The 72,089-nt window shown below is 36.7% G+C and overlaps 1 long non-coding RNA gene and 1 pseudogene across 1 annotated transcript; both read right to left on the reverse strand.

Annotated features, from left to right (window-relative positions):
- Window positions 1–20,371: 20,371 nt before the first annotated feature.
- On the reverse strand, window positions 20,372–23,095 carry LOC134809314 (uncharacterized). Its single transcript, XR_010154729.1, has 2 exons — window positions 22,804–23,095; window positions 20,372–20,856 (listed from the first exon to the last, which is right to left on the reverse strand). It is a non-coding gene; the product is annotated as an uncharacterized LOC134809314 (long non-coding RNA).
- Window positions 23,096–37,747: 14,652 nt separating this feature from the next.
- Window positions 37,748–41,009, reverse strand: LOC473634 (NACHT, LRR and PYD domains-containing protein 2-like; annotated as a pseudogene).
- Window positions 41,010–72,089: the final 31,080 nt, after the last annotated feature.

Consider the following 72,089-nt stretch of genomic DNA (forward strand, 5'->3'; position numbering starts at 1 on the left):
TAGTGAATAAGACTCATGACATCTCATGGTTTTATCAGGGGTTTCTGCTTTTGCATCTTCCTGATTCTCTCTTTGCTTGCTGCCATCCATGTAAGACAGGACTTGCTCCTCTTTGCATTCTGCCATGATTGTGAGGCTTCCCCAGACATGTAGAACTGGAAGTCAAATTAAGCCTCTTTATTTTGTTAATTGCACAGTCTTGGTATGTCTTTATCAGCAGTGTGAAAATGGACTAATACACTAAATTAATACCAGTAGAATGAGGTGTTGCTGAAAAGATACCCAAAAATGTGGAAGCAACTTTAGAATTGGGAAACAGGCAGAGATTGGAACAGTTTGGAGGGCTCAGAAGACTGAAAGATTTGGGAAAGTTTGGAACTTCCTAGAGAGTTTTTGAATGGCTTTGCCAAAAATGCTGATTGCGATATGGACAATAAGGTCCAGAATGAGGTAGTCTCAGTTAGAGATGAGGAACTTGTTGGGAACTGAAGCAAAGGTAACGCTTTTTATGTTTTAGCAAAGAGACTGGTGGGATTTTGCCCCTGCCCTAAAGATTTGTGGAACTTTGAACTTGAGAGAGATGATTTAGGGTATCTGGCAGAAGAAATTTCTAAGCAGCAAAGCATTCAAGAGTTGACTTGGGTGCTGTTAAAAGCATTCAGTTTTAAAAAGGAAACAGCATAAAAGTTTGAAAAATCTGCAGCCTGACAATGCAATAGAAAAGAAAATCCCATTTTTGCAGAGAAATTCAAGCCAACTATAGAAATTTGCATAAGTAACGAAGAGCCAAATGTTAATCCCCAAGACACTAGGTAAAATGTCTCCAGAGCATGTCAGAGGTCTTCACAGCAGCCTCTCCCATCATAGGCCAAAATGCCTAGGAGGAAAAAATAATTTTATGGGCTAAGCCCACGGTCCCTGTGCTATGCACAGCCTAGGGACTTGTTGCCCTTCCTCCCAGCTGCTCCAGCTGTGGCTGAAAGGGGCCAATGTGCAGCTTGGGCCATGGCTTCAGATGATGCAAGCCCCAAGCCTTGACAACTTTCAAGTGGTGTTTAGTCTGTGTGTCCACAGAAATCAAGAATTTCTTTGATTCAAGGTTACTTTGGTAACCTCTGCCTAGATTTCAGAAGATGTATGGAAACGCCCAGGCAGAAGTTTGCACCAGGGGCAGGGCTCTCATGGTGAATCTCTGCTAGGGCAGTACAGAAGGGAAATGTGGGGTCAGAGCCCCCACACAGAGTTCTTACTGGGGCACCACCTAGTGGATCTGTCAGAAGAGGCCACCATCCTCCAGACCCCAGGATGGTAGATCCACCAACAGTTTGCACTGTGTGCCTGCAAAAGCCACAGACACTCCACACCAGCCCATGAAAGCAGCCAGAAGGGAGGCTATACCCTGCAAAGCCACAGAGATGGAGCTGCCCAAGACCATGGGAACCCATCTCTGTGACCTGGATGTGAGACTGGAGTCAAAGGAGATCATTTTGGAGCTTTAAGATTTGACTGCCCTGCTAGACTTCAAACTTGCATGGGCCCTGTAGCCCCTTTGTTTTGGCCTATTTCTCCCATTTGGAATGGTTTTATTTACTTAATGTCATTACCCCTGTTGTATCTATGAAATAACTTGTTTGCGTTTGATTTTACAGACTCATAGGTGGAAGGTACTTGCCTTGTCTCAGATGAGACTTTGGACTGTGGACTTTTGAGCTAATGCTGAAATGAGTTATGACTTTCCGGGACTGTTGGGAAGGTACGATTTGTTTTGAAATGTGAGGACATGAGATTTGGCAGGGGCCAGGGGTGGAATGATATGGTTTGGCTCTGTGTCTCCACCTAAATCTCATTTTGAATTGTACTCCCATAATTACCACATGTTGTGGGCAGGACCCCATGGGAGGTAATTGAATCATGGGGCAGTCTCCCCCATACTGTTCTTGTGGTGATGGATAAGTCTCATGAGAGCTCATGGTTTTATCAGGGGTTTCTGCTTTTGCATCTTCCTCATTTTCCCTTTGCCTGCTGCCATCCGTGTAAGATGGGACTTGCTCCTCCTTGCCTTCTGCCATGATTGTGAGGCTTCCCCAGCCATGTGGAACTATAAGTCAAATTAAACCTCTTTCTCTTTTAAGTTGCCCAGTCTCAGATATGTCTTTATCAGGAGTGTGAAAATGGACTAATACAGAGTCTATCCCTGGAAACCCAGAGAATTCTTCCAGATATCATTCAAGACCATCAGAACATTACCTGTATGAGTATGCAAAAACCAGATCAATACTGGGCTTCAGGTGCTCCTTAATGAAGATACAACCTAGATTAAAAAAAAAAAAAATCCAGGTCTTTTTGAATACCTGGAAACTCTTTGCAATAAGGACATGTACAAACAAGCTCAGACTGCAAAGACTATGATAAACACCTAACTCTTCAATGTCCAGACAAAGACAAACATCCACAAACATTAAGACCATCCAGGAAAATATGATTTCTCAAATGAACTAAATAAGGCAACAGAAACTAATCGTGGAGGAATAGATATATGTGATTTTTCAGACAGATAATTCAAAATAGCTGTTTTAAGGGAACTCAAAGAAATTTAAGATAACACAGAAAACAAATTCAGAATTCTATCAGATAAATTTAACAAAGGTATTGAAATAAATAGAATCAAAAATAAATTCTAGAGTTGAAAAATATGATTGACATCCTGAAGAATGTGTCAGAGTCTCTCAATAGTAGAACTGATCAAGCAGAAAAAAGAATTGACCTTGAATAAGGGTGATTTGAAAATACACTATCAGATAAGACAAAAAAAGAATATAAAACCATGAAGCACACCTACAAAATCTAGAAAATATTCCCAAAAGGACAAATCTAGGAGATATTGACCTTGAAGAGGAGGTAGAAAAAGAGATAGGTTTGAAAAAGTTTATTCAAAAGGAATAACATCAGAGAACTTCTCCTAAACATAGAGAAACCTATCAATATCTAAGTACAAGATCGTAGAATCTCAAGCAGATTTAACCCAAAGAAGTCTATCTCAAAGACTTTAATAGTCACACTCCCAAAGGTCAAGGATAAAGAAATAATACCAAAAATAGAAAAAAAAAAAGAAATAAATAACATAAAATGGATCTCTAATACATCTGGCAGCAAAGTTTTCACTGGAAATCTCATAGGCATGGAGAGAGTGGCATGACATATTTAATGTGCTGAAGGAAAAAAACAAAACAAAACAAAACAATTTTTACCCTGCCAGGTGTGGTGGCTAACGTCTGTAATCCCAACATTTGGGAGGCTGAAGTGGGCAGATTGCTTGATTTCAGGAGTTCAAGACCACCCTAAGCAAGATGGCTAAACCCCATCCCTACAGAAAATATTAAAAAGTAGCCAGGGGTGGTGGCAAGTGCTTGTAGTTTCACCTACTCAGGTAGCTGAGATGGAGAATCACCTGAGCCTGGGAGTTTGAGGCTGTAGTGAGCCATGATTGTACCATTGCACTCCAGCCTGGGAAATTGGAGTGAGGCCTTTCTTCAAAACAAACAAACAAACAAAACTTTTACTCTATAATAGTATATCTTACAAAAGAATACCCTTTAAACATGAACGAGAAATAAAACTTTCCCAGACAAACAAAAGTTGAGGAATTTCATCAATACAAGGCCTGTCCTAAAAAAATGCTAAAGAGAGTACTTCAATCAGAAAGAAACGCACATTAGTGAGCAATAAGAAATAATTTGAAGGTACAAAACTCACTGATAATAGTAAGTATACAGAAAAAAACAATTTGCTATAACACTGTATCTGTGGTGTGTAAACTACTCTTTAGTAGAAACACTAGAAGACGAATCGAACAAAAATAATAACTACAACAACTTTTCAAGAGATAGTACAATGAGATGTAAATAAAAGCAACAGAAAGTTTTACATCAGGGAAATGTAGTTAAAGATATAGAGTTTTTATTAGTTTTCTTTTTGCTGGTTTATTTTGTTGCTTTTGCAAAAAGTGTTAAGTTGATATCAGCTTAAAATAATAGAATATAAAAATTTTTTTAAAGATTATAAGATAGTATCTCTGAGTCTCATGATAATCTCAAATCAAAAGCATACAACAGATAAACAAAAACTAAAACTAAGAAATTAAATTACACCACCAGAGTAAATTACCATCACTAAAAGGAAGATAGGAAGGAAGGAAAGAATAAAGAGAAACCACAAAACAACAAGAAAAAAGATAACAAAATGGCAGGAGTAAGTCCTTACTTATCAATAAAAACTTTGAATGTAATTAGAATAAAATTTTCAACCAAAAGACATAGAGTGGATGAATAATTAAAAAAAAAGACTTAATGATTTGTTGCTCATAAAATATGCACTTCATCTGTAAATAGACACATAAACTAAATATAAAGGGATGGAAAAAGATACTCCATGCCAATGAAAACAAACAAACAAAAAAAGCAGGAGTAGCTATACTTATATCAGAAAAAAATAGATTTCAAGACAAAACTATAAGAAGATAAAAAGGTTACTATATAATAATAAAGAGATCTATTTAAAATATATAACAATTTAAAATATATATGCACCCAACACTGGAGCACATAGTTATATAAAGCAAATATTATTAGATCTAAAGAGCGAGCCAGATCTTAACACAATAACAGTTGGAGATTTCAACACTCCACTTTCAGCACTGAGCACATCTTCCAGACAGAAAGTCAACAATGATTCAGTCTGCACTATAGAACAAATGGACCTAATAGATATTTACAGAACATTTTATTTAAAGACTGCAAAGTACACATTCTTTTCCTCAGTACATGTATCATTCTCAAGCATAGATCATAGGTGAGGTCACAAAACATTTAAAACACAAGTTAGGTCACAAAACATTTAAGTCTTAAAACATTTAAAAAATTTAAATAACATCAAGCATCTTCTCTGACCACAGTGGAATAAAACTAGAAATCAAATATGAGAGAAATTTTGGAAATTGTATGAACACAAGGAAATTAAACAAGGTGCTCCTGAATGACCAGTGAGTCAATGAGAAAATTAAGAAGGAAATTGAAAAATTTTGTGAAATATATAATAGAAACACAGCATACCCAAATCTATGTGACACAGGAAAAGCATTCCTAAGAGGCAAGTTTATAGCTATATGTTCCTACATAAAAACAACAACAACAACAAATTCAAATAAACAACATAATGATGCATCTTTAAGAAGTAAAACAGTAAGAACAAACCATACCAAAAATTAGTAGGAGAAAAGAAATAATAAAGATCAGACCAGAATAAATAAAAGTTGAAATTTAAAAACTATACAAAAATCAATGGATTAAAAAGTTGATTTTTTGAAAAAATTAAAAATTGACAGAACTTTAGCTAGACAAAGAAAAATAGAAAAAGATCAAATAAACCAAATTAGAGATGAAAAAAGGAGACATTACAACTGTTACTTCAAAGAATCATTAGTGGCTACTATGAGCAAGTATATGCCAATAAATTAGAAAATCTAGAAGAAATGTATAAATTCCCAGACACATACAACCTATCCAGATTGAACCATGAGTAAGTCCAAAACCTGAACAGACCAATAAAGAGTAATAAGACTGAAGTCCTAATAAAAAGTCTCCCGGGGGGGGAAAAAAAAAGCCAGGGACTCAATGGCTTCACTGCTGAATTCTACCAAACATTAAAAAAACAAAACAAACAAACAAAAAAAACTAATACTAATTTTACTCAAACTAAGTCAAAAAAAAGGGCAGTAAGAAATACTTCCAAGCTCAATGGGACAATAATACAGAGCTATGGTAACTAACACAGCATGGTATTATCATAAAAACAGACACATAGACAATGGAATAGAATAGAGAATGTAGAAGTAAATTCATACATTGGCAGTGAACTCATTTTTGACAATGGTGCCATGAACATACATTGTGGAAAGAACAGTCAGTTTAATTGATAGTGTTGAGAAAACTGGATAGCCATATGCAAAAGAATGAAACTAGACCCCTATCTCTCACCATACACAAAATCAAATCAAAATGAAATAAGGATTTAAATCCAAGACCTCAAACTATGAAGCTACTAAAAGAAAACATTGGGGAAACTCTCCAGGACATTGGACTGGGCAAAGATTTCCTGAGTAATACCACACAAGCACAGGCAACCAAAGCAAACATGGACAAATGGATAACATTAAGTTAAAAAGCTGTTGCACAGAAAGGAAAACAACAAAGTGAAGAGACAACCAATAGAATGAGAGAAAACTTTTGAACACTTCCTATATGACAAGAGATTAATAGCCCGAATATATAAGAGGTTCAAACAACTGTATAGGAAAAAAATATAATAATCTGGTAAAAAATAAAAATAAAAATGGGCCAAACATTTGTACAGACATTTCTCCAAAAAAAAGACATGCAAATGGTGAACAGATATGTGAAAAGGTGCTCAACATCATTGATCATCAAAGAAATATATATCAAAACTATAATAAGACCTCATCTCACCCCAGTAAAAATATCTTTCATTCAAAAGTCAGGCAATAACAAATGCTGAAAGAATGTGGAGAAAATGGAACCCTTGTACACTGTTGGTGGGAATGTACATTAGTATAGCTACTAGGGAGAAAAACTTGGCGATTCCTCAGAAAACTATAACTAGAGCTGCCATATGATCTAGCCATATACCCAAATGAAAGAAAATTAGTATATTGAAGAGATATCTACTCTTAATGTTTATTACAGCACTATACGATAGCAAAATTTGAAAGCAATCTAAGTGTTCTTCAACAGACGGATAAAGAAAATGTACATATACACATTGGAGTGCTAGCAAGTCATAAAAAAAGAATGACATTCTTTCACTTGCGATAACTCGGATGGAAGTGGAAGTCATTACATTAAATGAAATAAGCCAGGTACAGAAAGACAAATATCACATATTCTCACTATGGGAGCTAAGTATTAAAGAAATTTAACTCATGGAGATAGAGAGCAGAGGGTGGTTAATAGAGGCTGAAAAGGGTAGTGGAGGGATGAGGGGAAAGTGGGATGGTTAGTGAATAAAAAAAGAAAGAATGAATAAGACTTGGTATCTTCTTACACAGCAAGATGTTGATGGTCAAAAATAATTTAATTGTACATTTCTAAAATAACTAAAACAATATAATTGGATTGTTTGTAACACAAAGGATAAATGCTTGAGTGGATGGATACCACATTTATTCTGATGTAATTATTAAGTATTGCATGCTTGTGTCAAAATATCTCATGTAAACCATAAAAATGTATACCTACTATGTACCCACAACATTGTTTTAAAAAATTATTTTCTTTAATTTGGTAGTTTTAATTACATATTAATTAGAATTTTAACATATGTAGTTTAAAATTTCAGTAACCTTAGCTTTTGTGTAAACCTAGAATGTAAGTAATTTAAAAAATTCACCACATACCAACATTTTATGAAACATTTACGCCTAATTTATTTCATTCAATCATGTTTGTTCAAACATTTTTGTTCATAAAATTTTATAAGATATTGAACAAAGCTAGCCATCATCTTTAGTTATTTTCCTGTTAACCATTTACATTGTATAAATGTTAGGCTGTAGCCATTTAAGCAAGAAGTCAAGGGTACTTAAGTGTTTTGCTGTTCATAAGGCACAGCTGTTTTTATTAAACCAAAAATATTAACTAATGTTGTCTAGTTAATTACCCAAGTCATGAGAACTAAAAGACATTTGAGTTACTTTCTACTTTTCTGATCAAGTATTTGATTTAGGCATTTAATTTTTCTTTAAGCAATTAAGTAGAGCTCTTTTATATATTTGTGCAGTAAAACACACTTACAAGGGTAATATATAAATGTATAGGCATACAGACACACAGAAGCAGATTATTTAGCATTATAAGGTTCTTCACTTCCCAGTGTGTAAATAATTTCTCTCCCCCCTTTGACTATCAAGTTTTAAACAACGGTTAACTAGGCAACTCTAAATTTGCACTTCTAAAAGGATGATCCTTAAGTGAAAATTTACATCTCAAAGGCACTGATCTTAAATCTAAACAACATTATTTGCTGAGACAAAGGGATAGGTGTAGGCTTAGTCAAGACAAGAGTGCTGGCCAAGCATCTTAAAGGTACAATTAGTCAGGTAAACTTTAAGCCAATGTCTTCCCTGTTGTAAAAGTAGTTTCCAGTGGCTTGGGAGCAGGGAGATGCTCTTCCAAATGAAGATTTCCTCTGTAGATGTAAACTTCTTTTAGAAAGAGTTTCAAAATAGCAGCTTAATGTCAGAAAGTCATATTTTAGAGACCAGTAGAGTTAAATTGTGGTCTTTTCAGTTTAGCTTGCTTCTTGAATAGATTACATACTTCTGGGTGGAGGCCTTTAAAGAACAGGATAAATAAAATATTTGCAGTTTTCAGGGCCTAATATTTAATTGTTTGAGGAGAAGGTACAACTGGAAAGCAGAGAATCTAGATTGTTAAAAATCAAGGATCCCACTTTTTACTTTGAATCCTGGGTCCCCCAAAGGAAAAAAGTGCCATGAGATTAGGCCAAACTTTCACAGCACACCTCACTACAAAATATTTTTCTAAGTTTTTAAACTATGCCTTTCTTCACTTGTTGGTGAAAAGAGTCAAACTCTGTAAAACATCTCAAGAGGTATATTCTGAGTCAAACATGAGTGAACATGGCCCATGATACAGCCCTAGGTAAACCCTGAGAATATGTGCCCAAGGTGGCCAGGCAACAACTTGGTTTTATGCATTTTAGGGGGCCATAAGACATCAGTCAATATATGTAAGAGGTACATTGATTCAGTCTGACAAGGCAGGACAACTGGAAGTAGGGGTCTCCAGGTTATAGGCAGATTCAAAGATTTTCTGATTGGCAACTAGTTGAAAAAATTTGTCTAAAGACTTGGAATTGATAGAAAGACAATGTCTGGGTTAAGATAAGGGATTGTGGAGACCAAGGTTCTTGTCCAGATGAAGCCTTTAGGTAGCAGGCTTCAGAGAAAATAGATTATAAATGTTTCTTGATTCTTAGATCAGGAAGAAGTACTGATAAAAGGAAAGAGGAATCTCTACAGAATGTAGATTTTTCCCCATGAGAGACAACTTGGCAGGGCTATTTCAAGATATGGCAAATAAACATATTTTGGGTTAATATATACATATATATGTGTGTATATATATATGTCATGATATATGTATATGTATGTGTGTGTATATGTGTGTGTGTGTGTGTGTATATATATATATATACATATATATATATATATGTCATGTGATGTTATGCCAGTGTCAGGTTGGAAAGTAAGTCATGTTATATAGGGATAAATAAAAGCCCTCTGGTGGGACTTTATGATTTGTATGGCATAACTCCCCACACCCATTAGATAGAGGAAATTTGGGCAAGAGAAGAAAATATGTCAAAGTTTAGTCCTCAACCTAACACATAAAGATAGGAGTAGTCCCCTGTAATAATAAATATCCACCATAAACAACTGCTGTAAGCCACCTCCAAAACTGCAACTCTCAACATCAACTCACCAGCCATCACACACACAAAGGTCAAGTGTTCTCTCATGGTATAAAGTAACCTCCAGTACCACCAAGAGCCAAATATATCATGTAACAGAATACAAAAAAGAGCAGAGTATTAGACCTGAGAGGAACGTTTCCATGACTAGAGCATGAAAACCTTTTAATACCCTAGAGCAACAGGGAAGACTGAAAAAGTATGTGAGTAGTGCCTTTTTCTGTGTTTTTAAGGGGTCTGAGTAATTAGAAGTCCACTCTAGATACTTTTGTTACTGGTGGAGGAGATCTGAGTCACCCCGAGTTACCAGTGGCCTATCCTTATGGGTCCATAGCAACTTCAGTCCGTGCATCCTCAGAAGAATTCAACTGAGGAGCATAAAGCAGAAAATGAGATGGAGACAAGTTCCAGAGCAGAAATGCAAGTTTATTTAAAAAGACCTTGGAACAAGAAAAAGAGGAAGGTGCACTTGGAAGAAACCCAAGTGGGAACATGAAGGTTAAAGAGAGAAGGTCAAGTTCCTCATTTAACCGTGATCCTAGAACTTTAATAAGTTCACCTCTTTCCCAAGATTCTTTCCTTAGGTTGGGCTTTTCACATGCTCAGTGCTTTCCTTACCCTTTGGAATTGAGCCTGGAGAGTGTGTTTAGGAAGTTATAAGCATCACCAACTGAGGCTTTCTTCCCTTTACTGATGGAATATACCCCCAGAAGATAATACTTCATCATTTTTGTCTCTTAACATGCATGCCCAGGAAGTTGCTTCTCCTGGGGTCTCCATTCAATTAACATTTTGTTGTTAACAGGTGTGGACCATCAGGAAATGGTTTCTCCCTGGCACTACCAAATTATCATTTTTTATAGAGGCAATGCAATAATTGCTGTACCATCACCCAACATTTCTAGTGGGTGGGGGGAGAGCCCTTTCCTGCACTGCTCAGACCTAACTACCTGTAACACTTTTATGTTGTACTGAAGACAGAAAAGAGGAAGGAATAGCTTTAATATCAGGTTTTAATGAAGCTAACTTCTGACCATAGAGCTTTATTGTTTAAAAAAGTACATCTTTTGAAATTTTTTACGCTTAGATTTTAGCTGTAACAAACAGCTGATATTTTTAGCTTTTGAACTTCTTTTTACCAAAGGTACACTCCCATTATCTTGATTAAGGCTTAATCACCAAAACCAGTAATCCTTAAGATTATGACTTAACCAAGGATAAACAAGGTGTCTCCTATCAGTCAAGGAAAATGACCAAGGCAAATCTCCATCATTTTAGAAGGTTTATTTACCAAAGTTAAGGATGCACGCCTGGGACAGAGGTCTATACCTTTCTCCCAAGATGATTTTGAGGGTTTCAAATTTAAAGGGGAAAGGGTGGAATATTGAGAAATACACATTTTTTTTGTGAGGGGAAGTAGGGGAAGATAGTCATTTATGCCTTTGTCTGGCTCAGTGAATCTACCTTTTAACATAAAATAGTATAGACAATAGGGCAGAGAAAACAATCAGATACAAATTTAGGAGACATGATCTCCTAAAAATAAACACATTTGGCTTTTGTGATGGTGCAGGTTCTCTTTTGGGCTCCAGTGAGTATATCTAAGGCCATAAAATTTTGCAGCACTGCTTTCCTCATGAGTGAGACCTCATTGTTTAGCAAAGTGATACTCATGTGGATATCATTTTGTGTATACCTTTTGTGTATCATTTGTTAATGCCATATATGCCATATAACATCTTCAATATCTATTTGTGGTATGAAGATTGAAGCTAAACGATCATAATGATAGATGCAGGAGGCAGATAAGTGGGGAACTGGAGAATCTTTGACCCACCTCACAAGTGTTTACATTAGATGCTTTTATGAAGATAAGGGAAACTGCCCAGGGTCTTGTCTGTGCATGCCCACAACAGACTGGAGATCCACCTGTGCACTGGGACAATGGGGTAGAGCCATGGAAGTTTGTGCCCTGGCCAAGGGGTTGGATCCTGGCCTCTTCAGCTCATGAGTGGTGGCCTGGTATTCAATTAGTGAGGTGGGAACTCATTGGCAGGACTTCCTCTAGATTTACTGTTTCTTTTTTTTTTTCATTTTCTCCCAATAAATTCTGCTCTCCTCATCCTTCAATGTGTTCATGTGCCTAATTTTTCCTGGTTGTGACAAAAGAACCTGGGTTTAGCTAAACTAAGGAGCAAAAATTCTGCATCATTTTGGTGGCCCGTATGGGGACATGAGAAAGGGTAAGATGTGAACCAAAAAATCCTCTTCCCGCTCATTCTTGAGACTTTTTTTCTTTAGACTTCTGAGGGTAGAGGAAACTGAGTACAATCCCATCTCAACAGCCACAGAAATGTGTGTGGAATGGACAGGCAAATGGCAGATATCCACCCCTCTTCTCTCCCAGCTGGGGCACAAGGCCATGTCAGCTGCATGTGTGTGTGGCATCCAATGGTCATGAAAGGTGGGAATGAGCCACTGCCCTGGGCCCTACATGGCAGGCTGGCCAGAGTTCCCCGCATACATCCGTAGAGTCTTCCCCTCCCCCAGCCAGGGGGTCCAGCTCTATCTGACAGCAATTAAGCTTCTCTCCCCATTGGAGGAATCTATTTGCATAAGAATAAGAGGTTCTTTCCCCAGGCATCTTTCCAACTCTGCATTTTAAGCTTTTTTTGTCCCTTTTCTGTACCCTGTCAGCAGTTACAGCACAACTGTGCAGTTTAAGCTATTTTTCTTTTCTCCATCAGATCAAGAGTTAACTTTTAAGCAATAGTTTTGTTTTACTTTTAGCAAACATTTTACTAAGCCACACCCCCAACTATCACTGTTTATTTTCTCTGTAAGGTTTTATTTATGAAAAAATATTTGTGAGGTTTGTCTTAAGCTGTAGCCAATCCGGTGTGCTTTGCATGTCTTTCTGTATGGTCAGTAGCAGACTTTACTAAGGGCTTCCATCTTGTTTTACATTCTTGGGAGTGTGATCTGTAAGCACATAGCAGTGCTTTGTTTTAGCCTCCATAATTTTACAATGGTGGCCCAGGTTCAATCCTGGCATAGGGAATGAGTTCTTTCTGGTTTGAAATCTGTGTGACCTTTGCCATTTGTTGATTCTCTGCCCCTCCATGAACCACCTTGAATAGTCCTTTTTCTGAGCTTTTAGTAAAGTTTGAAAGACAGAAATATTGGCTGCTTGGCACAGCTAAAGTGGGGGTAACAGGGGATTTAAAAGGATTTTCTTAAAGAGCACTCAGCTTAATTAAAAATTAATATCCAAGTTATAGGCCTAATTAATAGACCTTTATGTTTTTCTCTTCTTGGATCTTGTTTTTTTGGAAAAAGGCTTTTACTCAGTTGACTGAATTATTTTTCTCCATTTTGCCTTGCCACTCTTAATGCAAGCCTGAGAGGGAAGAGACCTCTCTTTTCCTTATGGAGCCCCAGGAATTAAAGGCAGATAAATCCCTTTCAAAATCTGTTTTTGTCTTCCAGCTATACCTATTTATTATACCATAGAAACCATAGGATTTCCTAGTCTTGCTCTTAAAGGGCTCCACCCAGAGGCCAATAATCCAATTAGGAGTTTGGCAAATGAAAACTCTTATAGCTACTGGATTCTTTTCTGCCTCACCATGTAGTTATATAAGTGTTGTGTGTGTAATGTCTATAAAAAAAGATCTCTGATTAATTAACTTCAAGAAATAAGCACTTGCATCAAATATTTTCAAAAGAGAAGATAAAAGCTGTTGTACCTTTTAGTTCATGTGACTTTATTCTTTGATTAAAAAAAGCCTTAAAAATTACTGGTAAAGTGCAAATGTAGTCAAAATGTAAATTTTTGCCTAGGATTAAGAGATTGTTTTAAATTAGATAAGTAAAGCTAAAAGTTCAAACAAGTTGTGGAAGGATTGTAAAAATTATACTTGCAAAAGAAATTCTTCATCTGAACATATTGGCTAAATTCAAAAGGGTATTAAGTGGGTTTTTTCTTTTTTTGTAAATTGATCATTGAAATAAAAGCACAACAAGGTACTTAAGGCATTAATCTGTTCTTCAGTGATATTTTTAAAAGTTTATAAAAGGTTTTTGCCTTTTTAAATGTCTGAGTCATCATTTTGGCAGAATAAATAATTTATGGTAATCTGTAATTCCATTTCATAACATCAAGTGTTTTAAATCTCCAACGTTTAACAGGTTTCTAAAAATCAAACTTCAGTTTAAAAATTGTCTTTCGTGATGCCTGGCTTTTGGATGCTACAGAGGGCCCCTGGAGCATCCAGAAGGAAGGTAAACAGGATTAGTTAACATGTCTAGGTATCTGGGATTGCCAAAATAATGTTTAATCTTCAGGTTATATTTTAGGGAATGATATTAATATATGCTCTAAAATTGTTTGGAATGTCTAAAATTCTAATGTCTGAGTATATGCTATCAATCACAATCAAGGTTATGTTAAGTTATTGTAAACCAAGGAGATAATAAAATTTCTCTGTCAATCATGTTTCTGACTGTATTCATGGACAATTGTTGTCTTGTGTTAATCCTTTTCAAAATATGGTTTATAATCAACTATAGAAATTTTGACCAGTCATGGTTGCTCACACCTGTAATCCCAGCACTTTGGGAGGCTGAGTCAGGCAGATCACTTGATGTCAGGTGTTTGAGAACAGCCTGGCAAACATGGTGAAATCCCATCTCTACTAAAAAATACAAAAATTAGCTGGGCATGGTGGTGCGTTCTTGTAGACCCAGCTATCAGGGAAGCTGAAGCAGGAGAACCACTTGAACCCAGGATGTGGAAGTTGCAGTGAGCCAAGATTGTACCACTGCACTCCAGCCTGGTTGACAGAGTGAGACTCTGTCTCAAAAAACAAACAAACAAACAAACAAAGAACCTTTGACAGGTGCTCTCAAATGTAGGTTGCTAAGAACTTTGGAGATTGTAACATTGGAATAAAGAAAAAATGTACAGGACTCATGAAGAGCTAAAATGTTCACAAATATCAAGGAAAACAACAGTTAACTGAATGGACTGAATGAATAGACAACTGAAATAATTTTTTGAACTTTTTCTTGGAACATTGTTGATTCTTGTTTTGTTTTTCAGAGTCAAAGAAACCTATTTTTAGCTACTTACAGCATTTAATAATTCAGTAACGTATACTTCTGTGAATAAAATTTTAAGTATATTTGTCTCTCTCATTCTTCCTGGCTTCTCCAGAATCTGGAAACTAATTGTGAGTATTTTAACTTATGGCAATATAGTTGTTTGCCTCCGTGCATTAAGAGTCTGTTTTCTTCTTCAACAGGACGCAATTGGAGAAACTGGCTGTTTTACCAAGGCTTTGACTGGAAGGGTATGCTTCCCTTTAAGGAATCAAGCTTGACTTGCAGAGCTGACAAAAACTCCTTGGGAAAACTGGCCTCATATCTTGTCTATACTGTCCTTGTACAGGGTTCCTAATCTGCAGCGAGTAAAGAATGTTATTTTCTAACAGGCCCAGGAACATCATGTTCTCGGGGCCTCAAAAACAGAGGAGTTTACTCAACTCACAGGTACTTGAAGGTACAAACCCATGGCTGGGCTGGGCTTTAGAAAGTCCTATCTGAGATTCCAGGTGGAGCAAAGTGTTATCAAAGTCAACCTAAAAGTCCTATGTAAAAATAATTATTCTTGCTGCACTTTATGCAAATAATCAGGCCAAGTATAAGACTAAACCCTGTTTTGCAAACAACTCAGTCCTATCACGATTTGTTTTTAATGAAAATGAGGACTGGAGAAAGAGAACTTATGTTTCAAAATTTGTCATACATTTGTCATTAAAGCCTAGACTCATTTGTTGTTTTTAATTTTTTTCCTACATTTTAGACTAACCTTGCTTATTTATGTAAACCAACCAGCAATCTCTGGCTACAGCTCAAAAGGAACAAAAAAGGATGGGTAATGTAAAAATATGGATTAATATTCTAGTTCTGAGCAATTATCTGCAGATCCTGCCAGGTGATGGAAATAAATAGGATGCCTATCACCTGGAGGTTTCCTTATTGGGTAAGTAAAACCAAGGGAGCTAACCAAAGCCAAGCACCATGCACCCAAATCTTGGCAAGTATAACTATAGCCACAAGTTATCTGGGCATGCCACAAAACATTCTTTTCTCTTTCTAATTGGAGAAATTCTGCAGCTTCACCTTAGCAGTTGGCTTATAATAAGGAGCCCATGAAAGCCCCCATGAGACACATTTTTTTTTTTGTCCTAAACTGAATTCTAAGCTTCAGGTCAAAGTCCTAGAAAAGAAAGCTGGATCTGAGGAATCTAGAGGCAGACAATAATGGAAGTTAAAAGGCACAGTGCAGGTGATCATGACTGATTCCTGCTGATTAACTCAAGTTTCTTGTTTCATGGATAAAGGTCATGGTAGTATCCATGGCATAAATGAGGTCTAGCAAATTTGAAGGCATCTGACAGCAGGGTATATAGGACGTACATGGGTAAGAGTGAATATGCCCAACCCCTAGGCCCCCCTGTTAACATGGGTGAAAGCTGCTTTAACACACATGGCCAGAACGCTGTCATGGTCACCGGGAATTGGGGATGTAAGAACAAGAAGACAGAAAAACACCTCACTTTCTCTCACTCACATATGCTAGATATTCACTAGGAAGAGAAGGGAAACTGGGACACTTTGCTTCCTTCTTTCTAAATGAGTAGCCATTCATCTTTAGTCTGTACCTCCTTCAAATGCATCCTGAACCCCTGGGGCTCCTTTGAAAAATGGCTTCTTTCTTTCTTTCTTTTTTTTTTCCTCCTCCGTCCTCTCTTCACTGATAGGTAAGTGTGTCTCTGTACTGTGGGACACTCCCCTTGGATACATCCTTCAAGCTGGGAAAAGTTAATTTCCCAGACCTTAAACTGGTTGGCTTAGGATTGGGCTCAGGGGAAGGGAAACCAGAAGCCTGACATGCCAGCAAAAGGCTAAAAATTTTTTTACCAGTTGGGCTTTTGGCCTCCCTCTCTCTGTGCAAACCAGTAAAAGGCCTCAGGATTTTTGAGCTGTCCTTACTGCCCCCCCTTTTAAAGTTTCATTTAAATACATGTTTTCTAATAACCTCGTTTGTCTGTTCTCACCTTTAGGCCATCAAACTCCAAATGGTCATGCAACTGGAGCCTTGAATTATGGCCCTTTTTGCCAGAGACCCTTAGATAGGCCTTGGAGGCAGATCGGATTGCTGTTTTTCAAAAGCAGCACCCTCTGTCACCAGAAAGCAGTTAAGATTGGTTTTCATCCACATCATTATCCTTATTCTAATGGCACTTAGATGTACTTCTTTAGAGGGGGAATAATAGACACAAGAGGCAGAGAAGGGAGGTCACTGGAGAATCTCCAATCCACTCCACCAGTGTTTATATCATACGCTTTTGTGCAGATGAGGGAACCTGCCTGTAGTTTTCTCTGTGCATGCCTGCAATGGACTGGGGACCAATCTGTGCACTGGGAGGATGGGGTAGAATCATGGGAAGTTCATGCTTTGTGCAGTGGGGAGCAGCCTGACCTCTTCAGCTCATGTGTGGTGGTCTGGTGTTTAATATATGAAGTGGAAGCCTATTGGCAGGACTTTCACTTTGCTGATAATTTTTCTTTTTTTTTCCTTTTTACCCAATAAATTCTGCTCTCCTCATCCTTCAATGTGTCCATGTGACTAATTTTTCCTCATCATGATAAAAGAACCTCAATTTAGCTGAACTAAGCAGCAAAAACTCTGCATCAATACCATTGAAATACAGATCATGTGCAGTGAGATTGTAAATGAAAAAGTTTTGTTGGTTTTGGCAGAGACTGAATTACTTGTCCTTGTGCCCAAGCATAAACTAGAGAATATTGTCTGAACCATCTTGGCAATAACCACGGCCATAGGTTAGTGTCACATAGCCAAAATGTCCCATTTGGAAATAGCTAATAAATACCTGGCTGCTGTACCCAATCAGTGGCATGCCAGTCAGTGTATTATAATATAATAATGAGATAACAAAGTTCTCCAGGTATTCACCCCATATCTCTTGAAGTGTTTTGGCAATTGGCCCTTGGTGTAGTTTCTTTGTTCCCCAGCATAAAGAAGCATTTTGGCTGAGTTTGCCAAATGAAGGGGTGAGCCAGATGAACCGATTCCAAAGTTTCATTATGCCATTTTGAAAATGGGCCATTGTTTGAGGTGCAGCATGGTTATTTCCTTCTCTTTTTGCTAGCAGTGTTGCTAAAGTTAGAGTTAGTGAGCTTAACTTTTCTGTTGAGAAACTTTTTCCATAGGCCTTGCTCTTAAGAATGTTTTGAATGGGCAATTATATACACCATCTTTTCTTATATTAGCCACTAAGGATACCAGACCATTTCTGTGATATAATAACTTTATGGCATTTTATCCAGTCCTCACCTTGAAAAGGAGATGCCCACCATAGCAGGCTAGATCTACTGGAAAGAGTCATGAGTCCACATATCCAGCAGGCATCCTTTTGTAATCTGTCTGCATAATTCCGATCCCATTGTAGAAACAGGTTTCTTTTATGGACAACAGTGGGTGGCAGTGGCAAGAATGCATAGAAACATAAGATAAGTAGAAGCAAGGTTTTGAAATTCTTTTTAACTACTAAAAGGATATTAAATAAGAAAAGGCAAGTGCCGTTTTGCATAAGATACCAATTGCCAATATCTCTTGGACAATAATTGTAATGGCTATTATACTATAACCATAGATGTTCTTTTGTATATAGGCCCGGTCCTGTGTCTTGGATTTAAGCAGTCCACAACATGTGTCATTTGATTCTCATCCTGGATAGAATATCAGTGTTTAGTAAATTGGAGTTGAAGATCTTTGCTGAAAGTTACAGTCCACTCAGGAGATTTAGCCTTTTTAAGATGAGAGCGGTGATTCCATGAGCCTATACCCACTATTTTCGTGGCACATGGATTAGTCAATAGTGTCTGGTATGGGCCCTTCCATTGGGGTTGAAGGGAGTCCTTTATTAAATGTTTTTTTTCTAAAAGCCAAGGTCTCCATGCTACTGATTATGACCAGGTACCTGTCTTCAGATAGTCAACTGTGAAAGGAATTGACAAATTCAAATAAGCCAAATCTTGGCTTTTTAAAAAACTATGATGAATGACTCCCTTACAATATTGCAATATATATACCTCCATTTTAAAAAGTTGGGTTGGTTATTTTGCTTCCCACACACAAAGGCCTTCCCCTTATAATTTCATAAGAGGATCGCTGATGTTTTCTAAAAGGGGTGGATTGGAATATAAGCAGCACCGCAGGGAGTGCTTTGGGCCAGGGGAGGTGAAATGCCTCTATGAACTTAGCCAGTTGTGTTTTAATTATTCCATTGGTCCTTTCCACCAGCCATGAGGACTGGGATAAAGGCACAATGAAAATGTTAAAATACGGACCCAATTTTACAAATATTTTGAATAACCTTGCCCGTAAAACTTCACAGTAACACTGTGAAGTTTACAGAGGACTCCCCATAATGGAATAACTTTTTTCTAATAGAATTTTCTAACTGTCATTATTGTTGCTTGCCTGCAGGGAAAAGCTTCAACCTGATGGGAAAATATACAGACCATTACTAAAACATATCTGTAACCCTGAGATAATGTCAGCTGAGTAAAATCAAGCTGCCATACCTCAAAAGGTCAGCTGGAAGAGGAAAATGACCCTGGGCCCCATGGAGGAAATTCCATGGGTTATATCTGGGACAACTAACACATTGGGAGTAAACATTTTGTGCTGTCATAGAGGATGGTTTTCAGTAATATTGTTTACACCAGGATATAATTTTATATGGATTCCAAAGGGTCAGATTATGAACATATTTCATAAGGGGCACTTGACATCCCATTGGAATAATGTGGTTATTATTAGGTCTATACCGTATTTCAGTTTCAGTTTTCAGTAATATTGTTTACACCAGAATATCATTTTATATGGATTCCAATGGGTCAGATTATGAACATATTCCATAAGGGGCATTTGACATCCCATTGGAGTAATGGGATTATTATTAGGTCTACACCATATTTCAGTTACAGGAGATAGGCTTCCTTCTGTTTCCAAGTAGATATCTCTTTAGTTGGAGCAATGCTTTGAGTTTCCTTCAACATGTTCTTAACTGCTTTCGATTTTATGGCCATTTCCCAGATTGAGACTGGTGGCTCGAATGCTGCTCTTTCAGGTTAGCTTCAGTAAATTGGTTACCCCAACTTTCAGTGATGTCCAATTTAGAGTGACCTGGGATTTTTAGAATTGCCAAAAGTCTGGGTTTAGAATAGTTCCTAACAGCTCTGATACTGATACTTGTTTTCTGTTTTTTTTTTTTAATGGGTTTTCTTTAGGTTAAATATTCTCTCTTCTTCCATAGCATCTGATTGTCATGAGCAACCCCAAATGCATAGCGACGGTCAGTGGATATGTTCTCACCCTTGTCTTTTGCCAATTGACAAGCTCAGGTCAGGGCTGTCAATTTGGTAATTTGAGCTGATCTCGCTTAGGAAAGATGACTGGCTTGAATTACCTCTAGTAAGAAAACCGTAGCATATCCTGCTCTAAAATTTCCATGCTCTTCTCTTAAATAAGACCCATTTATAGATAGATACCCAACCTATCACAGCTTTATCCAGTAGCATCTCCTGTAGGTCTGTCTTTGGGGTAAGAAGTTGGGCAGTCATAAGAACACAGTCATGAGAGGTTTTGTCAAAAGGGCCCAGCAAGAGAGTGCCCAGATTAAGATTGTTACAGAAGGAAATGGTAATATTTGGAGATGAAAAAGTGAAACTTTATAAGAGGCCAGCTAGCTGGCAGACAGGTTTTGAATATGATGAAACTTTAGAAGGGTTTTCTTTAATTGTTGTACAGTTGATTGTCTCTCTGGAGTCCACATGATGGAGTCAGATTGTTCATTTTTATAGGTATGCATACAGAGGTTGAGCCATAAGAGAGAAATGCAGAATCCAATTCCTGCAGTAGCCAGCCAGTTCCAAAAATTCTCTAAGTTGTTTTTCAATAATAGGCATTGGAAAACATTAAATTCCTTTCATTCTATCAGGGTTAATACTGAGTCCTTTCACTGAGATAATATGCCCCAAATACTTAACTTGTGGCAGGCATAGCTGAAGTCTGTCTTTAGACGCTTTGTATCTCTTGGTGGCTGTTTGAGTAAATCTAGATATCTTCCTGAAAAGTAGATATGTGTCTGAACAAGTGAGAAGGTCATCCACATGCTGGATGACTGTTGCACCCTGGGGAAAAAAAATAAATCCTGTAAATCAGCCTTTAATATTTGAGAAAAATAAGTGATATTTTCTGCATACCCTTGGGGCATTACAGTCCACGTATATTGTCATTCTTTCCAGGTAAAGGCAAGCAAATATTGGCTCTCTGGATCTACAGGAATTCTAAAGGAGGCATTGCAGAGATCCATAACAGAAATGTTGGCTGGTAGTCAGTACAGCTGATAGAAGGGTATGAGGATTGGGGACTACTGCGTGTCTGGGTATTATGATATTGTTTACTGCCCTCAAGTCCTGTATGAATTATCATCCTCTCCCACTTGTTTTGTTTTTGTTTTACAGAGAATATAGGGCTTTTTCAGGGACAAGTACAAAGAATAATGAGCCCCCTTTTGAGTTAATATTGTATGATGGGGCAATTCCATCTATGGCTTTCTGTCACAGAGGATATTGTTTACAGTTGGGTAGTGGTTTATTACAGTGTATCTCAACCTTTATTGGTGTGCTTGAGAATATTTTCTTTATGTCTGTATTTGACTGGGATGGTATACTCTTAAGCAAATGCTCTGCTTCTGAAGTTAACAGAAAGATGGGGGAGGCTAAAATAAATTTACCATTCTCTGCCCTTTATTCCAATGTTCTCTCTTCTCCTGTAATATTTTATTTTCTGTCTCTATTTCATATTCCCAGTCACAAGGTAGTGTTTTAACATCATTAGTACTAAATCCTGGTACATTATCTGGATGTTTTTTAATTTGGAATTTTTGATCTCCTGTCTCGAATTCTTAAAAAAAGTTTACCGTTTGATGAAAAAGAGATATGGGCATTATGGATCTTGAGGATATCATAGCCCAGAACATTGATGAAGGCCCCACAGTTTATTAGAAACACATGGGACCAACTAAGTGTGTCACATTTAGAGCCCTCAAGGGGAAAGCTCAATCCAATTAAAGTGTAAGTTATAGATATGGACTTAAAACATGAGATAGTTTGATCAGACACATCAACCATGTTAAACCTTTTATCACTCTGTGAAATGGGGTTTCTAAATAAGGTAATATTTATAAAAGTTATAGTTGCTCCCGTGTCAATTAAGGCAGATGAGCACTCATGGTTTATTATCATATTAATCTCTCTCAATTTGTCAGGGTAGAATATTTGCAGAGATGAAACCCTTTAACTTTCTCAGAGCACCCCTAGTCTTCCTGAGTTGCACCTTCCTGCTGTTGCTTCCATTTCAGTCTCAGGCAGTCCCTTCTGAGGTACAGCAGTAACAGACTGGAAAGGAAGAGTCCTCAGATTAAGAGGGCTTAATATTTTTTTGAGGCTGAGAGGTTTGAGAAGTTAATTGCTTTAACTGTAAATGCATGATTCAAACAGTCTTTCGGTTTTCCTTTTTTATCATAGTACGAGATAATTGGTCAGCTAAGTTAACTAGTTCATTAGTTCTGGTTGTGCCCCACTTTGTCATATGGCATTTTACAAGGCTAGCTAAATTGTCTTCTAATCTGTTTAAGAAACTTATGTTTAATAATGTATCATTTTTATTATTTTCAAAGCAATCAGTTGACATCCCACAATATTGTCTCAAAGTTTTATTAAAATGTGTACAATAAACTAAAGCTGATTCACTTGGGTTCTGGCAAAATTACTGGATTTTATTCCAACCCACAACTCTTTAGAATAATGATAGAATGATATTTAACAGAGCAGTCACTCATTTCCATGTATCTTTGTGCTTGTCTTCTGGATGTTTGGGGGCTGGTTATAGTGGCACTATTGGGCCTTCAGGGATTAAGTGAGCTATAGGGCTTGACTGGTGTGCTTTTTCTAGCTGTTTCTTAGTGTTAATTCTGAGACCAAAATGCAGAACAGCTGCTAAAGGTCTGAATGACATAGGTCACAGGTTCTGGTAATGAGACCAGGGTTGATAGACAATCAATGAGGTTTCCTTACCTGCACCAGTTGTTCCTGAAAAAGAATAATCATATAAGATGTTCTTGCAGGGTCCCCTTTTCCTTCATCTTCCAGATGAGAAGTTGCCACCAGGGATATCAGGGAATAGGCAGGAGGTAGAGTCTTGGAAGTTAGTCTCTCTTCTGACTTCTGTTGAGTGAGTGGCAGACAGAGGGAAAGATGGTAGCTTGGAACAAGCAGGAGAAAGAGAAAAGAGATCTGGTCAAGGAAGTTCAGAAAGATCAGAGTAAAGTGAGGGTGGAGGTGGAGGTGTGGGGGGCACCAAATGGGAAGTAAGAAATTCTGAGAATTTTCAAATAGACACAATAAAACATAATAAAAAAGATATCCCCACTGACCTCACAGAAATACAAACAACAATCAGAAAATACTATAAACAGCTCTATGCAAATAAATTAGAAAATCTAGAAGAAATGGATAAATTCCTGGACACATACAGAACCCCAAGACTGAAGCAGAAAGAATTTGAATCCCTGAATAGACCAATAACAAGTTCTAAAATGGAGGCAGTAATGAGTAGCCTACCAACAACAACAACAAAAAGAGGCCCAGGAGCAGACAAATTTACAACTGAATTCTACCAGAGGTACAAAGAGGAACTGGTACCATTTCCTCTAAAACTATTTCAAACAGTTGAAAAGGAGGGAATCTTTCCTAACTCATTTTATGAGGCCAGCATTATCCTGATACCAGAACCTGGCAGATGTATAACGAATAAAGGATACTTCAGGCCATTATGCATGATGGACATTGATTCAAAAATCTTCAATAAAATGCAGGCAAACCAAATCCAGCAGCAAATCAAAGAGCTTATCCACCACAATCCAATCGGCTTCTTCTGTGGGATGCAAGCTGGTGCAACATACACAAATAAATGAATGTAATTCATCACATAAACAGAACTGAAGTCTAAAATTACATGATTATCTCAATAGATGTAGAAAAAACATTTGATAAAAATTTCAACATCCCTTCATGTTAAAAACTCTCAATAAACTAAGTATTGATGGAACATATTTCAAAATAATAAGAGCCATTTATGACAAACCAATAGCCAGTATCATACTGAATGTGCAAAAGCTGGAAGCATTGCCTTTGAAAACTAGCACAAGACAAGGATCCCCTCTCTCACCACTCCTATTTAAAATGGTATTGAAAATTCTGGCCAGGGCAATCAGGCAAGAGAAGGAAATAAATAGTATTCAAATAGGAAGAAAGAAAGTAAAATTTTCTCTTTTTGCAGACGACATAATCCTGTATCTAGACAATCCCATCAACTCAGCCCAAATCCTTCTTAAACTAATAAGGAACTTCAGCAAAGTCTCAGGATACAAAATCAATGTGCAAAAATTACAAGTATTCCTATACACCAAACAATAGACCAGCAGAGAGCTATATCATGAATCAAGTCCCATTCAGAATTGCCACAAAGAAAATAAGATACAAATACAAGTGAAAAACCTCTTCAAGGAGACCTACAAACCACTACTCAAGGAAATCAGAGAGGACACAAACCAAACATTTTATGCTCATGGATAGGAAGAATCAATATCATGCAAATGGACATACTGTCCAAAGTAGTTTAGAGATTCAATGGTAATCTCATTAAACTACCATTGACATTCTTCATAGGATCAGAAACAAATTAATTTAAAATTTATATGGAACCAAAAGAGAGCCTGTATAGCCAAAACAATCTTAACCAAAAAGAACAAAGCTGGAGGCATCACACTACTTGACTTCAAACTATACTACCAGGTTAGAGTAACCAAAACAGCATGGTACTGGTACAAAACCAGAAACGTAGGCCAATGGAACAGAATAGAGATCTCAGAAATAAGACCACACATCTACGACCATCTGATCTTCAACAAACCTGACAGAAACAAGCAACAAGAAAATGATTTCCTAGTTAATAAATAGGGCTGGGAAAACTGGCTAGCCATATGCAGAAAATTGAAACTGGACCCCTTCCTTACATCTTATACAAAAATTAACTCAAGATAAATCAAAGACTTAAATTTACAAACCAAAACTATAAAAACCCTAGAAGAAAATCGAGGCAATACCATTCAGGAAATAGGTACAGCCACGTATTTTATGATGAAAATGTCAAAAGCAATTGCAACAAAAGCAAAAATTGACAAATGGAATCTAATTAAACTAAAGAGCTTCTGCACAGCAAAAGGAACTATCATCAGAGCAAAGAGAAAGCCTACAGAATGGGAAAAAATTTTTGCAGTCTATCCATCTGGCAAAGGTCTAATATCCAGAGTCTACAAGAAACCTAAACAAATTTACAAGGAAAATACAACCCCATCAAAAAGTAGGCAAAGGTCATGAACAGACCCTTCTCAGAACAACACATTTATGCATTCAAGAAACATATTATAAAAAGCTCAACCTCACTGATCATTAGAGAAATGCAAATCAAAACCATGATGAGATACCATGTCATGCCAGTCAGAATGGCCATTGTCAAAAAGCCAAAAAAACAACTGATGCTGGTGAGGCTGTGGAGATATAGAAATGCTTTTACCCGGTTGGTGGGAATGTAAATTAGTTTAGCCAGTGTGGAAGATAGTGTGGTGCTTTCTTAAAGACCTAAAACCAGAAATACCATTTAACCTAGCAGTCCTATTACTGGGTATATACCCAAAGGAATATAAATCATTCAATTGTGAAAATACATGCACATGTATGTTCATTGCAACACTATTCACAATAGCAAAGACATAGAATCAACACAAATGCCAATCAATAGACTGGTAAAAAAAAAATGTGGTACATATGCAGATGCAGATGACCTAATCCTATATCTAGAAAATCCCACCAACTCAGCCCAAAAGCTTCTTAAACTAATAAGGAACTTCAGCAAAGTCTCAAGATACAAAATCATTGTGCAAAAATTACAAGTATTCCTATACACCAACAACAGACAAGCAGAGAGCCAAACCATGAATTAACTCCCATTCATATATACACCATGGAATACTATGGAATACCACGGAATACCATGCAGCCATAAAAAGGAACAAGATCATGTCCTTTGCAGAAACATGCATGGAGCTGGAAGCCATTATCCTCAGCAAGCTAACACAGGAGCAGAAAACCAAACACTGCATGTTCTCACTTATAAGTGGGAGCTGAACAATGAGAACACATGGACACAGGGAAGGGAATGACACACACTGGTGCCTGCTGGGAGGGTGGGGGAAGGCAGAACATCAGGATAAATAGCTAATGCATGCTGGGCTTAATATCTAGGTGATGGGTTGATAGGTGCACCAAATCGCCATGGCACAAATTTACCTATGTAACAAAAGTGCACATCCTGCACTTGTGTCCTGGAACTTAAAAAAAAAAAATTAAATTAGAAAAAAAGGAAATTCTGAAGATTTCTTTTAGAGAGATAAAACATTTGAGAGTTATTGGTTAGCATTCCTAAGTTGTTTGTTGGCCTCTTGATGATGAGGTGGTCTTTCTCCCCCGTTTTTTGCTACTCTATAGGTACCATTGAAAGTAGTTCTCACATTTTGTTTGTTTAGCTTTTGTGTCAGCATTTTCCATTCTAGTTCTCAGGTACACTTATCTGGGCATCTCAAAAAAATCCTCATCTAGGCCATTATAACTTAGGATCTGCTTTGGTTATGTTATAATGGTCTACTTAATTAAATATTTACATGACAATTCACCAGAAGTATTTTGCATATATCCTACCAGAGTTTCTAAGAGCGGAACTTTATGTTTCCAAGATGCAGGGGTTTTAGCCAGCTTAGAGGCCCAGTTCTCCATAATTTAGAGTTCTCCTTCAGATTTGACCAAGTCAGGGAGTGTGTTGGGCCCAAAGTGTGCTGCTTGCAGACCTAGCTTTTTACGGCCATTACTCCCTGAACTTGTTTTGTCCACCCATGTTGCAGCTATCTGGCACAGTGTATCAGTGATATGAACAGGAGGCAGAGCCTCCTGTTGTAATACTTGTAATTTTTGCACATTGATTTTGTATTTTGACACTTTGCTGAAGGTCCTTATTAGTTTAAGAAGCTTTCAGCTGAATAGCCTGAAACCAGGGCCTAAGTGAGAACTTAACATCCCTGTTTTTCTGCTTGAATTTTGCCTTTTCCAAAACCACCCATGACCCACCTCACCTCCCATTTTCTACCTATAAAAACCTCAGGGTCAGCCAGCAGAGAAATGACAAGCAGCTGGACATCAGAGACTATGGCTGGATGTCAGAGAGAAGCAGCTTGACTTCAGAGGGACAGCTTAATGGCATAACTTTAGAGAAAAATTTGGCCAGAGATTGCTAGACTTCAGGGGAATATTAACTTCTCACTCTGTCTCCTTTTCATCTCCTTTTTAAAATGCTACCTAGAGGCTTTATCTGCATGATAAAACTGTGGTCTCCACAATCGCTTATAACAACCCAGAAATTTTTTTCTGTTGATCCCAGGTGTTTGGATAAACTCAAACAGTTGTCAGCCAGAAAACTTCTAAATCTACCTATAACCTAGAAGCACTCCTCCTTCCATTTTGAGGTGTCCCACATTTCTGGACTAAACCAAAGTATTTTTAAAATGCATTTGACCACATTAGGCACATGTTTCCAGGACCTCCTGAGGGCCATGGTCACTCATATATGGTTCAGAAATAATCTCTTTAAATATTTTACAGAGTTTAACTATTTTCATCAACAGAAGCAAGCAGAAACTCTCAGGAAAACAGAAATTTTTTTAGCAGCAAATTAAACCTCAGTCCCCAACTAAAAAATTTTGAAAGTTCAGGGATCTTTGGAGAAAGAGGTCCCAGACCTCAGCAAATTGTTTTATCATTTTGAGCTATAAAGAGCCCAAAGCCAGTACCAAGCACCGATAGTGTTACTGATGGAGGACGTTCAGCTTCTTGCTGTTTTGAACAAAGAATTAAGCCAAACACACAAACAAAGCAAGGAAAGAATGAGGCAAAAAAAGCAGCGATTTATTGAAAATGAAAGCACACTCCACAGAGTGGGAGTGAGCCTGAACAAGTGCCACAAGGGTCCAGTTATGGAATTTTGGGGGGTTTAAATATCCTCTAAAGGTTTCCCACTGGTTATTTGGTGCACTCCCTGTGTAAATGAAGAGGCTGAAGTGAATTTACAAAGTTATTCACTTTGTGTACACCCTCTGCAAATGACGAGGATGAAGTAAGGTTACAAAGTTATTTACTTGGTGCACATCCTATGCAAATGAAGAGGATGTTTCCTTTCATATCTGAAGTAGATTTACAAAGTTATATACTTGGTCTTATAAAGTTGGGGGTTTTCCATTTGATTTTGTTCTAGGAAGTCCTTAGGTTCCCTGCTTTGAGACCCTAATATCCTGCCTCATCTTCCCCCTGGAAAGACATGATGCCTACAATTATGGGAGGAAGAGGGACCAACGGTCTTTATTCTGGAACTGCTTCATGCTGGCTTGGAGCATAGTCCTTACCTATTGGGGATCATGGAACTCTTGTCCTGCTCTTTCTAGTGAAGACAGGGTAGCTTCTTGATAACCAGGGGTGATATCTTTACTTGGAACTGGCTGTAACCCTCGTCACATGATCATCTGAAGCTTGATGGTCTCTAGGTGACAGGAAATGAATTTGGTTAAAATATTTAAGGGAAACTTCAGGGGGTGGATACCTATGCTGTCAGGAATGTTTCTTATAGAGATTTGCAGGAGAAAAATCCTGGTCTGTTCTGAGATCTATGTGTTTCCTTAATGTCTTAGCATGAGTGACTCTATTTCAGTTTGGTTTGGTCTGTTGGGGCCTAGCACATGAGCTCAGTCTAAAACAATGGCCTCTCATAATTTTGTTTAAAAAATTTCTCCCTTTTCGGTCAGGTTCTCACTTGTGTATAAAAGCTCTTGCATGAGAAAGCTTTTATACAACCAGAAAACATGCAGTGAAAATGAAAATTGAAATGTTCAAATGGCCCATCAGGTAGTCAAATGTACCCAGAGCTTTGATCATCTACCCAGAAATATGGATTTGACAAGCTAAACATTGATTATAAGCTATTTTAGCAATTTATCAGTACGCACAGCAAAATATATTTAATTTGGATCATTTTATCTTTCCATAGTGAGTCATGGAATGCATTACCTTTAATAAAAAAAGCTTTTAAGACTCAGAAAAGACAAGGAGGCCATCCTGGTTCCCCATGAGAACTGTTCCCCATAACATTGGACTATGTCCTCTTGAATACTAGTGTTTTCTCCAATTTAGGTACATAGCACTGATAACTAATGAGTTAGCATAAGTAATTTGACTTAGACCATGGAGTTTATTCAAATTATATAACCAAAAATTTCAGTATCAGTTGATTTAATTGAAAATCTGGCAAAGTATTTTCTTGGTATTCAATATTAATATCATTCACAAAAATATAACCTGAAGAAAATTAAACATTATTTTTTATTTTAACCATGTTTCCACATAATTAAAGGTGTCAAATAATCTTGTTTACCTCTTTTTTCATGCTCAGGGGACTTCTGTAGCATCTCAAAGTTAGAGGTCAGAAAAGGCAATTTTGAAGCTGAAATTTGATTTTGGGAAGACTATCAAATATGTTAAATGTTTAAAACACTTGATATTATGAAATTGAATTTCATATTACAATAAGTCATTCATTTAGCCAAAATGATGACTCAAAAATTTTAAAAGGTCAAAACCTTTACTAATTGATAGAGGGAAGACTTAGTTTTCCAAACAATCTGTCTCTTATCTTCCCCCTCACCCTGCTTTTTTTTTTTTTTTTGTAGTTTATTCAAAAGGCAAAGAAAAATCTTTCATTATCTTTTAATTTTGGTGAAAAACCTGGTAAGTCATTTTAAATATGTACTAGGTGCCTATAAGTTCTCACTATTTCCATCATAGCTAGGGGCGTGGCCAAGTTCACATGTCTTCAGTCCTTATGTAGCTGTAAAGCAGGCAAGTCAAACAATTTTTAAAAGCCCAAAGAAGCAGTTTATGACCTTAAAGCATTTAGCAAACTTAATATTCGACCAGCCTACTTTAGATCAAATGTCTTTATTTTACCAGTAAGTTTTAAAGCTGTTTTTAATTCCCAAAGATTACTAAAATCATGTGAACTAAAAGTCATTACAGCTTTTATTTTTCTTTCAAAATATTTGATTTAGATCAAATATGCTTATTTTTCTTTAAGCCAATTAATTAGAGCTCTTTTATATAAACATTACACACATAACACACCTATAACTACACAGACAGAAGATCTAACAGTTGTAAGATTTTTCATTTGCCTGTTTTTTGATTGGATTACTGGCCTCAGGGTAGAGCCCTTCAAAAAACAGGGCTAGGAAAACATGTAGTTTCTAGGGTTTAATAAGAAGGCACAGCTGGAAGTAAAATACAGATCCCCAAAATTAAGGTTGCCATTTTTATACCAGATACTGGATCACAAAAAGAGGGAATCAACCATCTTCCCTGGGAGTCTTATCTCTCAGAGGGGATTGGAGAAATTTCCATAATTTCTAGGTGGTCAAGATCATGCTTCTCTAATCCAAATGTGCAAAGAGCTGAGTATCACCCAGATAACTGCCATTAGCCATCCTCAAAAGTGTATTTCCTACCTAATTATTACACACCAAAGCTCTCTCATAATGAGAAGTAATTTCGGATACTCCCCAACAAACTCAAGATCATCTGATAACACAATGCAAAACAGGACAGAGCCTTAGATTTTGAGAGGGATCTATCCACTTTTAAATACTAGAGTTTCATGAGGAAAACAGAGAAAACAGAGGTTTTTCCAAAATGAGGTCTTATGGCACCTCATCTGTTTTTCTCAAGGAGTCCCAGGCTACCAGAAGTTATCTCAGGGCCTCAAATGTGTGCATTAAGAGTGACAAGACAAAATGGAAGAAAGTAATTCCATTGACTGAGAAAAAAATTTTCCAGAAAAACAAGATCCAAGAAGAGAAAAAACCTTTTTAAATATACCTGTAGCTTGGATATCCACTTTTAATTAAGCTGATTTTAACCATGGCACTCTAAAAAAAAGAACTCTTTTAAGTCTCTTATTTCCCAACTTTAGCCACACTAAGTGGCCAACACTTCTGTCTTTTGAATGTTACCTAAGGTACTGTCCAAGGTGCTCAGAGAAAGACAATTTCAAGATAGTTCATGGAGGGGAAGAGAACAAACAAATGGTAAAGGTCACACAGATATCAAACCAGAAAGGACTCATTCCCCAAGCCAGGATTGAATCTGGGCCACCACTATAAAATAGCAAAGCCCCAGCTGCAGATCTGCAACATTGGGCATTCTCCACTGCCCTTCAGAGAAGGAGTCTAGAGTAGTTCATTATAAGCTTGTAAAGGCTTCCAAATACTCAAGAAAATTTTTAGAGCTATGACATGAACCCCAAAATTCTTCTTCTGGATGGCAGAGACTAAGAGAAAGTACTGCCACATGGTTACAGGGTCAAGCTCCCAGGGACATAAAGCAAGATGGAGACCTCATCCAGTTATTTTTGTTTCAGCAAACTGCAGCAAAGTTTGTTACTGACTAGCCTGCTGTGTCATATTGAGCAGTGAGCTTATGGGGTCCTAAGACCGTATTCTCTCCTAAGGTACTCCTCTTCATGACAGAACAACACATAAAGACAAATTTATAGCACAAGATATACCAAATTTGCTGCAGCTTAAGACTAGCCTCAGAATTTCTTTTCACATTAATCAAAACTTTACGGAGGAGATAAACAGTAATTTTTACCATTCATTCGACCAGTTCGCACAGAGAGAGAGGAGGCCAGAAGTCCAACTGGTAAGAAATTCTTACCTCTTTGCCAGCATGTCAGGTTTCTGGGTTCTCCTTCCTTGAGCAGCCCTAATGATGCTGCTTGACACTATGCAAACAAACACATTGCCATGTATTAAGAACATTCACAAATAGTTCTAAAATTTTGGAGAAATTAGGCACAGAGAAAGATACATGACTCAAATTCTCTTTGTGAAAGTATACTCAATACACTTAAAGTATCAGGGAGCCTATTATCCAAAGAGTTACTTTAAGGTTAAAAAGCTGATGTGCTCCATCAATTCCAGCAGGCATGACAAAGGTAGCCTAGGAATTCCAGATAAATGGAACAAATGATGACTTGCTAGAAATGAATAAGAAAGAAAATAACTATTCACAGAACCAAAGAGAAGCCTTCCACCAGAAACAAAAAACAAAACAAAACAAAACAAAACAAAAAACAAAAACTCATTGTTTTATATATATGGATACACAAGCAAAACCCAGAGGAGAATAAGGAGCAAATGAGTAAAAGTCAGAAGCAAAAACAAATAAACAGGAAACCAATCCTAATTTTTTTTTTTTTTTACTCAATCTACCTTGGGGCTTACACTGTTACCCAGGGCCCCCCAAACCCACATAATGAATATTTTATTCCTGATACACAATTCAATATTCTTAAGTTGACCAATATCACCATACATCCTGTGAAATCAAGAAATTCACTCTGGGCATGTGACCAATAAGTACTCCAGTGTCAGCATTATCTGTGCAAAACAGTGAACATAGGCTGGGCACGTTGGCTCACACCTGTAATCCCAGCACTTTGGGAGGCTGAGGCAGGCAGATCACAAGGTCAGGAGATCGAGACCATCCTGGCTAATATGGTGAAACCCCGTCTCTACTAAAAATACAAAAAAATTAGTCAGACATGGCAGCGTGCGCCTGTAGTCCCTGCTGCTGGGGAAGCTGAGTCAGGAGAATGGTGGCACGAACCTGGGAGGCAGAGCTTGCAGTGAGCCAAGATCACGCCACTGCACTCCAGCTTGGGTGACAGAGCAAGACTCCATCTCAAAAACAAAACAAAACAACAACAAAAAAACAGTGAACATAGTGTGAAAGAATGCAAGCACATATGTGAAATTTGACTCCACACTATATCTGGCTTTATGCTTAACTGTATTAAAAAACTGCTAATACATTTCCTTACAATATTTTTTATTTGACTTTAATCAAGACTAAAAGCTTTAACCATGAAAATGTTAATTAGCCAAATTTCTCCAACTCTATCAGATTTTAAAGAATATTTTATTATCTAAAGTTTTTCCACATCTTTCTCCCTTACTTACTGGTTCCTTACTACATTGTTTCATAAATAACCTTTTCAAATCTGTAATTTGAACTAACTTTTAAATAATTTCTGAATTAGAAAAAATATTCTTTTTCTCACTAATAACACAACACTTTATGGCACATTTTGCATACAGAATTATGTGTTAACTAGAATTCTTATCATTAGTAACCTATAACTTTAGTGAAACCCTAAAAAGCAAGAAATCCTGAACTATTAGATATAAGCATTTATAGATAAGAACAATTTTACAATTTTAGAAACATTGTTCCTCATATCAGAGCCCTTTCTTAATTGGAAATGATCCAGATATTAAATGAGCATCAAAAATAATTTTAAGATTTTAATTTACAGAAAAAGTTTACCTAAAACTTTTATCCCATTCACTGTACTCAATTATTTTATTTTTAACAGTTTATCTAGATTGCTTCTGTAAACTGAGATATTAGACACTATCATTTAAAGTTATTTTCTTGTTAACCATGTTATTAATAGCCAAAGAACATCAGATGCTCACCTAAACCTAAGAGCCTCAAAGTTAAATACATAGGTATTTTTGCCAGTAACTCAGAAGATTTAGCTAAAAACATTAAATTACTCTCATTTGTCAAAAAAAAAAAAAAAATGAAGGCATGCAAACCAAGATCATTTTGTTTTGGTTAGATTTAGAGTTTTATAACCTTCTATGCTAAACCCTAACACCTCAAAATATCTGGCAGAGACCAATATAAAATCCAGAAAAAAAATTTATGCTGCCAGTTCTGAAGGCATTTCTATTTTAATTTTACCAATAATTTTGAAACCAGCTCATTTAGTAAAGTTATACTTAAGTCACGTGAACTTGAAAATTGCCTAGACTTATTTCATTTATGAGTGCTCTTTTACTTACAAGCCAATTTGGTAGATGCAATATATAAAAATAAGTATACATACAAGTAAACACATCTAGACATGTATACACACACACAGATGAAGCTCTAACAGCTTTTACCTCGTAACTCTAGCCATGAGATAGTAATACAAGCTCACTGCTTTTACTTTGTTTGCCCCAATAGCTAATCCAATGAAGGCTGTGGACCAAAGTTTTGGGTAAAGCAGTTTCCATGGCAGTTTTAATTTTGAAGGCCAAACCTCCTCAGACTCCAAAGAACACTGAGGTCAGTCCTTTGCTTAGAAGAGCAGCACAACTTCATCTCACTTTTCCATTCAACAGCAAACTCCAGATTCCAAACAGTATTGGTGCCAAACAGCATTACCAAAGTTGCCATTGTGATCTGTGAGAGAAAATTTTAGAAAGGGCTTAGTATTGGACCTCAGAATCTCTACCTAGGGCATCCCCTTTGGAGAGGTGAAGGTCTGGAGTTTGATCCCCTGGGGGCATCCCCTTTTGGGGTCCAGTATTACAGTGTCAGAAATCTCTGACTTTATGTGGGCACCGGTACCACTTCTTTTGTTTTCCCTTCAGAGGCAATGACTTTCTATGGGCTTTCCTTTGGTTCCTGGGTATCATCCCTGACTTTTAGCATCCTTATAATTTGATAAGACCATGCTTTCCCGTGAATCCCGTTTGACTACAGTGATAGCCATGAACTGTAATGATAGGAACTGGAGGCTGAGTGGGTTTCTTTTTTTTTTCTTAGCTATTGGGGGAACCCGCTCCCAATATTTCAACATAGGTTCTTTCTATTTTCCATAAGTGTTGGCCAGCAGAGAAATAAAAGGAGACAGTACAAAGAGAGGAATTTTACAGCTGGGCCACTGGGGGTGATATCACACCCCCGTGATGCCCACCTGAGTCTCAGACCAGCAAGTTTTTATTAAGGGTTTAAAAGGGGAGGGCGTGTAAGAACAGGGAGTAGGTACAAAGATCGCATGCTTCAAAGGGCAGAAAGAAGAACCACTAATAAGGGTCTAACAAAGATCACATGCTTCTGAGGGAACAGGACAAAGGTCAAAAGCAGAACCACTGATAAGGGTCCAACAAAGATCACAGGGCAAAGGGCAAAAGCAGAACCACTGATAAGGGTCTATGTTCAGCAGTGCACGTATTGTCTTGATAAACATCTAAAACAACAGAAAACAGGGTTCAAGAACAGAGAACCAGTCTGACCACAAATTTACCAAGGCAGAGTTTTTCCCCACCATAGTAAACCTGAGAGTTCTACAGGAGACCAAGGTGTATCTCAGTCCTTATCTCAATTGCACAAGACAGACATCCCCAGAGCAGCTGTTTATAGACCTCCCCCCAGGAATGCATTCCTTTCCCAGGGTATTAATATTAATATTCCTTGCTAGGAAAAGAATTTAGCCATATCTTTCCTACTTGCACATTCGTTTATAGGCTTTCTGCAAGAAGAAAAATATGGCTCTTTTTGCCCAACCCTGCAGGCAGTCAGACCTTATGGTTGTCTTCCCTTGTTCCATAAAAATCACTGTTATTCTGTTCTTTTTCAAGGTGCACTGATTTCATATTGTTCAAACACACATGTTTTACAGTCAATTTGTACAGTTAACACAATTATCACAGTGGTCCTGAGGTGACATACATCCTCAGCTTACGAAGATAACAGGATTAAGACATTAAAGTAAAGACAGGCATAAGAAATTATAAAAGTATTATTTGGGAACTGATAAATGCCCATATTAAGGTGAAATCTTCAAAATTTATGTTCCCCTGCCATGGCTCCAGCCAGTCCCTCCATCTGGGGTCCCTGACTTCCCGCAACACTTAGCCAGTCAAGTAGAGGAAGGGAAGAATTTAGCATAACAAGCGAAGATTTAAATGACCTGAAATGCATGCAGGTTCACCCCGAAGAGCTGTGCCACATGTAGAGATCAGGAACCACAAACAGAAAAGATAGAAAAGAGTCCTTCCCCTTTCTGGGCAGAGCAACTTCTCCATTCACTCCTCGGCCTTCAGGCAACACAGGAGCATGGCCCTGGCCAGAAACCGGCAGTTACCTCCATGTTTAGGTGCTGCCCACCAAGCGTCCTGAGTTGGAAAGGAAAAGAGAGACAGAGATTCCCCTGTATGGAGGAGAAAGAAAAAGGAGAAAAATAAACCCCAAACTTTGGGCTTACTGCCTGGCTGGCTCACCAAAATATGTTACCAGTGGGGGGTGTCCAGGTTCCTGGTGTTTTGAACAAAGAATTGGACAAAATGTACAAAGAAATCTTGGAAAAAATGAAGAAACAAAAACAGAGATTTATTGAAAACCAAAGAACACTTTACAGGGTGGGAGTGGCCCGAGCAAGTGGCTCAAGGACCCAGTTATGGAATTTTCTGGCATTTAAATATCCTCTATAGGTTTCCCATTTTTTACTTGGTATACACCCTATGTAAATGAAGAGGCTGCAGTGAAGTTTCAAAGTTATTTACTTGGTGTACACCCTATACAAATTAAGAGGATGAAGTGAGCTTATAAACTTATATACTTGATGTACACCCTATGCAAATGAAGCGGATGTTTCCTGCCATAGCTGAAGTTGAGCTACAAAGTTATTTACTTGGTCTTAGAAAGTTGTGGTTTTTCTGTTTGATTTAGTTCTAGGAAGTCCTTAGGTTCCCTGTCCCCAGCCCCTATTCTTCTGCCTCAATAGGAAAGCTGCTGCAGGACTTGGCAACCTTCACTCAGGATCCCTCTGTGGTTACCAGATGTCAATCAAAGAAATAACCTCAAAGAAGTTTATTTCCCAAAGTTAAGTATGTATGCCTGGGACACTGGTATATGCCTTTCTTCCAAGATGATTATGAGGGCTTCAAATTTAAAGGGGAAAGGGTGGAATATTGAGAAATACAATTTTCATGTGAGAGGGTAGGAGGGGAAAATAGTCATTTATGTATTTGTCTGGCTCAGTGAATCTGCCTTTTTACATAAGATAACATAGACAATAGAATAGAGAAAAATAATAAGATATGTGTTTGTCTTAGGTGGGTAGAGGGACGACTTTTAGTTCTGTCCTATGTCCTCTATACCTGTGAAAATAAGCTATCAATTTACATTGCCATGGTGAACTTTATCAGAAATGCTTTAAGCTAAAGATCTTGGGGCTCACAAAAAAATTTCCTTGTGGGCAAAATGTGAAGGAGGTATGTACCTTTTCATCTTTGTATCCATCTCATCTAGGAACAAAAGTTGGAGGCATGTTTGCATGACCCAGTTCCCTGCTTGACGTCTCCCTTTGGCTTAGTGAGTTTGGGGTTTCAAAATTTATTTTCCTTTCACATTCCAAAGAAGTGCAAAGCAGCCTTCACAAGATTCAGAACCACTGATAAGATAGCTCAAAAAAGGGAAGTTTCACCAGCTCTAAGTGGATTACAACTCACATTTCCATCTGGTCATATTTTCTAGCACCTATGCTTCTCAGTGAGCACCCAAGTATGAAGGTCCAAACTCTCCATATGCCCCATAGATGAAAAAAGCCAGGAAATCAAAAAGGATCAATGGAAGGGAAAATAATCAATAACAAATGAGTATCCCAAAAGTTCAAAAATTATACAAATGGGATTGGTTTTCTGACCAGAAATGGATTCTGGGTGTTGGCAATGAAAGTACGGAATTCTAGCCAAAAGATAGAGTTGCTTTTTTTGTTTTTTTGTTTTTTGGTTTTTTTTTGTGAATGCTCTCACCTTTATTTCTCTCAATATACCCGTGATACGTATATTTCATACATAACAAGGTTAAGGACATGCGCACATTCTATGTAAACCAGAGGCAGAACCATGGCTAAAACACCTAGCCCAGCAATCAACTCATTATCCCCGAGAAGTGGGGGTAGGGAAGGGGAAGAGTCACAGGCTGTTCACCAACACCTGGAAAATCCATGACTTCATTGAGAATGAATGACTCTGGGGGGATTCAGATAATGAAGTAATGAGAAGAAAGCCTTTTTCCCCCCCAAGGGATCATGTTTCTCAGTTATCAACAGGCAGTTGTGGGTTGTTTTCTTCTATTTCTTCCAGCAGCTTATCGAGTTCATCATTAAAGTCATCTATTTTCAACCTGAGTGTCTGGAGGGTGCAATTTGGATGTGTCAAGGTTTCAAACAGCATCTTTACTCGACTAGAGCCCAAGGGATTCTGGCTCAGGTCCAGAGCAACGAGGCTGTGGTTGCAGCTGAGCACAGAGCAGAGGTCCTCACAACTGAACAGAGGGATGGAACACCCCCACAACCACAGACATCTCAAGTTACACAGTGGTTTCTTCAAAGCCTCACATAGGAGCTTCACTCCAGTAACTCCTATGTGATTCAGTCCCAGATCCAAGCACATTAGGCTTGATTTTTCTTGGAGAAGCTCTGCGAGATAACAGCAGCCATTGCTAGTTATGTCACAGTCCCACAGCACCAGGGTCTGTAGTTTACAATGGGGGTAACTCAAACCCTTACACAGAAACATCACCCATGTATCCCCGAGGGGGGGGGGTTCTTGGCCAAGCACAGGTGTGTCAGCTCCCCGCTGACAACCAAAACAGCAGCAAAGTTCTTGCAATTGGCTTCTATAAAGTGACAGTTTTCCAACAACAACCTCGGCAGGAAGCATTTTGGGTGTCTCAAAGTTGTGTGCAGCAACTTGGCACCCTCATCCAAGAGCTCATTGTGGGAGAGGTTTACACATGTCAGGGACTGGTTGACTTCAAGGGCCAAGGAGAGATCAGCCCATTGCTAAGTGGTGGTGGAAAAAGACACCAACCTGAGATATTGCAGGTTACATTTTGAGTGTCTCAAGACCTCACACAATGCAGGAAGCATATCATTCTGGTCATTGCCTTGAAGGGTCAGATATCTTACAGTCTTGTGACCTCAAAGAGCTAGGCAGAGGTTCCGATAAGCATCAGCTGGGGAAATGTTTTTGAACATCACTCTCTGGAGACGACAGGTGTCAGAAGCTATTTGTTCACACAGGATCCTTACTAATGTGGCACTAAGAAAGCTATTATTGATTTCTAGAATGATCAGATCCTTATTTGAGCCAAATATGGAACAAAGGTCAGTCCAGAAAGGAAGCATGTGTTGATCATCCCGGGATCTCTCAACTTCAGCATCTGATTCAGACACAGTGACATTCTCCGGGAGCTTTGCCTTTGCTGCCTGCAGTGGCATTTTCTGCAAGTTTCGACAATGCTTGAGGCAGATTGAAAACAGCATAATGTCTACTGCATTTAAGTGCAGGGATATTTCTTTGAACGGAGCCGTCACTCCCTTCACCAGCTCCTCCTCCTGAGATTCGTACAGACAGCACAAGAGCTCCTTCGGATTCGTCATTGTTGAGTGTCCAACCTTTTCACAATTTATCTCTCATCACAGTAATTCCTGTTTGATCTCCAGTGACATCAGGCAGCCCAAAGTGGTCTCCAACTCCTTGGCTCTCTTCTCGTTGGCGAAGCCGAATAAGAAGTGTCTTGCTTGGATCAGGTCGGGGTTCTTGAGTCTTTCTTCTCTAGAAAGCAGCTTCTGCACGTCTCCATTGTCCCAGGCGTGGCCGTCCTTGTCCTCCTCCTCCTCCTCCTCCTCCAGGGCGTGGAACAGCACAGTGAAAAACTGCTGGAAGCTGAGGTGGATGTAGGAATAGCAGCCTTTAGAGACTCTGTCCTGGCGGAGGATGTCTCTGTCCAGGGACGGGCGGATGTTGAACTCCTGCACCCCGAGCCTCGCCAAGTCCTCTCCACGGAACACTGACATCTGCGCCCACAGGCCCTGTGCCGCCAGGAGGCTCAGCGCCCGCAGCACGCCCCAGAGCTGTGCGCCCTGCGGGAACCGGCCGCAAAGGAAGCGCAGGAACAGCCCCGTGCGGGTGGGGCGGGTCCTTCCCCTTCTAACCTTTGCAGCTTCAGACTCATGCACATGATCCAGCACACCATGGGCGCCGAGACAGGCTGGAATAGGGCTGCGTTTCTTCTCATCAGCTCAAAGGCACGCATGGCTTGGTCCTCGTCTCCAAAGTGTCTCAGGAAATATGCCCTCCTGTCCTTCTCCAGGAACTCCTCCACCCTTACATAGATCGGCCGCTCCACCAACAGCCGGAGGTCTCTCAGGGCCCCCAGGCCACGCGGTGACCAGCACGGTGGCCTTGGGTAACATCTTCCTCTTCAGTAACCTCCCCAAGAAGACCAGCACCGGCTTCTGCTTCTCCCAGTCCCCACAGATCAGTGCCCCAGGTGGGGCTCCCAGCTCATCAAAGCCGTCGACCACGAACAGGATTTTCTGTGCTTGGGCTAGGATGTTTGGAATGTCATCCTGCAATTCAGGCCAGTTCCTGAAGACCAGCTCTGCAAAACTGCACGGGCCCAGGCAGATGAGCTCCTTGCAGGTGAGGTAGAAAGCCTATCTAAATTTCTGGCTGAGGTTGTCCTCTGCCCAGTCCAGCATTAATTTCTTGGCCAGCGTGGTTTTCCCAAGGCCCGCAGGACCATGCAGCACCACCGTGTGTGGGCAGGGCCCGGGAAGCACCCTGGGGTTGCTGAACGGGATCAGCATCTTGTATCTCTGAGCCATAATATGGACCACTTTGAGGTCTCCAGGCCAGGTTTTCCACATTTGCCGGAACTTCGTCTTCAATATACTCCTGTACCTATCCTCTTTACCTGGCTTTTCTCCTTTCAAGACTTCTTTAGCTTCTCTTAGGCTGGTGACATCTTCCTCCGTTTCTATAAACTCTAGTGCTTCTGCTTCGAAACGCCCCAGCATTTGTTTCAGGTCTATAGGTTTTGGCTCTTCTTTCCCTGTTTTCCCTAATGATACAGGCTTGATTTCAAAGTGTCTTCTCTGAGTTCATCCTTTACTTTCTCAGACAGATCCGCTCGGTGCATCTTTTCAAAGACCTGGATGGTCTCTATCTTCATCCAGTAGCTGTGGCAATGGCTGGTGATGATTTCTGCCAGTTGCTTCCCATCAGCCTTGTCTACCTATGTCTGGGGGATCTTTTGTAGCTCATTTCCCAGGGAGACGGTCCTGATCAGAGACGTGAACTTGCACAACTCATCCTGGCTGAGCTGTCCCAGAAGAGCCTGCAGGTTGAAGTCCAGCTGTGCAGAAGACACCATCTCGTCCGACGTGGGAACTCTGATGAGAATTAAGGGAGGAATGGAAAGGGATGGTGAGTCAGCACTCCTGTCTCAACCCAGTCCCCTCTGTGCCATGAACAAGGATACTCTCACCATCTACCTTGCTTCTTCAAGAACAAATTCCCAGCCTTGGCAACATAGTGAGACCTCTATCTCCATAAAAAATAAGTTAGCAGAGGGTGGTGGTGTGTGCCCACAGTCCCAGCCACCCAAGAGGCAGAGACGAGAGGATTGCTTGAGCCTGGGAGGTTGAAGCTTCAGTGAGTCTTGATTGTGCCACTGCACTCCCATCTGGGCAACAGAGAGATACCTCATCTCACTTTATCCTTATTTACTTATTTATTTTTGAGACAGTTTCACTCCGCTGTCCAGGCTGGAGTGCAGTGATGTGATCTCTGCTCACTGTAACCTCCTCCTCCCAGGTCCAAGCAATTCTCCTGCCTCAGCCTCCCGAGCAGCTGGGACCACGGGCACCTGCCATCATGCCTGGCTAATTTTTGTATTTTTAGTAGAGATGGGGTTTCACCACGCTGACCAGGCTGGTCTCAAACTCCTGACTTGAAGTGATCTGCCCGCCTTGGCATCCCAAAATGCTGGGATTACAGGTGTGTGCCACCGTGCCTGGCCTTTGTAAATTAACAGATAACATAATTGCAATAAAAAATAAAGAATAGCTCAGCAAGTACACATGGCAGTGACAATGGACAAAAAGTTACCACCTGACACTTTACATAGATTGGATTACAAATAATATAGTTTTTATTTTTATTTTTATTTTTTATACAGAGTCTCACTCTGTCGCCCAGGCTGGAGTGCAGTAGCACAATCTCAGCTCATTGCAACCTCTGCCTCCCGGGTTCAAGCGATTTTCCTGCCTCAGCCTCCCGAGTAGCTGGGATTACAGGCCTGTGTCACCATGCCCGGCTAATTTTTGTATTTTTAATAGAGATGGGGTTTCACCATGTTGACCAGGCTGGTCTCAAACTCCTGACCTCAAGTGATCTGCCGTTTTGTCCTTGCTGTTGTTGTTGTTTTTAATCCTGCAGGAAATCCAAAGCAGGCCTTTTGAGCATTTGACATATTTTAACTTGTTTCAAATCTTATTTAAGATGGAATGCGGCTTAGCTAATTCCCTGGATGTTAGCATTTCAAATACATTAAAAGATTTACATCTCCAAAGGAGTGCAGGGCATTTAAAGGGTATTGTCTGATAAATGGTCAATAAATCATCAATTCCATTCATTACCTCTGGTTTAGAAAACAATTTGTTGGATCTGCATTTTTTTAATCTCAGTAGTGTTATTCTCATTCTATAGTTTTTTCGTTTGTTTACTTATTCCAAATTCTTTTAGAGTTTCTTTCTAAAAGAAGAAAATGTGTGCATTGTGAAATTCCAAAAGGAAAAAAAATCTGCCTAAGATATATATGAGAGCCAAAGGAGCAAGCAGAAAGGAATGAGTTCAGATCACAAGGATAGAAGAAGAAGGAGCAGTTGGAGGCAATAAAAAGAAAGTCTTGAAAATATTCTTAAATACTTTCAAATATCCTTTTACTTATGCCTTGAATGTAATTTTTTTCTCTCAAGATTTCTTTTAGAAGTTTTTAAGTGCCATTAGAAGTAACTTTCCTATTCAAACTGTCTTTTTCCAATTGTGCCAGTAAATAAATTGTTAGTCATTTCAAAAGATCATAATTTTGGTCATTGTTGCTTATGACTATTTTGGGTTAGGTGAGTCCACTCTTCTAGATATTTACAAGGAGTTGTCCCATAAGTGTCATGCATAAATCTAGCTGGTGTTTCTAATGGTGGTTGTTTTGTAAAAGACTGCTCGAATTTTGAAGCTTGATTTTTTTTTTTTTTTTTTTTTTTTTTTTTTTTAATAATCTAGGAGCTTTTCAAAAGTGGCCAAACCCAGGAATATGTGTGGGTAAAAAGTGTGCTGCTTATGAGTGTCACTCTTCTAGGTTTTACCCAAGCATCATAAATCACTTGCATATGTGTCTTGGACTGCCTCTAAGTGCCAAGTGACAGCAGAGTGCTCATATTATGGGGGTTGTGGGTCAGTTCCTCATACCCATCTGGAGGAACAGAAAAGTTGTCCCTTAAAAATGTTCTTCTGGTGGTAAGGTCCCTATGAGGCTGTGTCACATCATGGGTAATGCCTTAGATATGTCTGTAAAGTCTGCAGTCACTTGGAGCACTCAAATGGGTCAGAGTGAGCAAATCACCTCTTTTCTTTGGGGAAAGAGAATTCACCCTGCTTTCTTTGGGGCAAGAGAACTCACCATGTTTCAATTAGGAACTAATAGGAATTAGTCACAAATAAAAAAACTAAGTCTAAATTTTTAAGTAATAGGAAACAGCTGCAATGTTAAAAGCATGCTATGTGAAACAAAACCAACAGTGCCTAAGTATCAATCCTTTGACCTCAGCCTCCTGCTGTGAGACAGAGGCAGAAAAAGGCAGTTCTCTGCAGATCTCCTTACCCAAATCTTTTGTCCAAAGACAAAGACAGAAGTTTTCACTCTTGAGGGTGGAAAAAAGGAGTTGGAAAATATCCCAAATAAAGTCTAGACCTTCAATCACCGAGTGGGAGATCTAAATTCAGGAGCACTCACTTGAAATACTTAATGGGACTTCTGAAGATGGAGAGAATGCAATGTGTTTATGCTGATACTGAGTATCACTTTCAGAGAGAAACACTCGGTGGTTGGGAGAAGTTACTCTGAATCCTGCTCACAGGGCCAGAAATGTAAACCTAAAAGGAAGAGACTGAGGCCCAAAATATTATTTTGAGTTTACTTAGGCCAAAGTAAGAAGAGCAGCCCAGAAGACTCACACTCAAATAACCTTAGGTATGAGTTACTTCTATGTCTTCTTTGGAAAAATGTTTTTTAGATCCTATGTTCATTTTTTCACTGGGTTATTTAACTTTATTGTTATTGAATTGTATGTGTTCCTTATATATTCTGGATATTCACTTCTTATCATATACATGCTTTAAAAATATATTATCCCAATATGGAGATTGTCTTTTTTATTTGTTGCTTGTTTCTTTTTATGTGCAGAAGCTTTTTAGTTTAATGTAGTCCAACTTGTTAATTTTGCTTTTGTCTTTTTTGCTTTTGGGGTCGCACTTACAAATATCATTGACCAATGTCTCAGGCTTCCCCTTGGATTTTGTCAGTTTTAGGTTTTATATTTAAGTCTTTAGTTCATTAAAGGTATTTTATATATGGTATAAGATAATAATCTAATTCAATTATGTTGTTTGTGGAGATCTGGTTTTCCCAAGACAATTTGTTGACGAGAGTTTGTTTTACCCATTGTGTGTTCTTGGAACCCTTGTCAGAATTAGTGGTCTCTATATGTGTCAGTTTATTTCTGGTTTTCTATTCTGTTTCATTTGTCTATTTCTCTGTTTTTGTGGTGGCACTTCACTTTCAGATTGCAGAAGCTTTGTTACATATTTTGAGACCAGGAAGTGTACTGCCTTCAAGAATTCTTCTTTTTCTCAAGAATTATTTGGCTACTCACGGTATTTTGAAGTTTTATACTAACTTTAGAATTTTGTCTTCTAATTCTGTGAAATATTCTATTGGAATTTTTATAGGGATTGCATTCAGTTTGTATGTAACTTTTGTAGCATGGATATTTTAAAAATAATAATCGTCTAATTCATGAACACTGGATATCTTTTGATTTATTTGCACCTCCATCAATTTCTTTCAGCAATATTTATAGTTTTCAGTATAAAGGTCTTGTACCTCCTTGGTGTAATTTGCTTCTAAGTATTTTTATTATTTTTGTAAATGGGATTAAAAAATTTGTTTTGGATTGTTCACTCTTACTGAATACAAAAACAAATAATTTGTGTATGCATTCCTCAGTTTCTATTACCCAATAAATAATGTACAACATTCAACCAAAACATTACAAGGCATGCAAAAATGTAACAACAATTAAAGTCTGAAGGAAAATGCAAACTTCAGAAACAGACTCTAAAAACCTTACAAATAAATATAATCGATATGGTAAAAGAAGATAAATAAAGGAGTCATAAAAATGTATTGGGTACATCTCACTGGGGAGTGCCAGACAGTAGCTGCAGGACAGTGGGTGCAGCACACCGTGTGTGAGCCAAAGCAGGGTGAGGCATCCCCTCACATGGGAAGCACAAGGGGTCAGGGAATTCCCTTTCCTAGTCAAAGAAAGCAGTGACAGACAGCACCTGGAAAATCGGGTCACTCCCACCCTAATACTGCCCTTTTTCAACAGGCTTAAAAAACGGCACACTAGGAGATCATATCCTGTACCTGGCTCAGAGAGTCTTACGCCCATGGACTCTTGCTCATTGCTAGCATAGCAGTCCGAGATCAAACTACAAGGCGGCAGCGATGCTGGGGGAGGGGCGCCCGCCATTGCTGAGTTAGTTGTTTGATTAGGTAAAAAAAAGCAGCCAGGAAGCTTGAAATGGGTGGAGCCCACCACAGCTCAAGGAGGCATGCCTGCTTCTGTAGGCTCCCCTTCTGGGGGCAGGGCACAGACAAAGAAAAAGACAGCAGTAACCTCTGCAGACTTAAATGTCCCTCTCTGACAGCTTTGAAGAGAGTAGTGGCTCTCCCAGCACACAGCTTGAGATCTGAGAATGGGAAGACTGCCTCCTCAAGTGGGTCCCTCACCCCCGAGTAGCCTAATTGGGAGGCACCCCCCAGTAGGGCCAGACTGACACCTCACATGGCCGGGTACTCCTCTGAGACAAAACTTCCAGTGGAATGATCAGGCAGCAGCATCTGCGGTTCACCAATATCCACTGTTCTGCAGCCACTGCTGCTGATACCCAGGCAAACAGGGTCTGGAGTGGACCTCTAGCAAATTCCAACAGACCTGCAGCTGAGGGTCCTGTCTTTTAGAAGGAAAACTAACAAACAGAAAGGACATCCACGCCAAAAACCCATCTGTACGTCAACATTCTCAAAGACCAAAGGTAGATAAAACCACAAAGATGGGAAAAAACAGAGCAGAAAAACTGGAAACTCTAAAAATTAAAGTGTCTCTCCTCCTCCAAAGGAATGCAGCTCCTCACCAGCAACAGAACAAAGCTGGATGGAGAATGACTTTGACGAGTTGAGAGAAGGCTTCAGATGATCAAACTACTCCAAGCTACAGGAGGAAATTCAAACCAATGGCAAGGAAGTTAAAAGCTTTGAAAAAAAATTAGACAAATGGATAACTAGAATAACCAATGCAGAGAAGTCCTTAAAGGATCTGATGGAGCTGAAAACCAAGGAACAAGAGCTATGTGGTGAATGCAGAAGCCTCAGTAGCTGATGTGATCAACTGGAAGAAAGGGTGTCAGTGATGGAAGATGAAATGAATGAAATGAAGTGAGAAGAGAAGTTTAAAGAAAAAGAATAAAAAGAAATGAACAAAGCCTCCAAGCAATATGGGACTATGTGAAAAGACCAAATCTACGTCTGATTGGTGTACATGAAAGTGACAGGGAGAATGGAACCAAGTTGGAAAACACTCTGCAGGATATTATCCAGGAGAACTTCCCCAACCAAGCAAGGAAGGCCAACATTCAAATTCAGGAAATACAGAGCATGACATAAAGATACTCCTTGAGAAGAGCAACACCAAGACAAATAATTGTCAGATTCACCAAAGTTGAAATGAAGGAAAAAATGTTAAGGGCAGCCAGAGAGAAAGGTCAGGTTACCCACAAAGGGAAGCCCATCAGACTAACAGCTGATCTCTCTGCAGAAACTCTACAAGCCAGAAGAGAGTGGGGACAAATATTCAACATTTTTAAAGGAAACAATTTTCAAACCAGAATCTCATATCCAGCCAAACCAAGCTTCATAAGCAAAGGAGAAATAAAATACCTTACAGACAAGCAAATGCTGAGAGATTTCATCACCAATGGGCCTGCCCTAAAAGAGCTCCCGAAGGAGGCACTAAACATGGAAAGGAACAACCGGTAACAGCCACTGCAAAAAAAAAAAAAAAAAAAAAAAAAGCCAAATTGTAAAGACCATAAAGGCTAGGAAGAAACGGAATCAACTAATGAGCAAAATAAACAGCTAACATCATAATGACGGGATCAAATTCACATATAACAATATTAACTTTAAATGTAAATGGGCTAAATGCTCCAATTAAAAGACACAGACTGGCAAATTGGATAAAGAATCAAGACCCATCAGAGTGTTGTATTCAGGAAACTCATCTCATGTGCAGAGACACACATAGGCTCAAAATAAAGGGATGGAGGAAGATCTACCAAGCAAATGGAAAACAAAAAAAAGCAGGTGTTGCAATCCTAGTCTCTGATAAAACAGACTTTGAACCAAGAAAGATCAAAAGAGACAAAGAAGGCCATTACATAATGGTAAAGGGATCAATTCAACAAGAAGAGCTAAATATCCTAAATAGATATGCACCCAATACAGAAGCACCCAGATTCATAAAGCAAGCCCTTAGTGACCTACAAAGAGACTTAGACTCCCACACAATAATAATGGAAGAATTTAACACACCACTGTCAACATTAGACAGATCAAAGAGACAGAAAGTTAAGAAGGATACCCAGTAATTGAACTCAGCTCTGCACCAAGCAGACCTAATAGACATCTACAGAACTCTCCACCTCAATTCAACAGAATATACATTCTTTTCAGCACCACATCACACCTACCCCAAAACTGACCACACAGTTAGAAGTAAAGCACTCCTCAACAAATGCAAAAGAACAGAAATTATAACAAACTCTCTCTCAGACCACAGTGCAATCAAACTAGAACTCAGGATTAAGAAACTCACTCAAAACTGCTCAACTACATGGAAACTGAACAACCTGCTCCTGAATGACTACTGGGTAAATAACGAAATGAAGGCAGAAATAAAGATGTTCTTTGACACCAAGGAAAACAAAGACACAACATACCAGCATCTCTGGGACACATTCAAAGCAGTGTGTAGAGGGAAATTTATAGCACCAAATGCCCACAAGAGAAAGCAGGAAAGATCTAAAATTGACACCCTAACATCACAGTTAAAAGAACTAGAAAAGCAAGAGCAAATACATTCAAAAGCTAGCAGAAGGCAAGAAATAACTAAGATCAGAGCGCAACGGAAGGAAATAGAGACACAAAAAACCCTTCAAAAAAATCAATGAATCCAGGAGCTGGTTTTTTGAAAAGATCAACAAAATTGATAGATTGCTAGCAAGACTAATAAAGAAGAAAACAGAGAAGAATCAAATAGATGCAATAAAAAATGATAAAGGGGATATCACTACCGATCCCACAGAAATACGAACTACCATCAGAAAATGCTATAAACATCTCTACGCAAATAAACTAGAAAACCTAGAAGAAAGGGATAAATTCCTGGACACATACATCCTCCCAAGACTAAACCAGGAAGAAGTTGAATCTCTGAATAGACCAATAACAGGCTCTGAAATTGAGGCAATAATCAATAGCTTACCAACCAAGAAAAGTCCAGGACCAGAGGGATTCACAGCCGAATTCTACCAGAGGTACAAAGAGGAGCTAGTACCATTCCTTCTGAGACTATTCCGATCGATAGAAAAAGTGGGAATCCTCCCTAACTCATTTTATGAGGCCTGCATCATCCTAATACCAAAGCATGGCAGAGACACAATAAAAAAAGAGAATTTAGACCAATATCCTTGATGAACATCAATGAAAAAATCCTCAATAAAATACTGGTGAATCGAATCCAGCAGCAAATCAAAAAGCTTATCCACCATGATCAAGTGGGCTTCATCCCTGGGATGCAAGCCTGGTTCAACATATGAAAATCAATAAACGTAATCCAACATATAAACAGAACCAAAGACAAAAACCACATGATTTTCTCAATAGATGCAGAAAAGGTCTTCGCAAAATTCAACAACCTTCATGCTAAAAACTCTCAAGAAATTAGGTATTGATGGGACGTATCTCAAAATGATAAGAGCTATCTATGACAAACCCACAGCCAATATCATACTGAATGGGCAAAAACTGGAAGCATTCCCTTTGAAAACTGGCACAAGACAGGGATGCCCTCTCTCACCACTCCTATTCCACACAGTGTTGGAAGTTCTGGCCAGGGCAATTAGGCAGGAGAAGGAAATAAAGGGTATTCAATTAGGAAAAGAGGAAGTCAAATTGTCCCTGTTCGCAAATGACATGATTGTATATCTAGAAAACCCCATCATCTCAGCCCAAAATCTCCTCAAGCTGATAAGCAACTTCAGCAAAGACTCAGGATACAAAGTCAATGTACAAAAATCACAAGCATTCTTATACACCAATAACAGACAAAGAGAGAGCCAAATCATGACTGAACTCCCATTCACAATTGCTTCAAAGGGAATAAAATACCTAGGAATCCAACTTACAAGGCATGTGAAGGACCTCTTCAAGGAGAACTACAAACCACTGCTCAATGAAATAAAAGAGGATACAAACAAACGGAAGAACATTTCATGCTCATGGGTAGGAAGAATCAATGTCGTGAAAATGGCCATATTGCCCAAGGTAATTTACAGATTCAATGCCATCCCCATCAAGCTACCAATGACTTTCTTCACAGAATTGGAAAAAACTACTTTAAAGTTCATATGGAACCAAAAAACAGCCCGCATCACCAAGTCAATCATAAGCCAAAAGAACAAAGCTGGAGGCATCACACTACCTGACTTCAAACTATACTACAAGGCTACAGTAACCAAAACAGCATGGTACTGGTACCAAAACAGACACACAGACAAATGGAACAGAACAGAGCCCTCAGAAATAATACCACACATCTATAGCTATCTGATCTTTGACAAACCTGACAAAAACAAGCAATGGGAAAAGGATTCCCTATTTAATAAATGGTGCTGGGAAAACTGGCTAGCCATATGTAGAAAGCTGAAACTGGGTCCCTTCCTTACACCTTATACAAAAATTAATTCACGATCGATTAAATACTTACATGTTAGACCTAAAACAACAAAAACCCTAGAAGAAAACCTAGGCAACACCTTTCAGGACATAGACATGTGCAAAGACTTCATTTCTAAAACACCAAAAGCAATGGCAACAAAAGCCAAAATTGAGAAATGGAATCTAATTAAACTGAAGAGCTTCTGCACAGCAAAAGAAACCACCATCAGAGTAAACAGGCAATCTACAGAATGGGAGAAAATTTTTGCAGCCTACTCATCTGACAAAGGGCTAATATCCAGAATCTACAATGAACTCCAACAAATTTATAAGAAAAAAACAACCAACCCCATCAAAAAGTGGGTAAAGGATATGAACAGGCACTTCTCAAAAGATGACATTTATGCAGCCAAAAAACACATGAAAAATTGCTCATCAACCCTGGCCGTCAGAGAAATGCAAATGAAAACCACAATTAGATACCATCTCACACCAGTTAGAATGGCAATCATTAAAAATTCAGGAAACAACAGGTGCTAGAGAGGATGTGGAGAAATGGGAACACTTTTACACTGTTGGTGGGACTGTAAACTAGTTCAACCATTGTGGAAGTCAGTGTGGCAATTCCTCAGGGATGTAGAACTAGAAATACCATCTGACCCAGCAATCCCATTACTAGGTATATACCCAAAGGATTATAAATCATGCTGCTATAAAGACACATGCACACGTACATTTACTGCATCACTATTCACAATAGCAAAGACTTGGAACCAAACCAAATGTCCAACAATGATAGACTGGATTAAGAAAATGTGGCACATATACACCATGGAATACTATGCAGTCGTAAAAAATGATGAGTTCATGTCCTTTGTAGGGATGTGGATGAAGCTGGAAACCATCATTCTCAGCAAACTATCACAAGGACAAAAAAAGCAACACCTCATGTCCTCACTCATAGGTGGGAATTGAACAGTGAGGACACATGGACATAGGAAGGGGAACATCACACACTGGGGACTGTTGTGGGGTGGGGGGAGGGGGTTAGATAGCATTAGGATATATACCTAATGCTAAATGATGAGTTAATGGGTGCAGCACACCAACATGGCACATGTATAAATATGTAACAAACCTGCACCTTGTGCACATGTACCATAAAACTTAAAGTATAATAATAAAATTTTAAAAAAATTTCAATTAAACCAGTAAAAGAAAAAAACAGGAGAGAAGAAGTGCAAAGTGCAGAAAACAGTATCAAACATAGTTAATATCAATCCAACTATAACAATAGTCTCTCTCTATGTGAATGTTCCAAATACACAAATAAAAAGAATAAAATTTTCCTATTCGATTAACAAAAACAAACTCAACAATATGTGATCTATGAAAAATTCACATTAAATATGAATATTTAGAGAGATTAAAAGTAAAACAATGGAGAAAGATACATTATGCTAACACAGTTTACAAAAACTCCAGAAGAGATATAGTAATTTCAAACAAAGCAGATGTCACAATAAGGAAAATTATTGATAATAAAAAGCAACATGACCTAATGATAAAACGATCAATTATCTGATAAGACATAATAATTCAACTATTTGTATTCTTAACAGAGGATCAAAATACATGAGTCCTTTTATTTATTTCTCTTGCCTAATTGCTCTGGCTAGGATTTTCAATACTATGTCAAAAAGTGGTGAGTGTGGACATCCTTGTCTTGTCTGTGACGTTAGAGGAAAAGCTTTCAACTTTTCACTGTTGAGATAGATGCTCACTATGGATTTGTCATATATGGCCTTTATTGTGTTGAGGAAAATATTTTCTGTACCAAATTTGTTGAGAGTTTTTTTTTTTATCATGAAAGGATATTGAATTTTGTCAAATGTGATATTGAATTTCGTCAAATGCTTTTTCTGTATCTATGGAGATGATCATAAAATGTTTGTCCTTCATTCTGTTAATGTGGTGTGCACCACGTTTATTGATTTGCCTATGCTCAACTAACCCTGCATTCCAGAGAAAAAATTCCTACTTGATCATGTTGCATAACCCTTTTAATGTGTTGTAGAATTTGGTGTGTGAATATTTTATTGAGGATTTTTCCAACTATGTCTATCAGGGATATTATCCTGTAATTTTATCTTCCTGTAGCATCCTTGTCTGGTTTTAGTATCAGGGTAATTCTGGTCTCATAAACCAAGTTTGGGAGGATTCTTCCAACTTTACTTTTTTGGAAGAGTTTGAGAAGAATTGGTATTAGTTCTTCTTTAAATGTTTTGTAGAATTCCCACCAAACAAATAGACAAATAAACAAAAAAGGGCCACGTGAGTGGCTCATGCCTGTAATCCCAGCACTTTGGGAGGCCAAGGCAGGCGGACCACCTGAGTTCAGAAGTTTGAGACCAGCCTGGCCAACATGGTGAAACCCCATCTCTACAAAAAATACAAAAGCAATCTGAGTGTGGTGGTGCATGCCAGCTATTCAGGAGGCTGAGACAGGAGGATATCTTGAACCCCAGGAGATGGAAGTTGCAGTGAGCTGAGATCATGCCAGTGCACTCCAGCCTGGGTGACAGAGTGAGACTCCATCTCAAATAAATAAATAAATAAATAAATAAATAAATAAATAAAACCCAAATAAATGTTTTATAGAATTCAGCCAGTCCAAGGCTTTTCTTTGATGAGACTAATTCAATCTTTTTACTCATTATTGATCTATTTAGAGTTTCTATTTGTTCATGATTTAGTCTTGGTAGGTTTTATGTTTTTAGAAATACATCATTTTTTTCTAGGTTATACAATTTATTGGCATATAATTGCTTATAGTAGTTTCTTAAGATAATTTGTATTTCTCTGGTATCAGAAAAAAAATTCATTGTAATAAAATATAAAGAAGTAAAATTGTCTCTATTTTCTGTCAACACGATCTTATATAAAGAATGCCATAAGTACTCAACCAAAAAAATCCTGTTTGAATTGATAAGAGAATTCAGTAAAGTTGCACAGTACAAATTCAGCATACAAACATCAGTGTCATTTCTGTATAGTGGTAATGAATCATCCAAAAAGGAAATTAAGAAAACAATCAAATTTAAAATACTCACAAGAAATACATACCTAGGTGTAAATATAAGAAGGATATAAAACACACATATACTGAAAACTATAAAACAAGGGTGAAAGAAACTGAACAAAATACAAGTAAATAAAAATATATCACATGTTAATGAATTGGAAGAATGAATATTGTTAAAGTGTCCATACTAACCAATTAACCTACAGATTCATTGCAATCAGTATCAAAATCCTAATGTCATTTTTTCACAGAAATAGCAAAAATAATTATTCTATTTATATGGCACTCACAAAAGAGCCAGAGTAGCCAAAACAATCTTGAGCAAAGGGAGCAAAGATGAAGGTTTCACACTTCCTGATTTCAAGACATATTTTAAAACAGTTGTAATAAAAAAAGCATGATATTGGCATTAAAAACAAACACGTTGATCATAGAAAGAGAAGAGAGAGCCCAGGAACAAACCCACATATTTACAGTCAGTTAATTTTTAATGAAGCTAACAATATCACACAATGGAGAAAATAGTCTCTTCAATAAATTGTGTTGGAAAAACTGGATGTCCACATGCAGAAGTATAAAATTGGAAACTTGTCTCACATCATATAGAAAAACCAGCTCAAAATGGAGTAAATACTTAAACATAAGATTTGAAATGGTAAAAAACTACTAGGAGACAACATAGGAAAAAACCCCATGATATTGGTCTAGGCAATAACTTTTTTATATGACCCCCAAAGCATAGACAACAAAAGAAAAATAGACACATAGAATTATATCACTATACAAAGCTTCTGCACAGCAAAGGAAATAATGAACAAAGTTAAAAGACAACTCAGAGAATGAGAAAACATATTTGCAAACTATACATCCAACAATGAATTATTTTATCCAGAATGCATAAAAAACTTTCAATAGCAAGAAAGTAATTGACTAAATCATAGACAAAAGACTTGAATACATCTTTTTTAAAAGACAAGCAAATGTCCAACAGACATATTAATAAATGCTCAGAATTACTAATTACCAGAGAAATGTAAACTAAAATGACAATGAGATATAACTACATACCTGTTAGTGGTTGACATTGAGGGTGTTGAGAGAGTGCATGGGGAGTGACATAATAGGGGGCTTTTGAACCAAAGGTACAAAGATTCAGATAAGTGGAAAAGTTTTGAGATCTATTGCATATAATTGTGACTATAGTAAAAAATATTGTGTTGCGTATTTTAAAATTACTAAGACAGTAAATTTCAAATGCCTCACCATAAAACAAAAAGGATAGGTAAGTGAGGTGATTATGTTAATTAGTTTGATTTTGTTATTGTACATTGTATACATATAACATCACATTGTACCACAAATATGTATACAATTATGATTTATCAATCAAAAATAATATTTTTTGATTAACACCAAATAAAAATTTATTTTTCACCCTTTATACATATTCATCATTGGTTGGCAGGGCAGATTTTTTTTATTATTATGCTTTAAGTTCTAGGGTACATGTGCATAATGCGCAGGTTTGATACATAGGTATACATGTGCCATGTCAGTTTGCTGCACCCATCAACTCATCATTTACATTAGGTATTTCTCCCAATACCCATCAACTCATCATTTACATTAGGTATTTCTCCTAATGCTATCCCTCCCCCGGACCGCAACCCCACAACGGGCCCCATTGTGTGATGTTCCCCACCCTGTGTCCAAGTGATCTCAATGTTCAATTCCCACCTATGAGTGAGAACATGCGGTGTTTGGTTTTCTGTTGTTGTGAGAGTTTGCTGAGAATGATGGTTTCCAGCTTCATCCATGTCCCTGCAAAGGACACGAACTCATCCTTTTTTATGGCTGCATGGTATTCCATGGTGTATATGTGCCACATTTTCTTAATCCAGTCTATCATTGATGGACATTCGGGTTGGTTCCAAGTCTTTGCTATTGTGAATAGTGCCGCAGTAAACATACGTGTGCATGTGTCTTTATAGTAGCATGATTTATAATCCTTTGGGTATATACCCAGTAATGGGATGGCGGGGTCAAATGGTAATTCTAGTTCTACATCCTTGAGGAATCACCAAACTGTCTTCCACAATGGTTGAAATAATTTACACTCCCACCAACAGTGTAAAAGCATCCCTATTTCTCCACATCCTCTCCAACATCTGTTGTTTCCTGACTGTTTTTTTTTTTTTTATATACTTTAAGTTTCAGGGTACATGTGCACAACCTGCAGTTTAGTTACATATGTATACGTGTGCCATGTTGGTGTGCTGCACCCATTAACTCGTCATTTAACATTAGGTATATCTCCTAATGCTATCCCTCCCCCCTACCCCCACCCAAAAACAGGCCCCGGTGTGTGATGTTCCCCTTCCTGTGTCCATGTGTTCTCATTGTTCAATTCCCACCTATGAGTGAGAACATGCGGTGTTTCGTTTTTTTTTGTCCTTGTGATAGTTTGCTGAGAATGATGGTTTCCAGCTTCACCCACGTCCCTACAAAGGACATGAAGTCACCATTTTTTATGGCTGCATAGTATTCCATGGTGTATATGTGCCACATGTTCTTAATCCAGTCTATCATTGCTGGACATTTGGCTTGGTTCCAAGTCTTTGCTATTATGAATAGTGCCACAATAAATATATGTGTGCATGTGTCTTTATAGTACCATGATTTATAATCCTTTGGGTATATACCCAGTAATGGGATGGCTGGGTCAAATGGTATTTCTAGTTCTACGTCCCTGAGGAATCGCCACACTGACTTCCACAATGGTTGAACTAGTTTACAGTCCCACCAACAGTGTAAAAGTGTTGCTATTTCTCCACATCCTCTCCAGCACCTGTTGTTTCCTGACTTTTTAATGATCACCATTCTAACTGGTGTGAGATGGTATCTCATTGTGGTTTTGATTTGCATTTCTCTGATGGCCAGTGATGATGAGCATTTTTTCATGTGTCTTTTGGTTGCATAAATGTCTTCTTTTATGGAGCCATGTATATATATTCAAAGATTCAATATAGCTAATTGCTACGTTTTCCCACTTTATTTTTTATTGAACAAAATTTCAATCAAAATTCAGCAAGGTATTTTGCAGATGTTATCAGACTTATTCTAAAGTTTGTATGGAAACGTCAAAGACCTAGACAGTCAACAGAATACTAAAGGAAGCCTAATTTAGAAGACTCAAGCTTCTCAACTTCTAGAATTACTATAAAACTAAAGTAATTAACAAACTGTGGTATTGGTGAAGGAGTAAATACATAGATCCATGGAACATAATACAGAGCTCAGATATACATGTAGACTCACACGAGCATGGTAAACCAATCTATGACAGAAAAGAAAAGAAAACTTAATAAAGAAAGTATAGTTTTTTTCAACAAGTGGTGTTGAAAGAACTGGACATTCATGTTACAAAAAAATGAATTTCAACAGATACATTACAATGTTCACACAAATTAAGTTAAAATAAATCATATACATAAATGTTAAATGCAAAATTAAAAAACTACAGAATACAAACAAGCAAAAATATGATTGGCCATAGGTTTGGTGATGAGTGTTAGATACAACACTAAGGTACATTTCAAGAAAGAAAAAAATGAATAAGTTGGACTTTACTGAAATTAAAAACATCTGCCCTGTGGAAGTCATTGTTAGCAGGATGAAAAGACAAGGCACAGACTAGGAGAAAATATTTATAAAAGACTTACCTGATAAAGGACTTGTATGCAAAATATACAAATAAGTCTTAAAAGTCAACAATAAGAAAATACACAATGCAAATAATAACTTGGCAAAAGACCCAAATAGACAACTCACCAAGAAATGTATACAGATTTCCAGTAAGCAGAAATGAAGTTCAATATTATTTGTCTTTAAATAATTGTAACTTCAAACAACCAAGTACCACTACACACCTATTAAAATTACTAAAATTTAAAAGCTGACAATCTCAAATGCTGGTGAGAATGCAGAGAAACAGGAACACTCATCCATTGCTGGTGGAAATGCAAAATAGTACAGCTACATTGGAAGTGAGTTTTTCAGTTTCTTACAAATCTAATCACACTCTTACCATACAATCCATCATTCTCCTGAGTTTTTACTAATCGATTTGAAAAATATGTCCATGCAAAAACCTATATGTTAATGTTTTATGCCCACTTTATTATTAGGTACCAAGAACTGGAAGCAACCAACGTGTCTTCCAGTAGGTGAATAGATAAACAAAATATGCTATAATTAAACATTTGAATTTTTTTGATTAAAAAAATTCTTGAGATATGAAATCATGAAAAAAATGTGTAGGCCTTAAATTCGTATTGCTAAGTGAGAAAAACAGTCTGGAAGCCTACACGCTGCATGATTCGAATTATATGCCATTCTAGAAAAGGCAAAACTAGTAACTAAAGAAAGAAAATATCAGTGGCTGTCAGGGGTTCAAGAGGAGGAATAATAGGTGAAATAGATGAGGCAAAATAAGCATTTTGGGATGTTACAAATATTCTGTATGGTATTGTAATGGTGGATATTATTATGTCATTATACATCTGTCAAAATCCGTAGAACTTGATATCACAAAGGATATTTATTAACGCATGCAAATTTTAAGTAATCATCGAGTTATGTGGAGGATCCCAGTAAGAAATGCAGTCTGTGATGAGAAACATTAACTCATATATATAATTATATATATATAAATTATATATGAAATATATAAAATATATAACACATATTATATATAATATATATTATATGTAATATATATTATCTTATATATATTATATATAATACAATATATATAAATTATATATAATATATATTATATATAATATAATATATAACAATTATAAATAATATATATAAATTATATTTAATGTAATATATATAAATTATATATAATATACATAAATTATCTATAATAAAATATATACAAATTATATATGATATATATAAATTATATATAATATAATATATAAATTATATATAATATAATATATAAATTTTACATAATATATATACATTATATATGATATAATATATATAAATTATATATTATATATATACATTATATATTATATATAATGAATATATGTATAAATTATATATTACATATAATTTATATAAATATATATAAATTATATATTATATATAATTTATATATCATATATAAATTATATATTATATATAAATTACATATGATACATATAATATATATTACATATAAATTATATATAATACATATAATATATATTACATATAAATTATATATAATATAATATATATTATATATAATATATATATAATATATAATATATATAAATTATATATGATATAATATATATAAATTATCTATATTATATATAATTTATATATAATATATATGAATTATATATAATACATATGAATTATATATAATATAACATATATAAATTATATATAATATATAATACATGATATAATATATAAATTATATACAATATATATTATATATAATATAATATAAACTATATATAATATATATTATATATAACATAATATAAATTATATGTAATATATGTTATATATAATATAATATAAATTATATGTAATATATATCATATATAATATAAATTATATGTAATATATATTACACATAATATAATATAAATTATATGGAATATATATTATATATAATATAGTATAAATTATATGGAATATATGTTATATATAATATAATATAAATTATATGGAATATATATTTTATGTATTATAATATAAATTATATGTAATATATATTATATGTAATATAATATAAATTATATGTAATATATATTATATGTAATGTAATATATATAAATTATTTGTAATATATATCATATATAATATAATACATATAAATTATATGTAATATATAGTATATATAATATAATATATATAAATTATAGGTAATATGTATTATATATAATGATATACATAAATTATATGTAATATATTATATATAATATAATATATATAAATTATATGTAATATATAATATATAAATTATATGTAAAATATATATGATATATAATATATATATAAATTACATATAATATATATTATACATTATATATTATATATTATATATTTCATATATTATATATTTTATATATATGATTATATATATAAATTATATATTATATATAATATTATATATAAATTATATATACTAAATATAATATAATATATAAATTATATATAATATATATAATATGATATACATAAATTATATATAATATATCTAATATAATATATATAATATATATGATATATAATGTATATAAATTATATATTATATGTAATATAATGTATATAAATTATATATCATATAATATAATATATAAATTATATATTATATAATATATATAAATTATATATTATATAATATATATAAATTATATATTATATAATATATATAAATTATATATTATATAATATATATAAATTATATATTATGTAATATATATAAATTATATATTATATAATATATATAAATTATATATTATGTAATATATATAAATTATATATTATGTAATATATATAAATTATATATTATATATATAATATATAATCATACATTATATATATAATGTATATAAATTATATATTATATATAATATATAATTTATATATTATATATAATATATAATTTATATAATATAATATATAAATTTATAATTAAATTATATATAATTTATATATATATAATATAAATATAATTATATTTATATTATATATAATATATAATTTATATATAAAATAATATATAATATATAATTAATATATTATATAGAATATATGATTTACATATTCTATATAATATATAAATTATATAGTATATATAATATAAATTGTATATATTATGTATAATATATAATTTATACTATATATAATATTTAAATTATATATAATATATATTTTATATTATATATTATATATAATATACATAAATTATATATTACATATTATATATATTATATAGAATATATAATATATATAATATATTATATATAATATATATAAATTATATATTGTATATAATAGATATAAATTATATATTATATACAGAAATTATACATTATGTATATAATATATATAAATTATATATTATGTATATAATATATATAAATTATATATTATGTATATAATATATATAAATTATATATTATGTATATAATATATATAAATTATATATTATGTATATAATATATATAAATTATATATTATGTATATAATATATATAAATTATATATTATGTATATAATATATATAAATTATATATTATATAATATATATAAATTATATATTATATAATATATATAAATTATATATTATATAATATATATAAATTATATATTATATAATATATATAAATTATATATTATATAATATATAAATTATATATTATATAATATATAAATTATATATTATATAATATATATAAATTATATATTATATAATATATATAAATTATATATTACATATTATATATAAATTGTATATTACATATTATATATAAATTATATATTAATTGTATATTACATATTATATATAAATTATATATTATGTATATAATATATATAAATTATATATTATGTATATAATATATATAAAGTATATATTATGTATATAATATATATAAAGTATATATTATATATAATATAATATATAAAAATTATATATAATATAATATATATAAATTATATATAATATAATATATATAAATTATATATTATGTATATTATATATAAATTATATATTATAGTTATAATATAATATATATAAATTATATATTATATATAATATATTTATAAATTATATATTATATATAATATATTTATAAATTATATATTATACATAATATATTTATAAATTATATATTATATGTAGTATTATATATAAATTATATATTATATGTAATATAATATATATAAATTATATATTATATATAAATATATATAATATAATATAATATATATATAATTGAAAGAGGTGGAGGATAAAAATTTGCAGACCTAAGCAACTTTGGATATAAGTGACGACTATAAGATTAAAGGTAAAAAGAGCTACACATAAAAATTACATTGTAGTTGACAAAATCTTTTCCCACAGAAGGAATGGGTTAACAATTCTGATACCACTATAGTTTTATATTGGGATTGAGCAATTTATTAAATGAATGGCAAATGACAAACCCACGTTTCTCACCCTTGACATAAAAATTATAGGTAAACCAAAGAAGGAGGCTAGAATTTTCTATGTTGTAATGTAATAAATTTTGAGACATCAATATTAACACTTGTTTAGATCAATATATTATATGGTTACAGATGGTTACTAATAAAATATTCAAATATTTTTTATATACACAAATTAGTGTGCACAAATCCCTTTCTGTTTTCTGTCAGCTATATGGTTCTGAAAGCAACAGCACTCCAGTAGTAATGAGTACACTAGCACTTAGATCTTGCTTTCTAATACAATTCCACAATAAAAGGAACCTTAAAAGAAATGGCTGATTCCATGGATCAGGGCAGGCAATATTCAGGATCAGCCTGGAGAATCTTATAATTCCAGAAAGTAAGGAAGTGCTCAACAACAACATCAACAAGACTCTCATTGATTGGTTGTATATCGAGGGGACAGAGGAACCAACTAAAAGAGCTACCTTTGGCCAAACTCGGGATAATTTATGCAACAAAATAAAGTAGCAATGGCTTGTAACACAAAATATAAAATAAATATCCATGAGTCAATACTGATATAAAAAATAAATAAGGGAGAAGAGTCAAATATCCCAAGCAGAAGATTTTCAAATAATTTACATGGATACTGAGCCCAATTTGGCTGAGTATGGAAAAGAGGAGTAAAAAACAGTGATTTTAGAAGAAGCCTGAAAAACTGCACCTCAGCCAGGTGATCAAGATTGACCTCAACATTCATAAGTCAAGTAGATGGTATGCACCCTTGATATAATGTTTGAAAATAGCAGTTTACATATGTGTTCTTCCTCCTCAAAACTCATTAGCCCAGTATAATCATAAGGAAAACATCAAGTCTTTATTGAGGGAAATTATAAAATTGTTCCTTAAAACTTTCTTTTTAACATTTTTAAATTTTTAATGTTTATGGGTACATAGAAGTTGTACATATTTATATGATGCAGGAGATATTTTAGTACAGGTGTACAGTAAATAATCACATTAGGTTAAATGGGGTGTTCATCATCTCAAGCATTCATCATTTCTTTGTGTTACAAACATTCCATTTGAACTCAGTTATTCTAAAATGTACAACAAATTACTGCTGACTGTAGTCACCCTGTTGTGCTACCAAATACTATTATATATTATTATATATTATATATTATTATTCAATCTACCTAACTGTATTTTTGTACCCATTAACCATCACCATTTTCTGCCCCTTCCACCACATACACATACTTCCCTTTCCAGCCTCTTTTAAACATCATTCTACTCTTTGTCTCTATTAGCTCAATTATTTTAATTCTTCCTCCCACAAATGAGTGAGAACTTGCAAAGCTGGTCCTTCTGTGCATGGCTTGTATCACTTAATATGATATAAAGCACAATTTTAAAAATTTAATTAATTAATAAGTTGGAATTTACTTAAATTAAAAATGTCTGCCCAGTTTCATCCATGTTATTGCAAATTACAGAATCTCATTCCTTTTTATGGATGAGTAGTAGTCCATTGTGTATGTGTACCATGTTTCTTTAATCCATTCCTCTGTTGATGGATATTTAGGTTGATACAAAATCTCGGATATTGTGAATAGTGGTGCAATACGCAAGGTAATGCAGATATCTCTTCAATATACTGATTTACTTTCTTTGAGTATATACCTAGCAGTGGAATTGCTGGACCATAGGGTAGTTCCATTTTGAGTTTTTAAAGGAATCTCCATAATGTTCTCCATAATGGCTGTACTAATTGACATTCTCACCAACAGTGTACAAGTATTCTCCTTTCTCCACACCATCACCAGCATTCATTATTGCCTGTCTTTAGGAAAAAAGCCATTTTAACTGGAGTGAGATAGTATCTCATTGTAGTTTTGATTTACATTTTTCTGATGATCAATCATGTTGAGCACCTTTCCTTATACCTGTTTGCCATTTGCATGTCTTCTTTTCAGAAATGCCTATTCAGATCTTTTGCTCATTTAGAAATCAGATTATTAGATTTTTTCTATTGAGTTCTAATAGTATTTAATTTATATATAAATCTAATTGTATTTTATTTATATATATGAATGCTCCAGCATTGGGTCCATATACATTTATGATTGTTACATTCTCTTGCTGAATTGATCTCTTTATCATTATATAGTAACCTTCTTTTGATCATTTTATACTTTTATCAGGTAAAATTTATTTTGTCTGATATAAGCTTAGGTACTCCTGCTCATTTTTAGTTTCCATTTACATGGAATGTCATCTTCCATCTCTTTATTTTTAATCTATATGTGTCTTTATAGGTGAAGTGTATTTCTTGTAGGCAACAGATTTTTGAGTCTCATTTTTCTTATCCATTCAGCCACTCAACATGCTTTGCTTGGTGAATTTATTCCATTTACAATCAATGTAATTATTGATAAATAACAACTTACTCCTGCCATTTTGTTATTTGTTTTCTTATTGTTTTGTAGTCTTCTCTTCCTTCTTTCTTTCCTGTCTTCCTATTTGTGAAGTTGCTTTTCTCTCGTGGTATATTTTATTTCTTGCTTTATATATTTTTTGTATCTGTTGTAGGTTTTTTGATTTGAGGTTACCTAAGGCTTCGAAATAACATCTTGTAACTCATTATTTTACCCTGATGACAACTTATCTCTGATCGCAATAAGAAACAAAAAGTTAACAAACCAGCAAAGAGAAAACTGATAAAAACTCTGCACTTTAACTTCATCCCTCCATTTTTAATTTTTTTGTTTCTCTATATATCTTTTATTATACTATATCTTAAAATGTAGTAGTTATTCTGCTTGATAGGTTTGTCTTTGTCTTCCTACTCAAGATACTAGTAGTTTTCACACCAAAATTAAAGTGTGATAATAGTCTGTATTTGTGTTCTTACTCTTACCAGTGACTTTTATACTTTAAGACAATTTATTATTGCTTATTAACATTGTTTTATTTCAGCTTGAAAAACCCCCTTTAGCATTTCTTGTAGGTCTGGTATTGATGAAATTTCTCAGCTTTTGTTTGTCTGGGGAAGTCTTTATTTTTTTTTCATGTTTGAAGGATATTTTCTCTGGATATACTAATCTATGATAAGTTTTTTTTTTTTTTTCTTCAGCACTTTCAAAATGTCATGTCACTCCCTTCTGGACTATAAGATTTCAACTGAGATGTCTGCTCCCAGATGTGTTGGAACTCCTTTATATGTTATTTCTATTTTCTTGCTGCTTTTAGGTTCCTTTTTTATTCTTGATCTTTGGGAGTTTGATTAATAAAGGCCTAGAGTAATCTTATTTTGTTTAAATTTGCTCGGTGTTCTATAATCTTCTTGTACTTTAACGTTGATACATTCTTCTAAATTTGAAAAGTTCTGTGTTATCTGTTCGAATAAACTTTCTATCCAGATCTTTCTCTACCTTCTTTTTAAGGCCAATAACTCTTAGATTTGCAAGTTTGAGGCTATTTTGCAGACCCTATAGGTATGCTTCATTATTTTTTATTCTTATTTCTTTTGACTACTCTAACCATGTATGTTTAAATACCCTGTCTTCAACATCATTATTTCTTTCTTCTGCTTGATCAATTCTGCTATTAAGAGACTCTGATGCATTTATCTGTTTGTTAGTTGAATTTTTCAGCTATAGAATTTTTTTCCTTGCTTATTTTTTATAATTTCTATCTCTTTGTTTAATTTACCTGATAATATTCTGAATTATTTCTCCATTATCTTGAATTTCATTGAGCTTTCTCAAAACATCCATCTTTAATTCTCTTTCTTCAATATCACATATCTCTGTCATTCCAAATCTGGTCATTGGTGCCTTATTTAGTTTGTTTCATGAGATCATGTTTTCTTTGTTGGTCTTCATGCTAGTGGATGTATGTCAATGCCTGGGCATTGAAGAGTTAGGAATTTATTCTAATACTTGTCATCTGGGCTTGTTTTTTCCTGTCCTTCTTGAGAAGGCTTTCCAAGTATTTAATAAAAGTTGAGTGTTATGATGTAAGCCTTTAGTCACTGTAGCCATATGTGCGTTAGGGGCACTCCAAGCCCAGTAATGCTGTGTTTCCTCTAGACTTGCAGAGATACTACCTCAGTGGTCTTGGGTAAGATCCAGGAAAACTCACTGGATTATCAGGCAGAGTTTCTTGTTTTCTTCCCCTAACATTCCCTCAAGCAAATGGAGTCTCTCTCTCCAAGCTGAGTTGCCCGGAGATGGGGGAGGGCAACACATTTCCGTGCATACCACTGCTAAGACTGTGCTGGGTCCCACCTGAAAATAGCACAGTACTATGTCTCACTTAAGACCTGTGTTGACTATCTCTTGGCTACTACTGATGCTTATTCAAGGCCCAATGGCTCTTTAGTCAGCAGGTGACAAATCCTGCTAGGATTGAGTCTCTCCTTTCAGGGTAGTGGGTTCCCTTCTGAACCAGAATGGGCTAGGGGGTAAAGCCTGGAAATGGGGACTTTAGGAGTCTGCTTGGTGCTTTGTTTTACTGTGGCTAAGCTGGTACCCAAGTTGCAAGACAAATTTCTTTTTACTCTTCCCTTTTGTTTTCTCAAGCAGAAGAAGTCTCTCCCTATGGCTACAAAGCTGGGACTGTGCTGGTTCCCAGCTGAAGCCAGCACAATATTGCGTCTAGCTCAAGGCCCATGGTAACTGCTTCTTGGCTACTGCTGATATTTATTCAAAGCCCAAGGGCTCTTTAGTCACCAGGAGTTGAATTTTACCAGGACTGAATCTTTCCCTTCAGGGAAATGGGTTCTCTTCTTGCCCAAGGTCGATCTAGAAATGTCATCTGGAAGCTATGGCCTGGAATGGGCACTTTAGGACTCTGCTTTGTGCTATATTCTACTGTGGCTTAGCTGACATCCAAGTTGCAAGATAAAATTCTCTTTATTATTTCCTCCCCTCCCAGATCTGTGAGCTACTCCTCCTGGAGTTTTGGAAGGGGTGGTGCAAGCACTCCCTTGGCTGCCCGAGCTGGTGGCTCCCTGGACCATATGCACCTAGGTCCACTGGCTCTGAGCCCAGCACAGCAATAATATTTGCCCAGAAATGGCAGTTTTTGTGGCCTAGACTGACTTTTTTAGGCAGTCTATGTTTATATAGGACCCCAGAGTGCTTTAGGCCATGTTGGAGGAGCTAGCTGGAATTTTGGTTCCGAATGCTAGGAGGGACAATTTACTTCCGGTTAGGGCTGATTTAAATGCTCCATCCCTTGGTGCCAGCTTAATTCTGCCCTGTTTTACTTTTCACTATGACAGGGCAGCACTAAGTTCCAATGTTAAGTCCCACAGTAACCTTACTCTCCCTCCTACAAACATATTCCTTCTCTGTGCCACACTGTATTGCTGGAAGATGGGGGAGGAGTGGTATTACCAATTCAAGACTGTCTTTTCTACCCTATTCAGTGCCTCTTTCCTTGATAGAATGCTAAAACCATTACTGTGACCAATCACCTGATTTTTAGGTCTTATGAAGCTACTTTCTTGAGTGAATATTCAATTTTGTGTTCCTGTCAGGGGAATAATAACTGGAGTGTTCTATTTGGCCATCTTGCTCTGCCTCCTCCACAAAACTTTCAAGGTCATCATAAACAAGGAAACTCTGGAAAAGTGTCACAGCCAACAACAGCCTAAGGAAATGTGACTTCTAAATGCAATGTGGTATCTAAGATGTGTCCCTGAAGCTAAGGAACATTTGGTCAAAAACTGAGGAAATGTGAATAAACTATACACTTAATTAGAACAAGAAATTGACATCAGTTCACTAATTGTAACAAATACACCATACTTATGTAAGAAGCTAAAAATAAGGGAAAATAGAAAAATCGGTGTGAAATATTTGGGAAATCTTTATTATCTACTCAGCTTCTCTGTAAATGTAAAACTGCTCAAGGAAATAATGTTTATTTAAAAAAATAAAACATCTTGGTTCATTTCATCCTCTTGAACTCAAGCAGTAGCCGGATTTTTCTAAGCCAATGTTTCCTAAACTTTGCAGATTACCTAGCTCACCCAGCGGCACTTAATAAAGATAGTTATGCCAAGGTCTCACCTGTGGAGTTTCTGATTCTTGAGGTTTAGGATGGAGTGTGATAATCTGTTTTCAACTAGCACACCTAGTGATTCTAATTAACCCCATTTTGAGAAACACTGCTTCAGAAGGTATTCACGCTGAGGGTGAGAAATGCTAATAAATAGGCCCAGCCTCAGACAGCTTTGGAGACTGGGTGTTTCTCCAAGTTGGCTCTCGATTTCTGTTATAGTCTTTTATAGTTTTTTAATTACATGTTTGAAAAGATGTCCCAGGCTTATCTTATATGTTACATACACCATCATGAATTTAGTTATTTATCCAAAAATACCTTGTTCTTTATGGGAAGAATTGGTATTTAAAATCACAACCTGGTCTACTACTGGGTTAGTCATTATTTTTAGGCTTCTACAGAGGGCATAGTTAGAAAAACTCAGAGCGAAGATGGCCAAATAGGAACAGCTCTAGTCTGCAGCTCCTAGTCACACCAGTGCAGAAGGCAGGTGATTTCTGCATTTCCAACTGAGGTACCTGATTCATCTCATTGGGACTGGTGAGACAGTGGGTGCAGCCCACGGTGGGCAAGCAGAAGCAGGGTGGGGCATTGACTCACCCAGGAAGTGCAAGGGGCCAAGGACCTCCCTCCCCTAGCTAAGGGAAGCCATGAGGGACCATGCTATCAGGCCCAGATACTATGTTTCTCCCATGATTTTTGCAACTCGCAGACCAGGAGATTCCCTTGTGTGCCTAAACGACCAGGGCCCTGGGTTTCAAGCACAAAACTTGGCGGCTGTTTGGGCAGACACTGAGCTAGCTGCAGGAGTTTCCCCCTCCCCCTTCCTCAGTGGCCCCTGGAACCCCAGTGAGACAGAACTGTTCAGTCCCCTGGAAAGGGGCTGAAGCCAGGGAGCCAAGTGGTCTCACTCAGAGGGTCCCATTCCCATGGAACCCAGCAAGCTAAGAACAACTGGCTTGAAATTCTCACTGCAAGCCACAGCAGTCTGAAGTTGAACTGGGATGATCGAGCTTGGTGTGGGGAGGGACATCCACCATAACTGAGGCTTCAGTATGTGGTTTTCCCCTCTCAGTGTTAAGGAAGCTGCTGGGAAGTTCAGGCTAGGCAGAACTCACCACAATGTGGCAAATGATTCCCTATTTAATAAATGATGATGGGAAAACTGGCTAGCCATATGCAGAAAACTAAAACTGGACCCCTTCCTTGCACGTTATACAAAAATTAACTCAAGATGGATTAAAGACTTAAGCATAAAACCTGAAACCATAAAAACCCTAGAAGAAAACCTAGGCAGTACCATTCAGGACATAAGCATGAGCAAAGACTTCATGATTAAAACACCAAAAGCAATTACAACGAAAGCCAAAATTGACAAATGGGATCTAATTCAACTAAAGAGCTTCTGCACAGAAAATGAACAATCATCAGAGTGAACAGACAACCTATACAATGGGAGAAAATTTTTGCAATCTATCCATCTGACAAAGGGCCAGAATCTACAAGGAACTTAAACAAATTTACAAGAAAAAAAACCAAACAACCCCATCAAAAAAATGGGAGAAGGATAGGAAAAGGCACTTCTCAAAAGAAGATATTTATGAGGCCAAAAAATTCATGAAGAAAAAAAACACATCATCACTGGTTACTAGAGAAATGCAAATCAAAACCACAATGAGATACCATCTCACATCAGTTAGAATGGCGATCATTAAAAAGTCAGGAAACAACAAATTCTGGAGAGGATGTGGAGAAATAGGAACACTTTTACACAGTTGGTGGGAGTTTAAATTAGTTTACCCATTGTGGAAGACAGTGGGGTGATTCCTCAAGGATATAGAACAAGAAATACCATTTGACCCAGCAATCCCATTACTGCATATGTACCCAAAAGATTATAAATCAATCTACTATAAATACATATACACATGAATGTTTATTGCAGTACTATTTACAATAGCAAAGACTTGGAACCAAACCAAATGTCCATCAGTGATAGACTGGATAAAGAAAATGTGGCACATGTACACCATGGAATACTATGCAGTCATAAAAAAGAATCAGTTCATGTCCTTTGCAGGGACATAGGTGAAGCTGGAAACCATCATCATTAGCAAACTAACACAGGAACAGAAAACCAAACACCACATGTTCTCATTCATAAGTGGGAGCTGAACAATGAGAACACATGGACACAGGGAGGAAATAATCACACACCGGGGCCTGTCAAGGGGTGGGGGGTAAGCATTAGGAGAAATACCTAATGTATGTGGGGCTTAAAACCTAGATGATGGGTTGATACCTGCAGAAAAATAAATAATAAAAAATAATAAAATAAATTAAACTAGAAAAAAAAGAAAACTCAGAGCATCTTTATATAAAATCAAGATATTGATTATGAATATTTTATATTAAAATTCAGTACTATGCACAGTAATTATAAAGACAGTCAGCATAATATAGTAAGTAAGTAGACAGTTATAATAGAAGACGTTAACACTCTTCTCTGAATCCAAAGCTAAAATTACTATTCTGAAAAGTTTTCCTGTAAAAAAAGCAAATTTTATGACATATACTATACAGGAATACCATGTACTTGGGAGATTGAATCAGAAGGGCTAATATTGAGATATATTTTAGTAAAAATTATTTATTTTTTCAAAATAAGAAAAAAGAGGGGAGGTCTGGGCTGTGTGCAGCAAAGCAGCTGTGGCCAGACTGCTTCTCTAGATTCTTCCTCACTGGGCAGCACAACTCCAAAGGAAAGGTAACAGCCCCAGTCTGGGGCTGACAGACAAACCTCCCTTCTTCCTAGGACAGAACACCTGGGGGAAGGGGCAGCTGTGGGCACCAATTCAGCAGATTTAATCATTCCTGCCTGCTCTGAAGAGAGCAGCTGATCCTGACAAGCAGGATTTTCCCAGCACAGCAAGCTAGCTCTGTTACAGGACTGACTGCCTCCTCAAGTGGGTCCCCGGCCTGTGAGCCTCCTGACTGGGAAAACTTCCCAACAGGTGTCAAAATAAACTATATAGGAGAGCTCTGGCTGGCATCAGGCCAGTGCCCCTCTGGGATGAAGCTTCCAGAGGAATGAGAAGGCAGCAATCTTTGCTGTTCTTCAGCCTCCACAGGTGATACTCAGGGGAACAGGGTCTGGAGTGGACCTCAAGCAAACTGCAGCAGACTGGCAGAAGAGGAGCCTGACCGGTAGAAGGAAAACTAACAAACAAAAACCAATAACATCAACGTCAACAAAAAGGATGCCCACACAATAACCCCATTCAGAGGTCATTGGCATCAAAGATCAAAGGTAGATAAATCCATGAAGATGAGGGAAAACCATCACAAAAGTGCTGAAAATTCCAAAAACCAGAATGCTCTTTCCTCCAAATTATCTCAACTCCTCTCCAGCAAGGGAACAAAACTGGATGGAGAATGAGTTGGATGAATTGACAGAAGTAGGCTTCAGCAAGTGGGTAATCATAAACTCCTCTGAGCTACAGGAACATGTTCTAACCCAATGCAAGGAAGATAAGAAACTTGATAAAAGGTTGGTATATAGGGTGGCTGGCAGCCAAGGTGGCCGAATAGGAACAGCTCTGGTCTGCAGCTCACAGTGTGAGCGACGCAGAAGACAGGTGATTTCTGCATTTCCATCCGAGGTACCGGGTTCACCTCACTAGGGAGTGCCAGACAGTGGGCACAGGACACTGGGTGCAGTGCACCATGTGTGAGCCGAAGCAGGGCGAGGCATTGCGTCACTCAGGAATTGCAAGGGGTCAGGGAGTTCCATTTCCTAGTCAAAGAAAGGGGTGACAGATGGCACCTGGAAAATCGGGTCACTCCCACCCCAATACTGTGCTTTTCCGATGGGCTTGAAAAACAGCACACCAGGAGATTATATCCCGCATATGCTTGGAGGGTCCTACGCCCACGGAGTCTCACTGATTGCAAGCACAGCAGTCTGAGATCAAACTGCAAGGCGGCAGAGAGGCTGGGGAAGGGGTGTCAGCCATTGCCGAGTTAGTTGTTTGATTAGGTAAACAAAGCAGCCTGGAAGCTCGAACTGGGTGGAGCCCAACACAGCTCAAGGAGGCCTGCCTGCTTCTGTAGGCGCCACCTCTGGGGGCAGGGCACAGACAAAGAAAAAGACAGCAGTAACCTCTGCAGACTTAAATGTCCCTGACAGCTTAGAAGAGAGTAGTGGTTCTCCCAGCATGCAGCTGGAGATCTGAGAACGGGCAGACTGCCTTCTCAAGTGGGCCTCTGACCCCTGACAACCAAGCAGCCTAACTGGGAGGCACCCACCAGTAGGGGTAGACTGACACCTCACACGGCCGGGTACTCCTCTGAGACAAAAGTTCCAGACGAACGATCAGACAGCAGCATTCGCAGTTCACGAAAATCAGCTGTTCTGCAGCCACTGCTGCTGATACCCAGGCAAACAGGGTCTGGAGTGGACCTCTAGCAAACTCCAACAGACCTGCAGCTGAGGGTCCTGTCTGTTAGAAGGAAAACTAACAAACAGAAAGGACATCCACACCAAAATCCCATCTGTACATCACCATCATGAAAGACCAAAAGTAGATAAAAACACAAAGATGGGGAAAAAACAGAACAGAAAAACTGGAAACTCTAAAAATCAGAGCACCTCTCCTCCTACAAAGGAATGCAGCTCCTCACCAGCAATGGAACAAAGCTGGACGGAGAATGCCTGACGAGTTGAGAGAAGAAGG

The sequence above is a fragment of the Pan troglodytes genome, chromosome X (assembly GCF_028858775.2).
Source record: "Pan troglodytes isolate AG18354 chromosome X, NHGRI_mPanTro3-v2.0_pri, whole genome shotgun sequence".
Taxonomy (NCBI): Eukaryota; Metazoa; Chordata; class Mammalia; order Primates; family Hominidae; genus Pan; species Pan troglodytes.